The sequence below is a fragment of the Mastacembelus armatus genome, chromosome 23 (genome assembly GCF_900324485.2).
Source record: "Mastacembelus armatus chromosome 23, fMasArm1.2, whole genome shotgun sequence".
NCBI lineage: Eukaryota > Metazoa > Chordata > Actinopteri > Synbranchiformes > Mastacembelidae > Mastacembelus > Mastacembelus armatus.
This window is the reverse complement of record NC_046655.1, coordinates 6579110-6640570: the sequence shown is the minus strand read 5'-3', so window position 1 is coordinate 6640570 and position 61461 is coordinate 6579110. Positions and strand designations below refer to the sequence as shown.

The 61461-nt window shown below is 43.5% G+C and overlaps 4 protein-coding genes across 11 annotated transcripts; 3 read left to right on the top strand and 1 right to left on the bottom strand.

The window, feature by feature from the left end:
- The first annotated feature begins 1190 nt into the window (after window positions 1–1190).
- On the top strand, window positions 1191–12394 carry kdm5a (lysine demethylase 5A). Its single transcript, XM_026327033.2, has 28 exons — window positions 1191–1366; window positions 2780–2857; window positions 3227–3349; window positions 3701–3871; window positions 3967–4152; window positions 4263–4341; window positions 4464–4555; window positions 4650–4808; window positions 5004–5123; window positions 5302–5460; window positions 5689–5870; window positions 6014–6176; window positions 6271–6390; window positions 6473–6667; window positions 6803–6984; window positions 7099–7223; window positions 7316–7466; window positions 7643–7763; window positions 7899–8075; window positions 8158–8336; window positions 8469–8787; window positions 8933–9493; window positions 9623–9781; window positions 10054–10182; window positions 10300–10447; window positions 10523–10743; window positions 10926–11393; window positions 11475–12394. Exons 1-28 carry the CDS (start codon window positions 1220–1222, stop codon window positions 11793–11795), a joined length of 5235 nt encoding a protein of 1744 aa, XP_026182818.1. The 5' UTR covers window positions 1191–1219; the 3' UTR covers window positions 11796–12394.
- A 770-nt stretch (window positions 12395–13164) lies between these two features.
- LOC113142173 (sodium- and chloride-dependent GABA transporter 2-like) lies at window positions 13165–19934 on the top strand. Its single transcript, XM_026327034.1, has 15 exons — window positions 13165–13201; window positions 13522–13713; window positions 14326–14460; window positions 14745–14885; window positions 14974–15061; window positions 15152–15284; window positions 15412–15546; window positions 16336–16439; window positions 16611–16735; window positions 16856–16968; window positions 17264–17401; window positions 18272–18374; window positions 18466–18566; window positions 18720–18890; window positions 19125–19934. Exons 1-15 carry the CDS (start codon window positions 13195–13197, stop codon window positions 19272–19274), a joined length of 1836 nt encoding a protein of 611 aa, XP_026182819.1. The 5' UTR covers window positions 13165–13194; the 3' UTR covers window positions 19275–19934.
- A 1524-nt stretch (window positions 19935–21458) lies between these two features.
- On the top strand, window positions 21459–39612 carry usp15 (ubiquitin specific peptidase 15). Of its 7 annotated transcripts, XM_026326641.1 has the most exons (22): window positions 21459–21563; window positions 22265–22392; window positions 23005–23135; window positions 25163–25289; window positions 25681–25826; window positions 26916–26977; window positions 27445–27534; window positions 30773–30920; window positions 31337–31510; window positions 31990–32148; window positions 32245–32469; window positions 32571–32654; window positions 33090–33184; window positions 33571–33759; window positions 33920–34038; window positions 34191–34472; window positions 34718–34788; window positions 35242–35357; window positions 35454–35603; window positions 36045–36148; window positions 36625–36713; window positions 36901–39612. In XM_026326641.1, the coding sequence occupies exons 1-22, from the start codon at window positions 21475–21477 to the stop codon at window positions 37225–37227; spliced, it is 3105 nt and encodes a 1034-aa protein (XP_026182426.1). In that variant the 5' UTR covers window positions 21459–21474; the 3' UTR covers window positions 37228–39612. The 7 variants fall into 7 exon arrangements, with proteins under 7 accessions (XP_026182426.1, XP_026182427.1, XP_026182432.1 ...); XM_026326642.1 differs by lacking the exon at window positions 27445–27534; XM_026326643.1 differs by lacking the exons at window positions 21459–21563; window positions 22265–22392; window positions 23005–23135 and adding an exon at window positions 23839–23986.
- A 2477-nt stretch (window positions 39613–42089) lies between these two features.
- LOC113142005 (protein phosphatase 1H-like) lies at window positions 42090–59858 on the bottom strand. Of its 2 annotated transcripts, XM_026326728.1 has the most exons (11): window positions 59355–59493; window positions 58927–58978; window positions 54827–55016; window positions 53851–54222; window positions 52385–52497; window positions 52085–52169; window positions 51528–51646; window positions 49533–49596; window positions 48158–48265; window positions 45522–45673; window positions 42090–45103 (listed from the first exon to the last, which is right to left on the bottom strand). In XM_026326728.1, the coding sequence occupies exons 2-11, from the start codon at window positions 58965–58967 to the stop codon at window positions 44956–44958; spliced, it is 1392 nt and encodes a 463-aa protein (XP_026182513.1). In that variant the 5' UTR covers window positions 58968–58978; window positions 59355–59493; the 3' UTR covers window positions 42090–44955. The 2 variants fall into 2 exon arrangements, with proteins under 2 accessions (XP_026182513.1, XP_026182512.1); XM_026326727.2 differs by lacking the exon at window positions 58927–58978 and having other exon boundaries at window positions 59355–59858.
- Window positions 59859–61461: the final 1603 nt, after the last annotated feature.

Genomic DNA, 61461 nt, shown 5'->3' with positions numbered 1-61461 from the left:
TCCCTAGTAAAAATATAAAGTAATACAGCCATGCTTTGCTAAATGCATCTATAGCTAATACCTGAGTCAGTGTTATTGCTGTAACACTTGATAGCTGATACAAACAAAACAACTGCACATTGTGTTTTTTTTTTGTTTGCTACAGTTTGTTGCAAAACCACCTGCGAACTCGGAAGTAGTCCAAATTTCCGAGTGTTTATGAAGGCACCATAACAGCTCGGCCAACCTTCTTAGTTGTAGCTAGCACACCGGCTAACGCGGCTACAGCCCCTACAGACGACGTTAAACAAAACGGAAAGTGACACCCGGCAAAATAAACCAACGGGAATGCTGACTTTTCCCAACAGGACTTCGACAGACCTATCCAGGTCATGGCGGAGCGTCCCGCTCAACCGACTGACTTAGCTAACGTCAATGTTAGCTGCGCAACGGGAAGCGTTAGCTCTGGCGATTTTAGCCAACCGAATTAGCCGTGAGCTAGTTTTTTTTCAGTCCCAAATCCTTCAATGAATGGGGGGTTGATGCACGAAGTGAAGACACCAGTCAACAATGAATACTCGCTACTACTACAACTACTACTATTGCTACTACAAGCATCCTACTTGTTGTGGTTGACTTAGCTATCTATCGGACGCTCGCTGGAGTTTATCTTGGCGATCGCGTTAGCTGAAGAACATCACCTGCTAGCCACAGAACTTGGTGGATACGGTTGTTGCAAAGAAGGAACCATGCACTGACCAGGTTTATAGACGGAGCGGCGTTTTCTTCCTTGGCAACTCTGTTGAAGTTGGACTATTTTTTTAGATATTGACTGATCGTCGCTGGCCTAAGTCCTCCCTGCAGAGCTGATCATCTGTGAGGCTGCCGACTGGGAGAGTGAACGATGGCGTTTAGGAATAACACTGCCCTCCTCCCCAGGTAGAGGGGACCCGGGGAGACTTTCCTGCCTCGCCTGGCCTGCTGTGTACTAATAATGGGAAAACACTAATCGGTGGCTGCGTTCAGACCAGATTATGATTCGCCATCGCGTCTGGGATGGCCTGTCATTGAAGGGATTTGTTTTTTAGGCGACCTGAGGGATCATGGTGGACACGGATAAAGTTCTCCAAGAAGAAAATCTATTGAATATAATCAAAATAATCACGGACTGTTGAGTTCAACTCGGTGCGTTGTGTCCCCTTATCATTTATAAAGACTATTTCACCGGATCCACCCCAACATGTCTGCGTTTTCTGAGTTCGTCGCCCCTCCTGAATGCCCGGTTTTCGAGCCGAGTTGGGAGGAATTCTCGGATCCTTTAGGATTTATCAACAAGATCCGACCAATTGCAGAGAAAACGGGAATCTGTAAGATCCGCCCCCCGAAGGTAAACTCACATATTTTATAGAACGGGATTCAAAGTCAGGGAGGGTTTGTTTGTTTGTTGTGCTCCTGCATAGGTGTCGCTGCTTTGCGTTGGGCCTGCGTGAATTCAGAGAGAAACGACGGTACTAGTTACCATTACCCCAATAGAGGTCAAATAAGACTGGATTTCTTTGCCCCTAGTTGTGTTCAGTTTGACCTTAACTGGTCACTGCTTTCATTTGCGATGCGGGGAACAAAGTAAAGGTCAAACAAACAGTTCCTTTGTTTTTGTTTTGCTGGTGGCTAACTAAGTTACACTGATTAGCTGCGAAGATGCGACATTGGGCCACATGCAGGCCTGTCGGTACATGAACCCATGATTCTGCTTCTTCCGTGACATGTCACCAACCACCTTTGAACAGAAGTAACACAGTTTTCTAGGGGCCTTAAAGTGTGGCCAGCAGAGCAATAAGAGCCAGTCCCCAGTCCCCAACAGTTGCATATAAAAACAGCTGCTTCCTCTCAGTGCTCAGTGTCTTAGTAGTGCCAAAAGTAATTTTAGTAGCACTTCAATTGCACATATAAAAAAAATTCTTGTATATAATTTTCTGAAAGCTTGATTAATGTGACTTTTGTATAGCGGATGATTTCATTATTCAAATTAAATTCATCTTATTACCAGTTATTTTTTTATTGCTAATTTTCATACAAAGGCTTTGTGGTTTATTAAAAGGCAAACATAAAACATTGTTCCCCATTCTTTGGACATGAGTCTAAAGTGGGCGTGTGTATCATATAGTTGTAAACATGGCATTATCAATAGTGGGAATGTATTATTTCTTTAACAAACTGATATTTATGATTCAAGACATTTAAAGTCGAGCCTTGAAAGGAAGTAACATCAGCTGAAGTTCAATTCAGATGGTTTTGTCTTTGCATCAGGACTTTGAAGAAATAATGCTGCCTTAAAGTGTTGTAGGAATTCTTAAAGACACCTGATGAAAATGTCACGGTGGCATAAAAGACACCTAGCCGTACCTGTAAGGACATCCTTTATCTGTACCTAGTATCCTGTAATGGGGTTGTTTGACACTGGGCCACATGCAGGCCTACAGCCCCTGAACCCATGATTATGCTTCTTTTGTGACATGACGCCAATCACCCTAGAACATAAGTAACACTGTTTTTAAAGGGCCTTTATTTGGCCAGCAGAGCAATAGCTGCTTTGAATACACAGAGTTGCATAAAAAACAGCTGCTTCAGCTCAGTGCTCAGTGTCTAAGTAGTAGCATTGTGTTCTAACTTTACCTCAATAAATAAGTTCTGTGCACACTGCAGTTTTTTCTTGAGAAACACCAGTGTGTTCTAAGCTGCAGTGCTGCTGCTGTCATGTTCTCATTGATGTGGTCATTGTTTTCCTTTTCTCGTCTATCAGGACTGGCAGCCTCCTTTTGCCTGCGATGTACGCAACTTTCGCTTCACTCCTCGAGTACAGAGACTGAATGAACTTGAGGTGAGTTTTCCCAGAAGGTGTTTCATGCCGTCACAACAGTGATAATAATGAGTGAAGCTTGTTTCCTTATAAAGAACATGAACCTAGATAGCAGTGGAGTATGTAAACTCTGCTTTCACTCACACTGTTTTCTGTCTCACAGCTTGAATTTGTAGTGTTTTAGTTCGGTTGTCTAATGTGTAAAACAAGGCCAACAGGATAGCGCCGGTACTGGAGTTATGCAGTTTTTATGTGACCAGGGAAATATGCTTATGTATCAGAGTGCAGCCATTCAAACATAATTTTGCCTGAGGTGTTTAGTGTGCATAACAGCAGAATTTTGAGCTGCTGTATTCAGAGTCTGTCCTCTCTCTGTCTCCTGACTGACAGGCCCTCACTCGGGTTAAGCTCAACTTTCTGGATCAAATCGCAAAGTTCTGGGAGCTGCAGGGATCCAAGATTCGATTCCCTCATATAGAGAGGAAGATTTTGGACCTCTATCAGCTCAGCAAGGTAAAACTAGATCAATGTGAACTGCTGTTCTGTGTGCTTTTTTTTTTTTTTTTTTTTTTTTTTTTTTTTAGGACTATATATATACGGGTTTAGTGGATAAAAAGACATGTTACAAGATGCTTTGATGCATTCAAAAATAAGAAATAATTTGTCTGAAAAGCTATTTCAATAATTGACTTTAATTTTTTAGTGAAATTTCCTCACTTTTCACATTTGACTGTTAAGCTTTGTTTGTGTCAGTTGTGCTGCTTATTACAGACTAACAGACACCTGTGTGTGTGTGTGCGCGCGCGTGTGTGTGCGCGTGTGTGTGTGTGTGTGTGTGCGCGCGTGCGCGCGTGTGTGTTTTAGATTGTGTCATCCGAGGGCGGCTTTGAGATGGTGTGTAAGGAGAAGAGGTGGTCCAAGGTGGCAAGCCGAATGGGCTTCCCACCCGGGAAAGGCACCGGCTCACTGCTGCGCTCCCACTATGAGAGGATCCTGTACCCCTATGAGCTCTTTCAGTCCGGAGCCACGCTGACTGTGAGTGGTGCTGACAGCAGTTTGTCAAAGCCTGGAACAAAATACATTTTCCTAAAACCTGATTTCCTTTCACTCCCACTTCCATCTCCAATCAGGGCACCCAGAGACTATATGAGGAAGGAGACGATGGGGATGAAGTAGATGAGGGAGTCGGTGAGGAGGCAGTGGAGGAGGAGAAGCAAGATGAGGAGGACGAGAAGGAGAGAGATGCAGAGGATGATGCGATGCAAACCAAAGAGCGCCTTCTGCCTGAGAGACGCTCCAGGCGCCTCAAGTCTGAGGTAACAAAAAAGAAAACAGAAAAGTCACACTGGAAATGTTCATAGAGGAGACTATGAAAATTCATTTTCTCAAAAGTGTAATAAGCTCTGAGTAATTACTGTTTCTCTAGAGAGAAAACAAGGAGCCAAAAGGTCTCAAAATCTTCAGCACAAGTCCTAAGATGGTGGGCTTGGAGATTGTGTCCGCTGGTGAGGATCATTTCTGGTTGACTTGTATTTTTACATATGGCAGGAGTTTAACAGTAAAAATCAGCTGCTGCTGTGGGTATTTCTTTTCTCATATCTTTGTTTTTTTTTCCCCTTTAACCAAGACGATGGTTTCAACAAGAAGCAGCGTCACCTCAAAGCTCAGGCCTTCGCCATCAAAATGAGACCCCGCAAGGAGACCCTGGAAGTCAACTTTGTCAGTACCAGTTGTGTGGCCTGTTGGGTATTTCCTGTATTTTGGGTGACCAACATTAGCATCCCTGTCTCTTCTTTGACGCTAAACCCCACAGATCGACCTCTACCTGTGCCTGGTGTGTGGCCGTGGCGATGAGGAGGATCGGCTCCTGTTGTGCGACGGCTGTGATGACAGCTACCACACCTTCTGTCTGATCCCACCTCTGCAGGATGTGCCAAAGGGGGACTGGCGCTGCCCGAAGTGTGTTGCTGAGGTAATGCTTGCAGGCTGTCAGACCGATTTAGACTTTCAAAGAAAGTTGAAATGTTTTGATGTTTTTTGGGGTTTTCTAATGTAAAAATAACAATTGTGATGCTCAGAAATCACTTTGAGCATCTCAAGAACATTGAGCACAGATGATGTAAATTCCTCTTGGAATGAGTTTGTTGTCCATTTACCCTCTGAACAGGAGTGCAGTAAGCCCAGGGAAGCATTTGGCTTTGAGCAGGCTGTGAAGGAATACACTCTCCAGAGCTTTGGAGAGATGGCTGACCACTTTAAGTCTGACTATTTCAACATGCCCGTACATGTATGTAAAATCAGGTTTTTAAACTACAGTATTTAAACTGTTTCATGGATGTCTGATCATATGGATATCTCAGTTCTGGCACAAGAGTTTGGGATTAAAGAAATTTAACAAATTTTAGGCTTTTACAGTGAAAGCTTAAGGCTTTCATTAGTTCATTAGTTTTAGTTGTTCCCTCCAGATGGTCCCCACAGAGTTGGTGGAGAAGGAGTTCTGGCGCCTGGTCAGCAGCATCGAAGAGGATGTCATCGTAGAGTATGGAGCTGACATTAGTTCGAAGGAGGTGGGCAGTGGATTTCCCACTAGAGATGGCAAGAGGAGGCTAGTGGGAGATGAAGAGGTGAGAGGACTTGATTTTCCTCACACAATCTCCAAGAAGCGTTATAACCATCAAAGTACTTGGGATGGAGATTCCTCGAAGACACATTTTCTGGGTTATTTAATTTTTCAGACATCCACCTAATACATTCTTTAGATACATGTTTGTCTATAGATTGGACTTACATTAAAGAAAGACATGGCATTTGCCCTGAAGTGAAACAGAGCACTTTGTTTGCTGTCACGTCAGGAGTATGCCAACTCAGGCTGGAACCTGAATAACATGCCAGTGCTGGAGCAGTCGGTGCTCACCCACATCAATGTGGACATCTCAGGCATGAAGGTGCCCTGGCTCTATGTGGGCATGTGTTTCTCCTCGTTCTGCTGGCACATCGAGGACCACTGGAGTTACTCCATCAACTTTCTGCACTGGTGAGGCTTCATGGCCCTGCGTATCCTGGTGTAAACAAAATATACACTGTTAAAAAAAAGTATTGTATTATTCGTGTGAGTCTGGGGATAACAACATTTGATAAATAATGTGATTTTATACTTTCCTGTTCTCTGTTCCCCAGGGGTGAGCCGAAGACTTGGTATGGCGTCCCAGCCTCTGCAGCAGAACAGCTGGAGGCTGTAATGAAGAAGTTGGCTCCAGAGCTGTTTGACTCCCAACCTGACCTGCTCCATCAGCTGGTCACCATCATGAATCCCAATGTCCTAATGGATCACGGTGTTCCTGTATGTAGCCTGGCCCCTGGGGTTGACATTTTGTTCTGATTAGATATTGGTCATGTCAATTATTTATCACACACACATGTGTTTCCCTCCTCAGGTGTACAGGACCAATCAGTGTGCAGGGGAGTTTGTGGTGACCTTTCCCAGGGCATACCACAGCGGCTTCAACCAGGGCTACAACTTCGCAGAAGCTGTTAACTTCTGCACTGCTGACTGGGTAAGTGACAAGAAAACTAAAATAAAGGGGGTTTTTTTCAGTTGAATGTGGGCGTTAATTTTTCACACACGCCTTTCCTCAGTTGCCCATCGGTCGTCAGTGTGTGGCCCACTACAGACGGCTCCACCGTTACTGCGTCTTCTCCCACGAGGAGCTGCTGTGCAAGATGGCTGCAGATCCAGAGAGCCTCGACGTGGAACTGGCTGCTGCTGTATTCAAGGAAATGGGATATATGATTCAGGAGGAGACAAAACTGAGACAGGCTGTCGAAGAAATGGTGAGAGGAATTTCTTTTTTGAGTTGTTATTTTTGTGTAGTTATGTTGGTTATGGGTTATCTGCTTTTAAATTTATATCTTTAGTGTGTGTGGAAAATGTAAACTGCATTCTTTCTTGTTGTTCCTCACCTATAGGGGGTGCTGTCCTCAGAGCAGGAGGTTTTTGAACTGGTCCCTGACGATGAGCGCCAGTGCCACAAGTGCAAGACAACCTGCTTCCTGTCTGCACTGACCTGCTCTTGCAGCCCTGATCGTCTGGTCTGTCTTCACCACGCAGCAGATCTCTGCGACTGTCCTCTTGGCAACAAGTGTCTCCGGTATGAGGCACAATACTGGCTCAGTTAGATCCACTGAAAGAATCTCCTTACATTAGCTAGCAGTATCCTACTCCACATTTACTATCAACTACATATCTGACTGATATGCTTTAGGTATCGCTACGATCTGGAGGAGTTTCCATCTATGCTGTATGGGGTCAAGGCACGGGCACAGTCCTATGACACATGGGCAAAGAGGGTCACAGAGGCCCTAGCTGCAGACCAGAAGAACAAGAAAGGTTTTATGTAGTTGATTTACTACAACTATACAATGCTTACTTGTTGCAGAGAAGTTGTTATCATTGTTGTCATTGTTTTATGTGCCTCACAGATCTTATAGAACTTAAGGTTTTGCTGGAGGATGCAGAGGACAGGAAGTATCCTGAGAACCATGTGTTCCGTCGCCTAAGGGAGATGGTCAAAGAGGCGGAGACCTGCTCCTCTGTAGCTCAGCTGCTGCTCAGCCGCAAGCAGAGGCACAGGTCAGTGGGAAAGCAGTGTACTGATTAATCACACATCAGGAAGCAGGTTCCTGTGTGCTTACCTCTCTCTGTAATGTATAAACTGGGCATTTTTTTCCGATTTGCAAGTCTGCACTGAAGCTGATTTGTTTCAAAGGTGAACTAAGTCATCACTCTTTATCCATGTGTGCATGCAGTAGCCGTCTGCGTTCTGAGAGCAGTCGCAACCGAACCAAACTGACAGTGGACGAGCTCAAGGCCTTTGTGGACCAGCTCTACAGGCTGCCCTGCATCATCAGCCAGGCCCGACAAGTGAAAGTTAGTCCCCTCTGATCTTGCATGCTATTTTTTATTCTCTTCTCTCTTTGCCCCTTTTCTGTTATGATTATACTCCCTCCTTTTCCCTCTTTGCCTTTTCTCTCAATCTTTGTCTTTTATGTCCTTTGTCTCCAGGAGCTACTGGAGAATGTGGAGGATTTCCACGAGCGAGCCCAGGTGGCGCTGTCAGACGAGATGCCAGATTCCTCCAAGCTGCAGGCACTACTGGACCTGGGCAGTGGCCTGGACATCGAACTGCCTGAGCTGCCCCGACTCAAACAGGAGCTTCAGCAGGCCCGCTGGCTTGACGAGGTTAGCGCTTATGACACTTGCAACCTGTTTGAGTTCCCATAATGGCAATGTCATCTAACGTGCTGCCCTCACCACATCCCAGGTACATATCACCCTGGCCGAGCCCCATCGAGTCACGCTGGAGCTGATGAAGAGGCTAATAGACTCTGGGGTGGGTCTGGCTCCCCACCATGCTGTAGAGAAGGCCATGGCCGAACTGCAGGAGATCCTCACTGTCTCAGAGAGATGGGAGGATAAGGCACGTGCCTGCCTGCAGGCCAGGTAAGCCCACACATGCAGATGCAGACACACTAACACTGTTGCCACTGGTGACAATACATATTAAACATTTTAAAAATTACAAAATGTATACACACTCATGATCCCATGGTTCTCAATCCTCTACAACTCAAGGCCTAGACACAGCATGGCAACCTTGGAGAGCATTGTCTTGGAGGCTAGGAACATCCCAGCATACCTACCCAATATTTTGGCCCTCCGGGAGGCCCTGCAGAAGGCCAAGGAGTGGACTGTTAAAGTGGAGGCCATCCACAATGGCAGCAGCTTTGCCTACCTGGATCAGCTGGAGAGCCTGCTGGCCAGGGGTCGCTCTGTTCCTGTCCGGCTTGATGCGCTCGCCCAGGTGGAGTCTCAGGTGGCTGCAGCCCGAGCCTGGAGGGAGAGAACTGCACGCACCTTCCTCAAGAAGAACTCCACGTACACGCTGCTCCAGGTGGCCCCATCAGGAGAAACATTGATGTGATGCTTGTCTTTGACATTTACATTTGATTTTGTCACCAGGTCTGAAAAGATTAAAATCTGCTGTAAGCAGGACAAAAACTCAAAAAAAAAAAAACAACTTGTGCCTCTTCTTGTAGGTTCTCAGTCCTCGTGTGGACATCGGGGTCTATGGCAACAGCAAGAGCAAGAGGAAACGTGTGAAGGAGCTCATGGAGAAGGAGAGAGGAGGCTTCGACCCTGACACCCTGAGTGACCTGGAGGAGAGCCTCGAGGAGGTGCGAGACCCTTCTGCTGTTGTAGCAGCCTTCAAAGCCAAAGAGCAGAAAGAAGTGGAGGCCATCCACTCACTCCGTGCTGCCAATTTAGCTAAGATGGCCATGGCTGACCGCATTGAGGAGGTCAAGTTCTGCTTGTGTCGGAAGACGGCTAGCGGCTTCATGTTGCAGTGTGAGCTTTGTAAGGACTGGTTTCATGGAGCGTGCGTGCCTCTGCCCAAGACGGGTTCTCAGAAGAAACTGGGAGTGGGTTGGCAGGGCAATAGCAAAGACTCCAAATTCCTGTGTCCACTTTGTCAGCGGTCACGGAGACCAAGGCTAGAAACAATCCTGTCTCTGCTGGTGTCACTGCAGAAGCTGCCGGTGCGTCTGCCGGAAGGAGAGGCTCTCCAGTGTTTGACAGAGAGGGCAATGAGTTGGCAGGTTTGTGAAGATCTAACGCTTTTTAATTACCCACAATTGTTCCTTAGATAACAACCATCACCTTCTTCATTTTAAACACTCGCTGTTGACCCCTAGTAAATCCTTATACTGTTCTACCTGTCCTCCCAGGACAGAGCACGTCAGGCTCTGGCCACCGAGGAGCTGTCCTCAGCCCTGGCCAAGCTGTCAGTGCTGAGTCAGCGCATGGTGGAGCAGGCTGCGAGGGAGAAAACTGAGAAGATCATCAATGCTGAGCTGCAGAAAGCAGCTGCCAACCCTGACTTGCAGGTAACAGATGATTTGGATCATTAAAACTAGCAATCCTATTTTCCAGTGTAAATTATAGCTCCTTTAGCTTCTACTGAGGGTTTGGATGTAAATATAAAATATTTCAGAAGAGGGCACTAATATGCAAGATTGAAGTGAGAGTCTGAAATGTAAATAAATGCAAGGAAATGTCCAATTAAGGACATATACCTCTGGTGGTGACTGACGTCTCCTTAAATAAAAGAAACATTTTACATTGAATGTTTGTGTGTCTGTACTCCTCTCCTCTGAAGGGCCACATCCAGACTTTTCAGCAGTCAGGTTTCAGCAGAGCCACTTCACCTCGCCAGTCTGTGGATTACGATGACGAGGAGACAGACTCCGACGAGGACATCAGGGAAACCTACGGTTATGACATGAAAGTATGTGAGGCAGCAGAAGGTTGGCTGTAACTCAGCAATGATGTCTAAGTCCCATGTCAGCAAACAGCATTTTTTAAAACTAATTCTTCCCTCTCTGCGGCTCTGTTTTTGTTGCAGGACCCAGGTGAAGTGAAGCCCTACCTGTTCTGTGACGAGGAGATTCCTGTTAAGTCAGAAGAGGTGGTCAGTCACATGTGGCCAGCTGCCACACCTTCATTCTGCGCTGAACACGCCTACTCATCAGCATCCAAGTCATGTGTGCAAAGTGAGGCCCAGTTCACTTACTAATTTTTTTAAAAATAAATGCCTTTGTCATCTCATACTCATAATTCCTTGTCAGACCTAGGTACACCCAGAAAGCAGCCCAGGAAGACCCCTCTGGTCCCTCGCAGCCTGGAGCCGCCCGTGCTTGAGCTGTCCCCGCAAGCTAAGGCCCAGCTGGAGGAGCTGATGATGCTGGGAGACCTGCTGGAAGTGTCCTTGGATGAGACCCAGCACATCTGGAGAATCCTGCAGGCCACACACCCGCCCTCTGAGGAGAGATTTCTGCAGGTCATGGAGGTAGGGAGGTCATTTATTACACAACCTGATTTCTCAGCTGGACCTCACCACAACAAGGCTGGACAGAGATTATATACTGGGATTGTGTTTAATGAATATATAGAGGTCAAGTTAAATAAAAACATGCTTACATCAAGGTCAGAAATAGAGATAGAAACTGTTATTTCCTTTGGTCTTTATAGCCTGATGACTCTCTGATGGAGAAGCCTCTGAAGATTAAGCTTAAAGATTCAGAGAAGAAGAGGAAACGGAAGTTAGAAAGAGCTGAGCACCACCACATGCTGATGGCCACTGCCGGTGGAGCCTCAGTGATGGGTGAAATGCGACCAGCCAAGTCCAAAGAACTGAAAAGGGTCAGCCTGGAGCTTGGCCTGGGTGGGAAACCCAAGAAGAAGAAACTCAAGCTTAACCTGGACAAGAACCGAGAGATGAAGCAGCTGGCCAAACGTCTGGCCAAGGAGGAGAAGGAAAGGAAGAGGAAGGAGAAGGCTGCTGCTAAGGCAGAAGCCATAAGGGAGGGACTGGAGAAGAGGAAGGAGAAGAAGATTCTCGACATCCCTTCCAAGTATGACTGGTCTGGAGCCGAGGACTCCAATGATGAGAATGCTGTGTGCGCAGCAAAGAACTGCCAGAGACCCTGTAAAGATAAGGTGAGGACTCACCGTATTAAATATTGTGATTTGGTCATTATCATTTCTGCCAGAACAATTAATCTTGGTGTGTTTCTCTAGGTGGACTGGGTGCAGTGCGACGGCGGCTGTGACGAGTGGTTCCACCAGGTGTGCGTGGGAGTGTCATGCGAAATGGCGGAGAATGAAGACTACATCTGCGTGGACTGCTCCCGGAAGGCCACCGGGGCAGGCGGCGTGGTGACCGTGGAGGAGGTGGCGGAGGAGAGCGTCGTCGTGCTGGCGACGTGCGGCGGCAGCGCACAGAGTTTGTCCTCATCCTCTATTGTGGCCTCATGGCCTCACCCATCCTCCACCTCTCACCTCAACCCAGCAGTCTCACAACACCAGCAGCATCAACAAGAGCCCCAGCAGGGCAGTTAGCACTAAAACGGGTCTAGGACTGAGTTTGAAAACTGTACCTCACACAATGTGCATAACACAGAATGCAGTACCCAGGCTAGTGGACTTTACAGCACCTGAGGAAAAGAACAACTCATAGTAATTAGATCTGCAAGACAGGGGAAGGGAAGGCTCCAACTTTGACCCCTCTGCTCCACCAATGACACCTCTCTCCAAGATGTGCTAAAACAGTTGTTAGTGCACAGACAAGATTTATTCCTCATACCACAGTTTTAGGTGTAGAAACATCTACAAACTACTTTCCGGTCCTCTCTTTCTCTGCTGTAACAAGCCATTGGCCCACTTACAGTCAAACAAACACCCTCTCACTAGTGTTCAGCTCAATCACGCACATAAACAGATATGTTCCCAGTCATGTTTTACAGGACATCCTGAACCTCTGCCTGACCCGCTGGACAGTAACATCTCAATATGTAGGACTCCCAACTAGGAAAAAAAACAAATGGTTGTAATGTAGTGGAACTATTTATAATGTACATAACTTTTAAGCAATTAAACAAATGGATTGTGGCTTTTTTTTTTGTTTTCTCACCTTTATTAAACTCTTCCTAGTCAAATGATTGAGAATTGTGATCCTTCTTTGAGTGAGTTTGTCTTTTTTCAGTATAAGTGCAACATCCCTAGGAGCTCAACAGCAGTTTATGTCCATATGATTAAGAGGCTGATTGAGTGAGTTGCAAGATAACATTGTCTGTGTTACTCATTAACTCAATTAGCAGTAAGGTGTGGTTGGATGCTGTGGTCAGGAATATGACTGGCTGTGGGTGGGGGGCTGTGGGTTGTGCTAATGTTCCTGTCTCAGCTAAGTCAAAGGTGGCGTGAACTGACCTCAGCTGCTTTAGCTTCCATCTGAGTGAGTCACCCCTGTCACTGAAGATAGCATTAGGAATATACAAGATTACACCACATTTGACCTGTTTTTGTATCTCATCCCATTAGAACTTCACCACCTGGTGTTGTTGCGTCAACTCTACTGGCTGATGTATTGAGTGGACTGAAACTGGTCTTAACACCAGCACTGCACTTATCTCTTATGTCAGAGCCCAGCACTGATAGAGGCCACAGAAGGCACACACTGATCTATATATGGGCCACTGCAGCTGAAACTGACACAAACTCATTGTGTGTCTGGACTCTCGTGTTGCGCCTTATTTTAACTGTGGGGCTGGGGTAGGTGATGAAGTCTGATTTCTGGAGGGGGGAAGGCGCAGGGAGAGAAAGAGGAGGCTGGCTTAAGTTTAGCTTTACAAACCCCCGCCCTTCCCTGGAGTCATGTTAAATATTATAACGTGAGCTTTTTTTTACAGATAAACCTCCAGACGACTTCGGTCTTGAAACGTGAGTTACAGAGAACGCTGCAATGAAAGGTAATACATGCATGCCAACATTTTCCCAATTGGATGTTTAGGACATTTTTCAGTGCAATTCAAATTGTTTTCAGTTCATTTAGTACATAGTGTCTGAAATGGATCTATACAAAGCTCAGCATGATTGTTTATTTTTGTGGCAAATCTGTAGAAATTTAGAATAAGTGACATGTATAGACCTTTTCTTTATGCCCACTATGTTTTCAACAGTTAGTGTCTTTGCTTAATGAGAACAGGGAAATAAAGTCCAATTCAGCCAACTGCCAACCAGCTTCTCAAACCTGCTGCAGTCCTCCTCCTCGTCTATGTCTGAATTGTAGGAGAAGCTGTCAAAACGGGACTTTCCAATGGCACAAGCCAATCCAAGGACCCGCTGCCCACCTCAGTGGAGAAGATGGAGGAGCGGGGCCAGTGGAGCAACAAGGTAGAGTTTATCCTGTCGGTCGCCGGCTCCATCATCGGCCTGGGCAACGTGTGGCGCTTCCCTTACCTCTGCTACAAGAACGGAGGAGGTGAGTGGGAGATGAGGTGTGCATGACAGCATGTCAGGAACATGCTTAATGAATTCTGTACTACCATGATGCACTTTTACTATAAACCGTGTGCACTAACTGATTAGAGTAGACATTTGATATGAAACTTCTGATTCAAGTAAACACATTCAGAAACTACATATCAATTGCAAATCTCAGCTTTAGACTCACTTTGTCTCAGGTCAAAGAAAGAAGGACACATGTATACGTTTGGACATGCTTGTGTAGCTGCTAAATTCAATGCCCCCTCTCTACCCCTCCATGGGGCAGCAGGGTCAGGGTTCACTCTGCTGCCCCATGGAGGGGTAGAGAGGGGCAGGTTTCAGGACCGAATGAGGTCAGACAGCTGTTGTTGCTCCTTGCTCACAGCAGCTATCCCTGCAGAGAGGCAGATATTTGAGCAGGCCAAACATCCTCGGCCACCCAACAGGCCGTCGCCACAAAAAGCTGAAGCAAAATTATTATATTGTCCATAGAAATGCTACAACTATGATTTATGTTCAGTATTTCTGTTTGGGTTGCATGTTTGGTGCCTCTTTTTGCACGATTGGATAGCTATAACCCAGAATATTTTACTTTCTCCCCACTTAGGTGCTTTTCTCATCCCCTACCTGATCTTCTTATTCACCTGTGGTGTCCCTGTCTTCTTCCTCGAGACGGCCCTGGGCCAGTACACCAGCGAGGGGGGCATTACTTGTTGGAGAAAAATCAGTCCCTTGTTTGAAGGTAAGGAGGACAGAAGCATCACCTTGAGCCATGGATGGAGCTCACTGAAAGGGGACAGACTCAGAGGTCCCTGGGGTTACAGCAAAACCATTCCAGACAAAACAATCATAAGAATGACCAATAAAAAATATGCCAAACTATTGCAAAATACTTAAAGACCTGCAAAGACATTCCAAAAGCTCTCTGAGGCAACAACCAAGTAGATTTACTAGCTGAAAATCATTGACATTGTTACTGATTATTATTTGTAGCATGTTCCATGTCTTAAAATGTGATTTCTACAGGTCTTGGCTATGGTACCCAGGTGATAGTAACCCTGCTGAACTTCTACTACATTGTGGTTCTGGCCTGGGGGATTTTCTACCTGTCCTTCTCCTTCTCACGGGACCTGGCCTGGTCATCCTGCAACAACACATGGAATACAGGTACAGAGTGTGCATCAAAATGCAATAGATGCTCTGAACGATGTCTTAAATACATGTAGGATTCCTCCATTTTGTTCTTTTCCTACAGTAAACTGTGTAGAGTTTCAGAGGAGGAGCACCTCAATCAACACAACGAGCAACCTAAACACCACCTCTCCTGTCATGGAGTTCTGGGAGTGAGTTTTCAGATCTCCTAACCTAATGATACATGACTTCTATAATAATGATGGTGATACCAGATTTGTGTTTCTTTCCTGTCTCTGCAGGAGGAGAGCATTGAGGATTTCCCCAGGCATCGACCACATGGGCTCTCTGAACTGGGACCTGGCGCTGTGTCTGTTCATCGCCTGGGTCATGTGCTACTTCTGCATCTGGAAGGGGGTGAAATCCACAGGAAAGGTGGGTCACAGGAAATTCAGAGTCTTATCCTAGTCTGCATCCTAGTGACGTAGTGAACACACCAGGTGAAACACTTGGAATGTTTTTTTTTTTTGCTACTTAGTCATCACTGTTTGTGTCTGTACAGGTGGTCTACTTCACTGCAACCTTCCCCTATCTGATGCTCACTGTGCTGTTAATCAGAGGCCTAACGCTGCCTGGTGCTGGCATCGGCATCCAGTTCTACCTCTACCCTGACTTGGGACGACTGGCAGACCCACAGGTACCATCATCTCTCACAAAGAAGTAAACCTTTTCATTAATGGAGTGTATGTATCTATGATGACGCTGTGATTAACCTAAAGCAGTTCAGACAAAAGCATCTCTCCCCCCAAAATGGCAAAATCCCAACATATGGGTGTTTGTGTGTGAATTTGGTGTTCTGTTCCCTGTGGGTGAGCGCGCAGCAGGTGCAGGTATCCCATGGTTCTCTGCTGGGAAGCCCAGTTTCTGCTGGGTCCATCTGCTCTCTATGAAAGAGGCAGAGACCACAGGGATCAAAAACAGGGCCAGGACACCACTGGGACTGTAAACACAAGCTCCACCAAGATTGATCCGCAGACAGTCCGTCAACGAAGCTTCTCCGCTATGTGAGGACGAGAGAGACTTTTAACTGGCTCTGGCTCAGCTCAGACTAGCAGTTTCTCTCAGGGTCCATACGTTAGCATTTCAGAATTTCTGTTGTTATCTTATCATGTCTATCTGGTTGAGTCCTGCCACAGTTTTCCTTATCAAAGGGGTCAAAGTAACAGCTCCAGATTACGACTGACAGGTCATTTATTTATTCTCACATAAGAAAGAGTCTGTTTTAAATGGACCTGTGACGAAAAATAACCGATTTTGATTCTGTCACAGATGCTGCACCTTTTATATGTGTGGAAGGTTGGATACTCAACAGTGTTGAGGCGCAAGACCAACAACAATTCTATTAGTTTACTACTATTGTGCAACTGCATTAGTCAATGATTATACATGCAAAAACTTGAATCTTTAAAAGTTTCTGTTGTGTTAGGTGTGGATGGATGCTGGCACCCAGATCTTCTTCTCCTATGCCATCTGTTTAGGGTCTCTGACAGCTCTGGGCAGCTACAACAAATACAACAATAACTGCTACAGGTATGTAACCTAAACCCTACCTGTGTGTGTTATCAGATACACAGGAATTTCTTTTTAAGATCGTGTTAACTAAAGTCAGAAGTATGGTTGTTTCATAGCCTTTGATTAAAAACAGCTATCTTCTGTTATCATCATAACAACTTTGTCTTGAAACTCCGCTCCCTGCTGCAGAGACTGCCTGGCGCTGTGCTTTCTGAACAGCGGCACCAGCTTCGTGGCAGGCTTTGCAATCTTCTCCATCCTCGGTTTCATGTCATATGAACAGAATGTTCCGATATCAGAAGTGGCAGAGTCTGGTGAGGTTTGCATACGTGGCAATAGAATAGCAACAATAATCAGTTTCTTTATCCTCAGTCTGGTATTTAGGGTGTGATTTGAAGTTTTCAGTTTAGATTTCCTTCCTCGTCTGTGTACAGGTCCTGGCCTGGCTTTCATAGCTTACCCCCGTGCTGTGACCATGATGCCCTTCTCTCCTCTGTGGGCCGCCCTCTTCTTTATCATGATTGTTTTTCTGGGGTTGGACAGCCAGGTAGAAAGTCCCTCACTAACATAGGTTAATGAACACTTGTTGATGATGACACAGATTACTGAGCAAATAATGTGTGTCCTCAATTGTGTCTTGAGTCAAAACAGGCATTTTCGAATCATTTAAAATCTCATTTGAAGAATTTGAAATGGTATTTTTTTCTCATGTTGTTTTTGGAGTGTAAGTTTTACTAAATGGGTGTTAACCTTTCCTTTGTTATTCCTGACAAATATGAAGTGTGTCATTCCTTGTTGTTTGCTTGCCACTCGCCATTTTTTTCCCCATCTCATCTGATCAGTTTGTGTGTGTCGAGAGCCTCGTGACGGCGATAGTCGACATGTACCCCGCCGTGTTTCGCCGTAAAAACCGCAGGGAGCTCTTCCTGTTAGCCGTCGTCCTCTTCTCCTTCCTCATGGGCCTCATCATGTTGATGGAGGTAAGGGTCACACTCTGGGACCATACACAGATGCACACACAAAGATCTGCAAGCATAAACCTGCGTTTCACTGCAAAATCGTACAGAAACAATAACAAGAATGCCACAATTTTTTTACATTCTGTTTCTTAAAAATGTTACATTTTAACATATAAGGTGTTTTTCCTCATTATATTTGTTCTAGCAGGATGATGAACATCCCATGACATTAACTATGTCCACTGAAACTCTAATTACATTAGTTTTATACACACATAGGTCGGTTCAAGCTGTTGCTGGGTTGAGGGTTGCACCTGGTGTTTGGATGCTTTGTTCTGCTGAAGTGAACTCTTACAGAGTCCAACATAGTTGACATGGTTTCACCTCTGCACAGCTGGAAACATGAATGCTCTGCAGAGGTGTCAACAAGTCATCATTTTGTAAGTACAAGCAAGTCAAAGGGTTTGTGCAAGACGCCTCAGGTAAGTCTCAAGTGGTGTTATGCAGTGCTCCTAGTCTTCAGTCATGTCTGAAGTCTCAGGTAGTGTAGGCATTTTACATTTTGGTGCTCCAGTAGACTTGTTGTATCCACATGAAATGCATGGCTCACATCATCACGCCCCCTCAGCAGTGTGTCCACTTAGTCTGTAGTAACAATACATCAATATAGTAATGTATTGTTGAACTCTATACATGTCTTTGTAGGCCACAAACAATATGCACAAAACATTATAATGAAGCCAGATAAGTGAGATACATGTAAGTCATGAACTTATTTCACCTACATTTCTAGTAAGAAGATCATAGTGGGTGGGTTTAATTTGAAAACAAATGGGTTAAGACTAAACAGGTATAAATTTGCCTCAATGCTTTGTACCTCTCTCTCTATAGGGGGGCATGTATGTCTTCCAGCTCTTTGATTACTATGCAGCCAGTGGCATGTGTCTTCTCTTCATGTCCATCTTTGAGACAGTCTGCATTGCATGGGTCTATGGTAAGAGTATTTGACCTGATTACTGGCAGACATTCAGCTACAAACTGTAAGGCACAGCGCACTAAGAAATGTTTTCGCTGTGTTTTTCCAGGTGCAGATCGCTTCTACGACAACATTGAGGACATGATTGGCTACCGTCCAGGACCTTACATCAAGTACTGTTGGTTGTTCTTCACCCCAGCCACTTGCATTGTGAGAATCAACAAACTAATTACATAGCATCGTGGCTTTCCATAAATGTCGAAGACCAAACACAACCAAGGCCTTCACTCCTTGCAGAAATTAAAAGATACAGTTTTTTTTTCTTCTTCACCTACAGTAATATTTGTCTACTTGTCTCATCAGGGTACTTTTGCCTTCTCCCTCATCAAATACACTCCTCTTAAGTACAACAATGTGTATGTGTACCCATGGTGGGGTTATGTTATTGGGTGGTTGCTGGCTCTCTCCTCCATGGTCTGCATTCCTCTTTGGATGGCATACAAGATTGGCACCACCCAGGGGACACTCCGAGAGGTAACGAAAATCTGTAAAGCACTAAAGCAGAAGCTGTTGTCAGATTTATCTTATGCTATATGTTATACACAATCATTTTGGATTATATGTTTAGCTTTAAAGCGTCTACTTTACGTATGACTGTTTTAGTTACAGTATTATTGTCCTATGTCTTATGTGTATTATGTCTGAATGTGATGTAGAAACTAAATATATACACTGAAATAGTTTATTTATTTATTATTATATATATAGCGCATCCAACTGCTCATCACACCATCTGAAGATTTACCCAAAACCAAGAGGGATCAGGAGAGGTTACTTGCCATCTTTGCTCCTGAAGGCGATGGCACCATGACGAGAAATGACTACTTTCCTGTCACAGAGAGAGACTCCAACTTTTGAGGCCTCCTGTGGTGACATGTATGGGAGAGACATATGGGATTAGGTTCTGTGTTTGACTTGCTGCATCCTTTCTCCACCATATCGTTCACTGCAGGGAAACATACAAGACACCAACACATAATCTACTTTAATACATATTTGGAGGACTCAGGAGATTAAAAGCCTTTAATGCTGGGTGTGACACTGCCTGTAGATTTCAGGGATGTCAGGAATGTGATGTAAGAAGAATAAAGAAAAATAAATTAAAAGGTAGTTCGTCATTTATTGGAGTTATTATTAATGATATTTGAAATGGCATTTTCAGGTATGATTATTTTGGAAAGAGACAGGCTCCACTGAAACTTTGGAAGTAAATGTTTTAACCTGAGTACTAAGGATGAATATAAGATAAAATGGCAAAATTAGTAATAAGACAGCTTAAGCATTTCATATTGGTGAAATGTTTGAGCCTCTCGTCCGAATTGGCTCCAGCCCCCCACATGCAACCCTTGATAGGATAAGCAGTATAACGAATGGATGAAATGTATTATTATAAGTGATTGAGCAAAATTTCCTTTTTTACTTACCAGAAATAAATATTATGTTTTATGAAATGACTGTGTAATGAAAATATAGAATGCCAGTGAAAATCGTAGCATTTCGATAGCTTTAGCACTAACACAGTATAATGGAGTTTGCATTTTGTACTGTATCATAATATAACTGTACAAATAAATGTGGGTCTTGTATGTATGTTTTTAAATAAATAAAAACAATAATAGATAAAAATGTGTCATTTCTTCTCTGTGTTTGAGAAGTTATTAGGGTATTACAGTATGTTCAAATTCATAACAGAAATTCCTCATTACAAACTGTAAGCATTGAATTTGAAAGGCATTAGGATTTAACAAACAGGGAGACGCTAAAAAAAGATGCAATTAAGTTGCATTATGAGACAACACTAGGACCTATGGACAGGCAATACTAACTTTCTATAGTATAACTTTACATTATTGATTGTGCCATATTTTAGACTACTCAGAACTAATTCTCACAATCAAAACCCAAACTCAAAACCCATCATAACATCCTTACATGTTATAGGTGCTGTGCTTCTGGTACTGTCTTACTTATTAAAATAGTTATTAATCATTAGGCCTATTATTAACTAATGTCAGATTTTGCAAGGTGTTAATTTTGCAAATGTGCCACACATGTAAAAGAAATGTAGTTGAAAAGCAAATACAGCTGCTGCCTGTTCTGACTGTGAACACTGCGTTGTTATTACTGTGACTTAGAACGTGTGTGGTTACAGCTCCATGCTGTGAATACTGTCAAACAATGTTAGCTGAGTTAGCTGCACACTTGCCAGGAAACTGATGCACTTTATTATTTTAGTGGAAGTGCTATGAAATAGCAATTGCACAGTGCTCATGGCATATTATAAATTAGCAAATCATTGCTAAGTTGCATGCTGTTTTTAGGATGGAATTACACACATTGGCTATGCAGTTACACATTATGGACAGTGAATTTAAGCACTGGGTAAACCCTCAGTAACAGGAAATCTGTTCTTTGATATGTGGATATACTTTTTTTCAAAGACAATAACCAGGTTCAGGTAAGAAAATGACGTTACCTGACTGCATTGCCCAAAGCAACCCAATATGTCATTAGAATAATGTTATAAATTAATATGGATCAATTAATATTGCTTATTCAATTCTAGATTCTATGATGTTAGGATGTTAGGTTTGCTATTCTTTATTGTAAACAGTATTGTCTATTGTTTGACAGCACAGAGAAGGAGAGAGGAGGACAGTGATGGAGACAAAGGTTGAGAGCAGGATTTAATTCCCCACATAGACCCCTGGGAGAGTGACCTGTATAAATGCCACATTCACCTTGGGGGCTGAGCACCCCTGAAGGTCTGATAAAATGTAGAAATCAAACTGTAGTTGATACAGGATGTTAAATATGACAAATGCTATAAAGGAGGGACAAAGACTTAGAGGTGTGGTACAGTTACACATCAATAAGACTGAAGCCACAGTGATTGAGCAGTTTTGGGGTTTTTTTCTAGAATAACTTTGCCACTGGGTGTCATGCTTCTCCTGTCCTGTCGTCGATGCTGATTGGCTGAAACAGCGGCGTCACTCTCTCCGTGCCCCACTGACGTCCCGCACGTTCCCACCATGCAACGGGCGATGTCTGAGCAAAGATGGCGGAAGGAGGAGCGGCTGATCTGGATACCCAGAGAGGAGAGGTCGCGGCACTCTTGAAAACACAGCTAAGAAAGGGAGACACCTGGTAAGACTTGGGCTGAAGCCTTTTCAAAGATGCTGCCGGGTCGTGGGCTGGCTCTGCCGAGGCTGTCAGCGCCATGAAGGATGAGAATGCCGAGCTGACGGGCCGTGTTGACAGTTAGCTCGAAGCTAACGGGACTCTGTGACAGCTTGGCAGGCTAGCGGTGCTTGAGCTAACGCCAGCGGTTAGACTGTCAATGAAGAACAACACACCCCACATATCGTTTAAATGTTTTATTTTGCCTGTTATACTCACCACACCCTAATTACCACCGCGCTTTTTATCTAATGACATTGTCTCGGTGAGTTTTCATATCGTTAGTCTTGTCTAGTTAGCAGGCTAAGCGCTAGCAGGCTAAGCTACCGGAGTTCCAAGCGGTCTGCCAGTCAGTGGGTTCATTCGTAGACTTCAGCAGGGCGGAGTCGGAAAAAAAGCACCTGTCAAAATCACAGAGCCAGCTGGCCAGGCGTGCCGCAACCTGAACTCAACCCCGCTTCCACAGAGCTACTGTTACAACTATCAATCTGTGTAGTGTTCAAGCTACTGACCGCAAGGTAGCCTTCACCTGCTGGAGTACTGCTGTTGAATACGTGAAAAGAAATACACCTTGAGGCCGGATGCTTGTCCCTTGCTCATCTTAAACTGATTGGCAGTGCTCCCTTGATTTAGCAGAGCTGACGCATTACTGTATGCCTCCTCTACAGGTACCTGGTGGATAGTCACTGGTTTAAACAATGGAAGAAATATGTGGGGTATGACAGCTGGGACAAGTACCAGATGGGTGACCAGAATGTCTACCCAGGACCAGTTGATAACTCTGGTCTCCTCAGAGGTAAGACAGATAATGTCCCAGGTTATTACTGTTAGCATCTATCATAAATAGGAGTATATCTCGTAGCTCTCCACCATTCCCTTCCACCACCTGCACTATGACACTTGCACCTTTTTGCTCTTTGCACACCAATTAGTTCCCCTTTCATCCTGTTTCTCAGGTTATCTGTGCATTTTTCTCTTAGTCTTTTAGTTTTTTGTAGCATTTCTGTTTACTGTTTGACCCTTTGTAGCATTTGTATTTATGTCTGTTTGCACTGGAGTACCCCCCCCTGTACCTAAACAAATTCCTTGTGTGTGTGTGTGCACACTCACTTGGCAATAAAGCTCATTCTGATTCTGATTCTGATTTTAAATACTCTGTAGATCTTATGACAGTATAGCTTAATGATTCTGGGAGTAGTAACAAAGAGAATAGAGCAAAAGGGAACAAAACAACATTGTTGATTAGCTGTATAGATGAGGCTTTTGTGGTTTCACAGAAAGCTCTCCAGTATACCTTTTTCTTTCATGTTTTCTGTTGTGTCAGACAGGGGTCAGCAGTGCAACTGACCACATATTGTAGTCCAACTAACCATCCTTCATCTCTCTTTGTCTGCTTCCCTCCCTATAGATGGGGATGTGTTGGCCATTAAGGAGCACCTCATCGATGAGCTGGACTACATCCTGGTCCCCACAGAAGGCTGGAATAAGCTTGTCAGCTGGTATGGACTGACAGAGGGTCAAGAGCCAATTGCACGCAAGGTAGGGGATCAGACATTTGTATAAGACTTAGTGGATATGAAGAGCTCACTGCAGTCAAAATCAAATCAATAGGGCTATTTAAACCAGCAAAAATGCTTTTCTGTGATGCATTGTAGTGGCTGTGGCTATCGAGCTATGGTGTGTATTGTGGCTTGTGTGAGATTGAAAGGAAGAATTATGTGCTTGTAAGAGCATTTGACATCAAGATTTCAGAAATGAAACATAATTGTAAATAGAAACTTCAGGTTTGTACCAATGTTGCTCAACACTGAAATGGCTGTTTTTTGACATTGGGCATTGTGTTCTTGATAACACTGATGAGCATTCACTGCTGCTCAATAGATAGAACAAGAAGAATAGGAAAACGCAGTCAGGTAAAACATTTCTTTTTGTAATGGAGTCCTGTGGGCGTTTGTGTAAACATAAAAACTACTGTTGTCATTTAAAGGTACAAAAGTACCAGTGTTGGCACTTTTCATTCATTTTGCCATTCTTTTTTGTCATAAGCCGCAATTATTTGTTTTTGGGTTAATAAGTATCTGCAAACATTATGGTTGTATGTGTGGTTACAGTTGATTGGGCAGTTTAATATTTCACAATGGCGGCTACAACTGGTCCTGTTCAGTATCAAATCCCCACTTGTCATGATATCATGGCTACGAGAAGAGGGTCCTTTCCCCCTCCGTCTCTATCATTCTCTCTTGTTCCTTCTCCTTCTTTCCATCGACCCTCCCCTTTTGCCATGTATGTTGTGGGATGTATCGGGTAGCTGCAGGGTTTCTATTTTCAGGCAATGTTCTGGATGACTGAAAAGCTACATGGAGCGATCTGCGAGACACAACATGCAGGAGGTTCATTATTAGTTTTGCTCTTTTATTTTTTTAACTTCCTGTTTCTTGGGCGAGATTGTCGTCCTGAGGGACAGTGGGAGCAACAGTGTTAAAAAAGGATTTAGGAAGATTGCAGTCTTCGGTTTGACGATATGTTTTCTGCTGTCCTCTTCTGCTCTGACCGCCAACACCGGTGAAGTGTTCCTGTGTGTCCTTGTTTGTTGAAGTGGAGGAATGCCGGCTGAGGTCACACAGAGAGAAGCAGCGTGAAAGCTTCTGAGCAGAGTGCGAGAGGCATAACCAGTATGGGAGGAGGGGGTGGGTGGGGTAAATGGTTTTGGCTCAGCCCTGATTTGAGAAATTCTGTCAGTTTCGAGATGAGTCAGGCTTTTTGCATTGAACTTACAAACACAAGGGTGTTAAGCTGAAGGATAGGATGGACCTACAGCAGGATTCGGGGTTGAGCTGACAAGTGTCTGGGGGCGAAAATCTGAGCCCTGTGTGTTTGCATGACTACTGCAGGTTCTCAGGGACATTTGTGAAGTTGGTTCTGTGAGTGAGTGTGTGTGTGTTTCAGGGGATTGGCTCAGCGATGAAATAAATAGGCTGGGACCCCTCAGCTGTTTCCACGAGGTGCTGCTAATTTGAGCACTTCGCTCTGCTCCTATCAGGACACTGGATAAGTGGCAACCAGGGCAGCAACTTTGTTATCTAGTAGAAACAGGAGCTAGTACAACACACTATTTACCTGTTAAATTTGCTGTATAAGACAACAGCTAGATAAAAATGCTAGATAGCAAAATAAAATGAGCGCTGCATCTGACTGGCTTGTTCAGCTGCAGGCTTGTCCATGCCCAGTCACATTGTCTTTTTGATAGGTTATGTTGCTAGCTGCCAAACTGAAAAATGCTTTTTTGTATTGTGACAAGCATGAGACTATTTTTCATCTGCTTTAAGGACTTTCACAGGTTAATATAGGGTGACAGCAGAGATTTATCTTTACTACACTGTCCTGTTTTTTTTGCCTTACCCCATGCTTCATCATGTTTAATTTTCAAGTGTTCAGCTAATGAAGTCCAATGACAGTATTAAGAATTATATGGTGTATATTACTTTGCATATATTCAAATGGTTTGTTTTTAATTAATCATGGTTTTGGTATTAAATTGTGTCACTATATGAAAATACCTTTTTCAGGTGGTGGAACAGGGTATGTTTGTGAAGCACTGTAAGGTGGAGGTGTACCTGACGGAACTGAAGCTCTGTGAAGACAGCAACATGGACAATGTGATCACCAGACGCTTCAGTAAAGCTGACACAATAGGTAGGCCTGTGTAACACTAGGTTCACATGAACTCAGATATAACATATAAGATATAACATTGATCTTACTTTGCATTCAGTTTTTTTCTGGACACACAAAGAAAATGGTTTAAATGTGACTAGAACTGTTATGCTTTTGCTGATAAAGTACAGAAGATTTATAGACCTAAACACATTCAGACACATGCTGTTCACAGTCACAAAAGATAATAATTACACAGTGGTAGTAAATGTGATCAGCTCTTGCTTTGTGATTGAAGATCTGTTATGGAGTCTCTTCACTTTCCTTTCTACAATTAAGCATAGGTGAAGTCCTGACTATTTCTGTCTTTAACTTTTAAAATCCTCACTAATCTAATCTTTTTTGTGATAATATTCACCCTTTGCTGCAGACATGATAGAGAAGGAAATGAGGAAGCTTTTTAGCATCCCTGATGAGAAGGAGACCAGGCTGTGGAACAGGTACATGAGCAACACCTTTGAGCCTCTCAATAAACCTGATAGCACCATCCAAGATGCTGGCCTCTACCAAGGACAGGTAGGACATTTTCTGTTTTGTCATGAAACTTTTACAATGTGATAACATTTATATCATCCTGTCGAATTTCTTTCCTGAAAATGATCAAATATTTTGAAAAAATCAACATAAAGGTGTTCAAATATAATTCGCTATGTAGTCAGCTTTTAAGTAAAATAAGCTTAAGCTTCAATAATTGGATTCTTTATTTTTTCGTATTTGTGTTCTCTGCCCGTCAGACCCCTGAATTCCCATTATATCCAACAGGTTATCATGACCAGCAGAGGGCACAATAACTTATGACAGTATCACGTTCAGTCAACCAACAACTAAATGAATAAATGGTGCTGCTGCTTTTTGGTGCTCTGTTCTTTAAAAGGTACCTCTCTGTAGGTGGTACTCTTGTCATTAATGTTATTACTGCTCCTACGGTCTGCTCCATTTCTCTCCAGGGTATTTTAAGCACCAAAAAGAACTCGACACAGGGTTGTTAGAGCGAGAGACACAACAAATGTAAAACCTGAGGTAATGGAGAATAGCAGCAAATAACCCTGTTCATGGGGTTATTTTTAAATTACCCTTTACATTCAAGATGAAGTTGTGCTGAGACAATATAGTAAGTGTCTTCTAATGAGATGGTTACAACTTTGAGACCCACAACATTTTTCAGCTGCCATGGGATTCAACCTCTTCTTGTAAGCTGCTTAGTAATGAACACACAGGCTCTGGCAGCTGCTTGACAGTTGACTCAAAAACAGGTTAATTTAGCCGCCTGGTTCCAATGAGCCACCTCAGATCAGAAGGCTCTTCTCTTCACAATAGCTGAAAAGAATTGGTTTGCCTTGGACAAATCCTTACTCAACCAAAGCACAAATAGATCTATTTCATTCATCCTGTATGTAATACAAACAAAAATTTCAGCTGCAGCAGTAATAGGTTGTTATCCTGTAGTTCAAAATACATATCTCAGCTTTCAACCAGCTCTGTGCTTTTAAAAAGTCAAGATATATGCAACTTATTTGCTCAGAGTGCAAATAAGCAAATGCTTAAACAGTATAGTTTTTAAAGCAATAAAGAAATAAGCAGTTTTCTCTGTGCTGTCCCCCACAGGTTCTTGTAATAGAGCAGAAGAATGAGGATGGCACATGGCCCCGGGGCTGCACGGCACCCAAGTGAGTGAATGCCACAACCTTTGGCTTATGTTTGTTTGTTGGCTGAAGGAAGAAGTGACCACAGAACTGGACTGCAGGTTCCAAACTGTATTCAAAGATCCTCCATAGGCAGTGTATTATTAAATTGCTAGTATTTTTTATTTGGTCATTTTGAAGGAAAACAAAGTAATATGAAATGACACAGCACCAGAATTCTGTGTCTGGGAGCTGAAACCCCATTCAGTCATCTTGCCATTTGAAACTGCAACATTTAAAGCCTGAAAGTTTCTCTACTATGTCATTAAAGCACCTCATCATCTTCAAAAAAAATCCTCCTCTCTATGACTTTGCTTAACCTTCTTTTGCTGACATATCGCTCTATTTATTTTAATCCATCCGTTTTATTTAATGGATGCTCGCACACCTTTTTAGAACAGCTCCTTATTTTATCTACTCTAACTCATGATCTATTCTTTATCTTTTTGAAGGTCATCTGGTGCTTCCAATCTCTCTGCTTTGCCAAAGATCTCGCCTTCATCTCTCACAAACAATCATAACAGCAGCTTCAACAGCAGGAAGTAAGGCTTAGTAGTGGGTTGAATAGCTGAGGGGTGGGCGCGGATGCCAACAGCCAGAGATGGAGCCTGGAGGTGTAGCTCAGCGCAGACCTTCACATTAATTGGGCTGGAATTTCCAATCGAATGGACTCATAAAATGGTAGTGGGCTAAAGACATCTGTAGAAATTCTTGCTTAAATGAAGTGAATGCAGTTTGAGCCATGCAATTTCTTCCTCAGTGCCATTCTGTTCACACAATCTACAGTTCAGTCATACCTATAGAAGCAGTATCCCAGTGTGAAATTTGTCAAACTTTGCTTTGTTCAGGCCCTTCTCTGGCTGTGGGTTGGGGATTAAAACTATCCCCTGATGATGCAGTTTCAGTTGTAATAGCTGATATCAGGGAAGGGCAATGGGTTTACCAGGGATTGATCTTTTTGGAGTTTTCTTCAGTAACAGCAGTGCTCTCTATAAATGGATGCTGGTGCTTCTGGGTGCCTTAGTCAGCCTTTAATTATGTTAGTTAACAGTCAGCATCTGGTTGTCTCCCTGATTGATTGAGCTCTAGCTAGGGCTGCATGATTATGATAATTGTTTTATCTCCGTTAATGTGTCCCACAAGGTCTTGGTTTCACCCTTACTGTATAAGTTAATTCATGAAAATCTCATTATATGCTTTAATGTGCAGCTCTAGTGCTGGTGAAGTAGCTTTATTGTATTTTACCATCTTTGCACAAGAGACAGAAGTGATCCAAGTGTTGTGTTGCATGTGTGGTCAAATCCCCAAAACCTCTCAAATAATAATCAGATATGCCAAAATTAATTACAGTGCAGTTTCATTTCAGCTTTAAGTCAGTTTTATGAGTTCGTTGCTATTGAGCCTGATGAAGGTTTGCCTGTAAAGCAGTGGGGCCCTGGGGTGCTGTCAGTCCTCTTGTAGAGAGCACTGCTTGACTGTGGGTGGAGCTTTCTGCCTCTCCTGTCCAGGAGACTTCACTGTACCCTCCTTTTACTTAATCTGTGGGATTTACTGCATGCTGGAGTGTGTTTGTGTGTGTGCCCCGTAGATGTAGACACTCTGCATCACATTTCTTAAGGCTGTTGGAATGGAGAAATAATAGCCAAAGGTCACCCAAAAAATCAATATTGATAAAGAGGGAAGGTGTTGAAGTGAACTCAATCTCTCCTTCCAACAATTACTTTCTGTACTGTAAAAAATAACTTTACTAGGCTTAGAGTTGGGAATATGGTTTAACATTGTCATTCCAGTTCTTGTTTAAAAGGGTGCAGACATCTTTCTCTGCGCAGTGTTGGTGGATTGTGGGATGCAGAGTGAATGACTTAGGGAAATTCTTCACTCCCAGCAGCTCCCCAGTCCCTGATTCACTGTAGTGCCAGTGTTGTCATTTCCTCTCAAATATGCATGAGGCCTCTTTTTCCTATGAAGTCTTCCTGCATTACATAACACTTGTCTTTTTGATTTTGCGGTTTTAGCCTGGTCCTTTAGCTTCAGTAGCAACACTCTGTAACAGCAGTGTCACTGTTACAAGGCAGTGTCCCCTGGACCTGGCAGGCCGCCCCCTCCTCTCTCTCTCTCTCGCTCTCTCTCTCTCCCCCTCTCTCTCCCTCTCCCTCTCTATGTCTACCAGTCTCTTTACCTCTCCTATCTCTTGAGCTCATTGCGATGCACATGTTCTGCAGTCTAAATGACCTTCAGAATACATTTCATCTCCTTCTGCTCCCCTCATTGCCTCATCTCCACACCCAGTGATGAAACCATCCCCTTTTTCTGCCTTTTACTTTATTTATTTAGACCCTCCCCTTTAAAAGCTTTCATGCACACTGCCATGGCATATTAAAGCTGACGAAAGCGGGAGTGTCAGAGTGTGTGCTTCACTACTAACACTACTAACATTGGCACAGAGTGCATTTTAACAAGAGGGGGAAAATGAGTGCAAAAATTTGTTAGTGTGTTGGGATGAGGGGGCTACAGTGCAAGTGTAAGAAAAGCAAGTAAACTGTGTGTTGACATGAGTGAATGTATTAATGTGTGTGCATGTATGTAAGATAGAGAGGTAGAGAGGTAGAGAGCTAATTAAGGGAGTCAAGCTTGTGAATACTGCAGCCTCAGCTGGATGCAGTGGATCAGCTGTTCCCTCCATCCCCATCTCATTTGTCTTCTGTTAAGCCCCCCCCCCCCCCCCCCCCTTTGTACTGTCTGCCCCTCCCCTTATTCTCTCAGCCTCTTCCTCCCTCTCTCTCTCTTTCTGTGCACCTCTAGCTTCAGTAGCAGTAGTCCTGAGCATCCTTGCTGCTGCTGATGCTGCTATAAATATCTGCTGGTAGCCGTAGAGCGGCAGAGAGCAGCAGGCAGGCCAGAGGGAGGAGCAGAAGACCAGAGGACAGGACAGGACATCTGTGGCAGAGGATAACAAGATGATAGGTAGTCGGGCCCGAAAAAGAAGAAGGGGGGAGAAGAGAAGAGAAGAGGGCGACTGCTTAGTTAGCTTTAGGAAAGAGTGTGATTTTGCCTGTGGTTTGGTTGTTGGCTTATGCTAGACTTGAAAGTCAGATGTAGGTCTAAACTTGGTCTGGACTGAGTCGAACCTGCTGCTGAGTTGAGCTGAGGGAACATTAGGACTCAACAGTGGATGACTGGAGGTGAACTTTCCTCCCAGGCCTCTAAAAACCAGGATTTGCATCCGCTGGATTCAAACTCAAGCCCATCTAGGCTACGGGTTGTTTAGTTTCATGCGGACATGTGGGCTGGCATGGGCCGGGGTGGGGCTGAGATGTCATGCTCCTGTGTTGCTGGTGGTGCCTGAGGCCTGAGGCGGTGGAGCTGGACAGCAGGAGGGTGGACCACCGTGTGTTGAACTGCGAGGCCACTGCTTCCACCGCCATCACAGCGGTTTCCCTTGACCAGTGGGAGCCAGAAACAACCAGCACTGTGTTGCAGCCCTCCCAAAGGTCGGCTGATTGCTGCAGCTCTCTGCTTGTCTAGAGAGGGACTCTTTTCTGTGGGGTCCATAGGTTTGGATTGTAGTTTGCTCTGTGGTTGGAAAGAAGATAGAGTATAACCTTGTGGTGTTTTATAGTCTTTTGAGTGCATTAACCTTGATAAAATTACAGTGCTTGTATTACATTTACATGTACAATATTATTCCCATGACATTTTCTTAGCTGGTAGAATTTTAACCAATGTATTCCCAACCCTATATAACCTGCCTTTTTGTGCATTTGTATGTTTATTGCACAGTGTGAAGAATTCGAGCTACAGTCTTTCATCCTACCACCCATACAGCAACAGCTATGATTACTCAGATCAGAGCAGGCAGAGTGAGCGCTCAGGCCTCTGTGGACTCTCCAACTTGGGCAACACCTGCTTTATGAACTCTGCCGTGCAGGTAACAAGCATGTCATCAGGGAGCTCTGCACACTTCTAGGAAAATATACTAAATTATTTCAACATTTTGTTCACAAGAGTCTAGAGGAATTTGTGCAGAAATATGTGTGACTGCTCATAAACCTAGATGTATATGAATGTGTTGAATACGGATGCTTTCGTGGTTTGTGCCTGGAGAGACAAATCTCCCCAAATCATGGTGCTACGTATGTAAAAACTAATTGCATTATTGAAGCTGTTCTGCAGGCTGGTTGGCCAGCACGTTTTTTTTTTTTTTTTTTTGTCACCATCAGTATAAGTGTATATTTTGACATGGAATTAAATAAAGAACGCTGCATTTGAAAAGCAGATTTGGTGAAGAGCCCAAATTCCTCCTCTGCTAATTATTGTCCTCTCCTGCTTTTGTGCCCCCCTCAGTGTTTAAGCAATATCCCTCCACTGACAGAGTACTTCCTCAAAGACAAGTACACAGATGAGCTGAACGAGGACAACCCGCTGGGCATGAAGGGGGAGATTGCCAGAGCCTACGCAGAGCTTATCAAGCAGCTGTGGTCGGGCAAATACAGCTATGTCACCCCGAGGCCTTTCAAGGTGACTATCTGGGAAACACATGATATTCTCTGAACATTTTTTATACAGTACATTTACAAACAAGAAAAGGAGCAGACCTATTTTGGCCTGACATACCAGTGTATAAGCCTGTGGATTACTAGAACCAACTGATTTTTGTGATTGTGTGGGTGTGTTAAAGGTTTTAAAATGAGGAAATCAACATTTTTAATCTTTGAATATCTGTTAGACCTAAATCTCTGAATGGCTGGTAATCCTAAGATCAGAAATATGTGGCTAACACAGTGCATGAGTATATGGAGCATAGTATTTTTGGGAGGAACTCTTCAGTCTATAACACTAAAACTGCTCGACTCTTGCTGAGAGCACCTAAGTATGTGATTGTGAGAATAGACCTAATTTCATTTTATGGGTTTCGAGTATTGAGCAGAATGTGTCCTAGAGTTTCTTTTTTCTTTGCGTTTTGTGCTTCTACATTTTTGTGTTTTCCCACGGTCCAGACCCAGGTGGGCCGCTTTGCCCCCCAGTTCTCGGGCTACCAGCAGCAGGACTCCCATGAGCTGCTGGCCTTCCTCCTGGACGGCCTTCATGAAGACTTGAACCGCATCAGGAAGAAGCCCTACATCCAGCTCAAGGATGCTAATGGAAGGCCTGATAAGGTGAGAGACCAGCATTGGGTTCATTTTCATTTTGCAAACTTTCTAATTTTCACAGTCTGTTTTAAAAGCTGCTCTGTGTTATGCTGTTGGTCACAGGTGGTGGCAGAGGAGGCATGGGAGAACCACATAAAGAGAAATGACTCCATCATAGTGGACATCTTCCACGGCCTCTTCAAGTCCACCCTGGTCTGTCCTGTGTGCTCCAAGGTCTCTGTGACTTTCGACCCTTTCTGCTACTTGACCCTGCCACTTCCCATGAAGAAGGAGCGGACACTGGAGGTGTATCTGGTCAGACTGGACCCTCTGACCAAACCCACACAGGTAACATGCAAATAGAAATGCATGTTACCTGCAAGCATAGTACCAAAGTGTTATGATTTCATGTGAAGGCAGTAGATAACAGCCATGTGTTTCTGTTTCAGTACAAGCTCACGGTGCCAAAGGTGGGCTACATCTCTGACCTCTGTACCTCCCTCTCCATCCTGTCTGGGGTGCCTGCTGAGAAGGTATAAACATCACACTCAGCTCACTGCTGTGTTAATAACATCACACTATAATACCGACTAATCTTCTCAGAGAGCACAGACCAAAATAGATTGTCAGTGCCCACCCAGCTTCAGCAGCCAGTGGGGAAAATGCAGTATCTTTTTCTTAGATCAAGATGAGAATAGGGAGCTGAATAAAAAGATGAGAGAAAAATAAATACAAAGGGCGACAGTTTTTTTTTTTTTTTTTTTAAATTCTGCAATTATAATTCATGCATTCTAAGCACAAAAACTACCTTGAGGGTAATGCAACTCGGATCCCATACCAGTTAATTAAGTCCAAAAAACTTTTTACAATCTTAAATATAATAAATAACCTTAGGGATAGATTCATGCAAGTTCAGCCATTTTTATCATTTTTTCTTGGCTGTGTTTTGTCTGTCTCTTATCTCCCAGATGATTGTAACTGACATCTACAACCACCGTTTCCACCGGATCTTCGCCACCAATGAGAACCTTAGCAGCATCATGGAGAGAGATGATATCTATGTGTGAGTGTCAGTGTTGGATAACAAGCGAGCTCTTGTTCTCTAAAGTTCGATTATAGCAACGGTCCTGTCTAAAGTATGATTACAACCAGGCCGTATTCATGTGAAATCTTTGACTCTCTAATTAATTGTATATTGTCAAAAGTGTAGCTTTAAGCTTGTTAAGTAGCTTCAGTTATGGTTTATTTCAACACTTCCCTATGTATTTATGTGGGTGTGCTTCATTGACTGATGTTTGACTTGAGAGATTTAAGGCACACTCTAGTTGGTTGTCCACCAATTTAAGTCCCTTTATTTTCCAATGATATAGATATACAGTAATGAGAATGTCACTGGTCACTCTTGCTGCTTATTCTGTGTCAACTCAAAACTGACGACACTCTCTGTAGATTTGAGGTGGCGGTGAACAGGGTGGAGGACACAGACCATGTTGTGATCCCAGTGCACCTTAGGGAGAAGTACAAACAGTCGGGCTACAACCAAAGCAGCACGCCGCTGTTCGGACAGCCCTTCCTCATCGCTGTCCCCAGAACCCTCAGCGAAGACAAACTCTACAACATGCTGCTCCTGCGCCTCTGGTAGGGCCATGTTTCTCTGTGTCTAAAAATACAGTTACTGTGGGAAATTGGCCCAAGTCACTTGAGCAGTATCCAAAAGATCTTAGAATGATGATATTATAATTTTGAAAAATTCCTTGTACAAAAGTAGCTGTAAATAGAAATGGTTTTGTGTTTGCAGCCGGTTTGTGCGATCTTCAATAGAGGAGGATGAGGAGGATTGTGAAGAGACACAGTCATCCAAACAACACACTGTCAATGGTAATGCCACTAATGGACTGCTGGAAGAGGGGTCACCGAGTGAGTGCACAGATACATTAAAAAAGAAATATTTTCCATAAACCTTTACCTTTTGCAGTGCTTTTACTCGTACCGTGTAGCATTTGTTGTTGAAAGTTATTATTCCTTAGAAGCTTCAGAGGTGTTTGACAAACTGCTGTGTCGTTCTCCAGGCGAGATGGAGACTGACGAACAGGACGATGAGTCCAGTCAGGATCAGGAGCTGCCCTCTGAGAATGACAACAGCCAATCAGAGGACTCTGTGGGTGGGGACAACGAGCTGGAGAACGGTGTGGTTGGTCCACAGAACTCCACCAAAGGCCACCAGACGGCTGGGCACACCAGAAAGAGACTTTTTACATTCCAGTTCAATAACATGGGCAAAACAGATTTCTCACTCATCAAGGAGGACACGAGGCAGATCCGCTTTGATGAGGGACACCTCCGACTAAGTGGTAGGTATTTATTAAGAAACGGGTAAATTAAGAATAAATTTTAAGAGAAAATTAAATTTCCTCAAAAAATTGTCTCAAATTTAAAATTCAAGCAGAGTATCAACAGATTTGTAAACCAACATTCAAGTGGTGTTCATATGTTTACAAATTATCCTGTGAATGTGAATGAAATAAGAGAACGTGGTATGAATGTACAATAAAATTAGAGATGACTCATCAGATTTGTGTTACCCACCTTTTCACAGACCGCTCTTACCTCTCCTTGGACTGGGAACCGGAGATCAAAAAGAAATACTTTGATGAGACTGTTGTCGAGGTAAAGCCAATAACAGAAATAAGGATGTGCTCTGACACAGATATCACTTTTTACAGTGTAGCAGAGCAGCTGGGTCACATATTAGCACAAAAGCAGTCTCCCATTGTGGTATGAAATATGGCACCGTGGCCTAGACAGAAGCAGCAGCGAGTCCTAGTGACAAGCTTGTACTGAAAAGGTCACAGGTTTGATGGCTGGGAGCCAGTGCATCTTTAAAAATGGTGTCAAAACCACCAATTTGCTCATTACAAGACTCAGTGAATAAGCATGTTTGACAACTGAAATGTAAATGCAACACTGTTATGTGTTCTCCCTCATAGATTTTAATTTAAGTCAGGTTTCAAAATAGTTTTTAAAAATGTAGTTTTGGAGAGGGACATAATATTATGTGTGTGGAAAGCAGTGCTATGAGAGGTGTTTTCTAACTCTGTGTGTGTGTGTCACTGAGAGTAGGACTTTGACAAGCATGAGAGCATGGAGTACAAACCTCAGAAGAAGGCTTTTTTCAAGCTGAAGGACTGCATCGAACTGTTCACCACAAAGGAGAAACTGGGAGCAGAGGACCCATGGTGAGGAACACTCACTGCACAGACAAATCAAGGTACAAGCAGCACCACTACATGTGTGGCTACCTGTTAACCTGAACTGGATGTTCGGTCCCGTAGGTACTGTCCGAACTGTAAGCAGCACCAGCAGGCTACGAAGAAGCTGGACCTGTGGTCTCTGCCGCCAGTGCTGGTGGTCCATCTCAAACGCTTCTCCTACAGCCGCTACATGAGAGATAAACTGGACTCGCTTGTTGATTTCCCACTCAGGTACACTCTCAGAGGAAAGGCCATTCATCACTGGAGCAGAACACTGCATTTTCAGCAATAGTTATTGTTTCTGTTTTCCCATGGTCACCATACATCATTGGACACAGCACAGCATATTAAAAATATATATCCATACATTCTTATGCATGTGAAGTATGTGCTTATTATCAAAGATTTAAAGATTTATTTCAGTAAAATGTGCTCGTCTTGTTGGTTTTCATGGGTGATCATTTACCACTGGTCACTGCTGTTGGGCATTTCTATAATTCAGTGTTTAAATTTGCATATTATGATGCAGGAACCAAATAATAATCACAGAACTGCCTTTTTTTGTTTTTACTGGTGTTTGTGCTGTGTTGTTACCTGCTTTCAACATGATGCTATACACAGCCCCATGCACATCACATACATGGCATGATGTGTTTGGTGTTTTCCCCTCAGAGATCTGGACATGTCTGAGTTTCTGATCAACCCCAACGCTGGGCCCTGTCGCTATGACCTCATCGCTGTGTCCAACCACTACGGCGGGATGGGTGGAGGTCACTGTAAGACTCCCATACTCATCACAGAGCTTTTCACATTTTTCCACATCTGACAACTGTTTTTTGTTACACACATTATTATTATGATCATAGTATGTTAATTTGTTTTGCTTGCAGACTCATATGAGTGTGCAATCTAATGCTCACCTTCGCTTTTCTTAGGCTATATTTATTTATACACCAACACTTAACATTGTCAGTATAAACACGGCATCTGTCACACACCTGATAGTAACAGTTGAAGCAGGATAACAAGCTGGATGCGTGCTGTGCGTAGATCCTCATCATGCTTTTCAGTGTAGTTTTGTATGTGTTGATGTTGTTTTTGTATGCGAGTTGTTCCTGGAGTTTTGAATGTGTGAAATTACACTTTAACACATTATAAAGTACTTCATAACACAGCAAGTCAGTGTTCAAAAGTACACCTAAAAGAATAAAACCTGTGTAATACTACTGTCTTTTAATCTGGTCCTGCTCAGATACTGCTTATGCTAAGAACAAAGATGATGGAAAGTGGTACAACTTTGATGACAGCAGTGTGTCTCCCGCCAACGAAGATCAAATAGTGGTGAGTGTCATCAGTCCTACAGTATGTTACTCCCAGAGAAGGTTGGGGGAAGGTTTGGAACAGTTCTTGATATACAGCAATTGGAAACCTGCTGTTTTGGACAATAAAACCTTTTCTGGATAAGTCATAACAAAGGGAATTCTGTGTGCGTCTCTGATCAGCTGTGTTTGTGTGCGTCTTCTTTCAGTCCAAAGCAGGCTACGTGCTGTTCTACCAGCGCCAGGACACGGTAAAAGGCACCGGCTACTTCGCTCTCGACCGTGAGGAAGAAGAGGAAGACGAGGAGGAGGAGGAAGAAGAGGAAGAGGACGGGGAAGAGGAGGAGAACGACGGTGAGGAGAGACAACAGAGGAAGCCCGCCGCCTCTGCGGCCGGCGCAGCTGCTCAGAGCGACGAGGAAGACCTGAATGAGAACCGGCGCGGGAAGAACGACAACGAGCCGGGAGTCCACGATGAAGAGGAGGAAGAGGAGGAACTGGCGCCCAATCGAGATGTCACCATGAAAACCAACTGAGGCAAACGTGGACACAGATAAATGGAGAGAGAGAGACTGATATCTTTCCATCCAAAGCCATATGGACACACAGCATGGCAGCGGGCGCAACCAGTCCCACCCAGTGGCTCGGACTCAGCCATCAACAGGCGGAGCCACTGTGGGGGTGGCGGCTGTTTGGTCAGGGAGCTGCCACCGTACGCAACTCTAAGAAATCAGGGCCCTCCTCTGTGGTTGAATCACTGTGTGTGTGTGTGTGTGTGTGGGAGAGTGTGTGTGAGTGTGTGTGTGTGTCTGTCTGTGTCGCCACATCCTTCCATTTAGGATTAGCTTGCTGAACAACACTGGGAATTGATTTCGAGGCTTCATGGTATGTCAGTGCCACTCTCTGACTCCCTCAGCTTTTTGTGTTTTTTTTTTTTTTTAAGATATTTTTGAGAGCAATGCATTGTTTGCATATCATCTTAGTATCCTTAGTATCCTTTAGGTTTTTAAAATATTTTAAACACTGAATTATATTTAGTCTTCATGATGTGCCGACAAACGTTGACCTTGCACAATCACAGACCATCCACTTTTGTTTATGAATTATTGTCAGACATGCTGCAGTTTAACACTGATCCCTCAGAGAGCTTTCTGACAGAAAAATCTTAGGAAGCTGCCTTTAGGAAGGCAGTGGTGTCTAATGTCTAGACTTAAAGAGAAGAGGCTCCATTAGCTGTGGGTCAAACAGCCACACTGTCCTAGCTTTGAGCTGCTGTGTGATTTTGCATTTTTAGATAAGGGTACGAACCTTTAAGGTCCTGCTTTTGCTATCTTTGGTCTCTTCTAGTGATCATTTCTGTTTCTTAGAAACCTAAAATAAAGCAGGATAGAGATGTTACCCAGCTGACTTTGCATAATAACCAAACATTTAGTATTTGTGCATATTTTAGCTGCAGGAATGAAGAAGTGTGTTAAAATCCAGAAGCTCTCTGTCTTAATGAACTCAATATAGCATGAAGGGATTCCAGCAAATATCTTTTTTTTAAGTTAGCTGGCAGACATGAGTGTCTTCAACTCTCCCCCTTAACTTGTACTTCATTGGTAGTGTTAAAAGCTTTACCGTGGCTCTGCGGTCTTCGTCCTGTTGGAGGCACTGTGAGATTAGGACCACAGGTGATTTCGCTGACATCAGAATGCATCGTGTCTTGTTTGGATCACCGCTGCCTTAACTCTTAATCTCTCACCAGTCGCCTTTTTTTTCTTTCTTTCTTTGCACCAGCATTATTACACCGTCTTTTTTTTTTTTCACGGCCCCCTTCCACATGCACCATCACGCCAGCAAGAATGTCAATCTGATTTGCTTGTTATATCGCAGCCATATCATTTCAAATAGATGTTTTTTTTTACAAACCCACAAGAGGGCCAGAATGTATGCTGAATGGAATGAACACTGACCAGATGTATGTGGTTAATACCTTTGGATTCTTTATAGGGCCGGATATGTTTGTTCGTTTGTTTTCCCCTTCTTTTGTAATGGCTCCTTTTCTTGGATTTGGTTGAATGTGACAGTAGGGACTTGTTCACTTTTGATATTAGTTGTGTGAATTAATGAGTACTGCTGAATGCGTTCCTTTCCGTAGGAGGGGGAAACGCTTCTTTGTGGGCCTGAGCTTTGAGGATGGGTGGCAGGGAGGGGCGGGGGAGGGACGAACTGAAAACTGTGGGGTGAGTTCGCCTGAAAAGCCGTTCAGCTTTCGGGATCATGATAACAGTGGCAGATCGTTGCAGGATACTCCTCCATCGATGTAACTCACGATGAAGCTCTGTTCTCCATGGTGGAGTGTTCAGCTTTTTGTTCTTCCTGTTACGTCCATTGTGATCAGTGTTGGCGTACCTATCATTTGCCTCAGACTGTTAGATGTGCACCCTATGCCTTTCTGAGCATCTCTGTGCTTTGACTTCAGTGGACTCCAGCTGTTTTTCGGCGACTCACCCCATCGTGTCTGAGTGAGATGTGATTGCTACTATAGGCTTATACAATACTGTACATAAGAGTTCACTCTGTGAGTGCACATTTGATAAAGTTTATTTATTTATATGTAAGCATTTAATAATAAACAGACAATATATTTAAAACCTTGGCAAGACCTCAGATGTCGGGGGGGGAAATGTGGCTCGACTCCACACGTACACACTAGTTTGCAAAGTCTTGCCTGTGCTCTCGTCAGGGAGGGGATATTTTTTAAAAAAAAGGATGGTTCTGCCATTTTGGGACACTTTTTGTAAAAATAATCCAGACATCCTTGCATGATGACATAATGAGGGTTTCCAGGTTTGGCTGCACTTCAGTTCACTTGGGTTTACATTTGAAATGTGCATGTGTATTTATACACAATCTTCAATAAAGTTGTGTAAAGCGTCCTGGGGGTCCTGCTCTGCTTTTCTCTCCCTGTGTCTGGGACTGTTTATTTGTATGCTTGTCTCATTTTCTTACTAGACTGCCATCACTGTCTATTCTTCAAAAATGACTGAGGAGACACTGTAAATTCTTTTACATGTAGATAGAAATAAGAGCCCTCTGAGGTGTGTCTGTTATTTTTTTATTGCAGGTATGTTTGCAGTTTGTACTGAGCTGCAGTGGAGGAGCAGGGTTCACTTTGCATCAGGTGAGAATATGTCTTTTTCTTTTTTTTTTAATATATGACTTCACTTTGAAGTGTGAAATTGTGACGGTATTTTTAAACTTTTATTTCCTGACACTGTTTTAAAGGACACATTGATAATGACCATAATTGTTAGTTGCACCTCAAAGAGAAAAAGAATCTGCCACAAAAACATGTGCTAAATACCAGTTAAAATGGAAGAATTAGAATCCAAATATCTATTTTATCTATTTTCCGCCACATTACACACCGTGTCCTTGTGATTTCGTTCAACTGACACTTTTCGCCCCTGATGAGCTGCTGAAAACACAAATTGTATAACATGCTGCCGGCTCCGACCAGCTGATGGCGCTCTCGGACAGCTTCTCTCAAAAGCTCTTGTTTTCGAAGAACCCGTCAGAGTGAGACCTCCGCGTTTTCTCTCATCTCTAGTCGTGCTTACGCCCGTCCTGACGTTCCCCCGCGAATTTTATCCACGCCGCTCCGCCAGATCCACTCATTTGCCCACACCTACGTGACATGCGGCGTATGCGGCGAGAACGGAGCGGAGAAAATCGCGCAGCACTCCGGCGTGGATTTACATATTTTATTCTGCTATAATTTCACTGGATTTGCAACTTTCTCTCCCGACGCAGAGAAACAGACGGTAGATTATAAAAGAGGCTGCTGCAGGTTGGATGCAAGGTGAAGGATGAATGAGGAGTCGGTGTGGGATTATGCTTTTTCTCATATCCTACAAAATTCCGTTCATGTGGAATGACTGTGAGTTATTGGGACTTTTTATTGTCTCGTTTCAATGAAAAACGTTTTTTCTAATATCTCATATATACATGCGATCGATATTAGTTAATCGTAAATCACGTGGCGCGTTTCAGGACATTAACTGGATGTTTTGAAATAAATATTATATATAATTCTGCACAGCCTTGTATCTACAGATGATAAATCGCTTTCTCGTTATTATTCCTATCATGCAAAATACGTTTTAATGTCGTTTTTTTTTTTTTTAATGAACACAATCCCCTGTTGCGATCCGTTAAAGCGATGAAATTCGACTACATGCCCCACAGGAAATCCACGCAGAGGCTCACCGTCCTCACCTGCCGTACGTCATTTTTTCACTGAGGTCATCTGAGGAGAGCAGCGGGTGCAGGAAATGTGACAGAAGGTGCAGGAGGTATTTCTTCCCCCCCTCCCCGGTCGATGTCTTGGGTGGGGTTTTTGTCTCTCTTTATTGCAGCCACGTTTTGCGCGCACGCCATTTTCTGTGCGCTTTTACGCACAGCGCAAACGGCTGAATGGAGATCGGGAGTGAGATCGGCAAGAGGACAAAAGATGGCAAACGGCACCAGGGGCCACGCTCTGGTTGAGGTAGTAGTTTGTGCTGTTGGTCGGGTTGTCCTGTTACCCCTTGTGGAGATGACTGCGCAATCTACTGCCTTGCCGGCGCTGGTGACTTGCGACAGAGGACGCAAACCGGATGAACGTGCAACAGAATGATCTAAATGGGGAATGCATGCTTTCAGTTATGACGTTTTCATGAAAAGTTGTGCGTAAATCCAGATTGTATCACCTGGGACAAATATGATGAAGTGAACATGTGAAAATCTAATATATATCTGATTTTTAGGCTTAAATAAAGTGATTTTTGATAGTATGCAAATTTGTGTAAATTTGTGTTTCTTCTCTTGTTGAAATTCATTCAAGAAAGATTTTTTCCAAATCATGAGTAAATTTATTAGTACTACATTAGTAGGTACTTATTCTGCCACATGAGGTTTTCATTGTTAGATATTAAATGGTCAGATGTTATTCTTACTTTAAGAATATAGGAAATATTTTACTGTTGTGGAGCTGAAAAATAATCCATTCCTGACTAATAAAAACAACTGGGTGAAGGAGTCTGCAGTATATGAGTAGTCCCTGTTCTATCAGTGTCTTCAATAAAATGTTTGCGATTGGATGAGCACTCCGTAGTCCCACTAATGAATCCCTCTGCTGTCTGCTCACAAAGTCTAGCCAGTCTTTTGGAGGCCAGCTGACCCTGTCAGCTTTTTTTTTTTTTTTGCTTTCCCACAAGCAGAACCCAGAGACAACAACAGCAATAATACTGATTAGCTTTTCTGTGCTTCTCCTGTTTTTTTGGTTCTGCTAACTGATCGGCAACAACTGTGGAAAGATTTTGGGGAACCACAGTGCTGGCATATTAAATTAACTGGACATATAGTTCTTCCTTTTTTTTAATGATACAAACAACAGTTTTTTGTTTTTACATTGAGCTTTAACATGTATTTGCTTGTTTAATTTCTGGAAAAGACACACTGAAGGGAAACCTACATTTTTGCCCTTCTACACTCAGAGCTGCACAAATAAACATTAAAAATACCTTTTTTTCCTGTCGATAGCTTTTTCTTATACAAAATGTACATTTCACATTCACAAATGGAGAGGTTTGAGGGGAGCACAATGGTAATGTAAAAATGCTTTCCCACTGGGCTTCAGGTGTCCTCTTTGCTACAGAAAAAAAGAAAACTCCCTCCCAATAGTAAAGATTCACCCCCCCCCAAACCTTGTGGTGTAAGGTAGGAAAAAAAAGTGACTACTTTCACAATACAGCAACTTCAGAAATGGCTGAGGGACAAATTCAGGTTTCGAGTATAAGAGCTTCCTGTATACACTGATCCACTCCCATGTATTTACAAAAGCAGCAGAACTAATAAACCATCACGGAGGAGTCTCTTCACAGCTAGTCCACTTCGACTACACAGGACAGTTGAACCTGAGTTGGTGTGCAGCAGTTGGGTGGCACAACAGGATGAGAAAAATAAATCATGTATTCATTCTTTGACATTCATCTAAGAGGAAACAAGGCTTAATGACATACAGTATCCTCATGCCCCATTCACACTTTACCTCAACATGCTCACAGTCCGAAACCTTTGCTCTCTGCCTCAGACTGTGATCGATCTCTAACTGGGACGCATGTTAAGACAAAGCCTGGGACAGTTTTGACTCAACAGAGTAAAAACACAAAAAAAAGACATTCACTAACTTGATGACAAACCTAGCAACATGTCAAATAGGTTATTTAGGTTTAAATAGGTTTAGGTAAAACAGCACATAACAAGAAAATGCATTATAATGTATAACTTCCAAAATAAATATTTCTTTCATGGAATGAAGAGGAGGAAAACGTACCAAATGAAATCAAGGTAAATGACTGCTGCTTTGGAGGACTGTAGATAATTGTCAATTGCAAAGCAGCCAAAGCTAAGATGGTAAACAGTCGATGTAACACACTGAATATCATCTTATGTGCCTTAAGACTACAGTTTGACATATTGGGAAATACGCTTTTTTTTTTTTTTTTTGCTCTCATGCTGCTTTTAGGGCAACATGCTCAAATTTAATCTAAATATTAAGCAAACTGGCTGCTGGCCTGTAGCCTCAGAGTGGTATCAATGTAATCAGTGTCTGCCAGAAAACAAGGAGGCGTATTTCCAAAAATGTCTTCCTCATCCGTTCCACATGAACCTCCTTGGATTCAATCACCTGGTTTCCCTGTTTTATACAAGTCAGTCACAGCTGAAGTTAAACCAGTGCTACTCCAAAAATCTACGTATCCACTACGCAGGAGAACAGTCATCAGTCCTACAGCATCACTGTCAGGCTTCAGTGATGCTGTAGTCCTCTTGAAGTCCTCGCAAGTGCTCGCAAAACCCTGAATCCCTTCCTTTACAATGAATCACATCCTCTTACGCTAAATGTCTGGGATGCTACAGAAAAAACAAACAAACTAATAAATATATGCACGGCTTCTACACATTTACAAATAAATAACGAGTCACTAATGCTTCGCTATGTTATAGAAAATGTAAATTCAGTCCATATAAAACAAACAGTAAACTATTGCACAGTCGCTCATAATCCCAGGCCTGTGCATGCAGGGACACACATTAAATCGCTACATCCAAACATCATGACTCCCCAACTGGTCCCTCCGAACACAAAATGTATCTAAAGCTTATGAAACATATAAAACACAAAGCTTTCAGTTCTTACTTTGTTCAGCTACTTTGATTGTGATGTTTTGCTTAATAGAATTCGGAAATTGATTGGATCCTCCCTGCTACAGGGAATATTTGCCTCTACATCAGTTTATGTGTCAAGGTCCACAAATTCGGACTTTTTCAATGTGCGATTTAGAAATCCTTCTAACGGTTTTGGAAATGTATTTATTAGCCAAGAGTGAGATGTCAGAAGTTATGAGTGCAGTGTCGGTCCTCTCAACAAAAGTGTATTTTGGGTAAAATTACTTGTAAAAGTGAATATTTTCTTTTTGTGCATTTTCATATCAAACTCTGACCCAGCTGTAGATCCATACACGTTTACAAATGTTTCTTCTTCCCCTTAAACAAACAAACAAACAAAAAAAAGAATTCTTATCAGCTTTGCTGCTGTGAGGAGGAAACCTCAGGTCTTCATCTCTTTGTTTTCAGCGTCCATGTCCTCGGCTCTGTAACCTGGCTCCAGTCCTCCTGCTAAAGAGTCCTTCGAAGCCACACTGTGGCAAATCGGGAAGCGCAGCTGACCTGTCAGCTCAGTCTGTGCTCGCGAGACGAACAGAGGTATTTATAAACCAGTAGATTGTACAGCGTAAGGGAAGAAGAGGGGTGGGGGGCTATAAGAGACGACGAGCCAAGTACTGTACAGCACTACAAGAGAGGTATAGAGAAGGAAAGAAACAAAGAGCTTTTCTCTTTGGAAAAGCAGATTTGTAGCTTTCACATCCCTGCAGATGTTCAGGAGCAGTCACTTATTTAATACTTTTACCAAATGATTTCTTCTGGCTCATGATGCAAATTATGAGATAATCATGTGTTTGAGTGTTTTTTAGTTTTTCCACTCAGAAGCCAAAGTGGTGTCTGACCGATCCTGAACCTCTGCAGAGAAATGAAGCACCAACAGGGAGGGGGGTAAATGTGCGAATGGCACTGAAGAAACTGAAAATGGATTCTGACTTCAGGACTTGTCGACCCCGTTGGTTTTAAGAGCCTGCAGGCCCTTTAGGTGCGTGCAGGCAGCGTTTCTGCGGGGCTCCTCAGGGCTGTCGGTTTCCATACATCAGCGGTATGATGAAGACCGTGATGTCGTCCCCGGAGCCCAGGCGCTCGTTGCTGATCCTCCAGCCTCTGTCCCTCAGCACGCCACGAGCTCGCATCACCAGGTCCTGCGCCGCCATCGTATACCTGGACAACAGCAGAAACATTAATCAGACCTCTGTGGCTCATTTCATGCTGTTTGAAACATGATGCCACTTGAAAATGTAAATGCACCCTCTCCAAACGTAGAGGTTGATGGGGGTCTGTATTGTGATTTTAACACTCTGCCACTTCACTAACCTTTTCGACTCGAAACAGCCTGTAGATTTAACATGTCGAGGGGATAATTGACCCTCTCTGCATTGGCATAGCAACATTTTCAGTTAAAAATATGTGAAGACACTGAGAGCAAGTCGCAAGTGGGTAAGGTTGTAATTTATCCTTTAAATAGAAACTCTGCCTGTTGAATAAAACATGCAGCACTGGAGTAGTTTACAGCATGTACAAGGCACAATTTAACCTGTGTTACAAAAAAGAGAGAAGAAAGAAGAAGAAATCATCCCACCTGTGCAGGTCATCAGGGTCGCAGTTGGCTAGGAACGAAGTTACCGCTTCAGCTACTTCCTGGTTGGAGAGGACGTCCCAGAGTCCATCTGTTCCCATTACCAGAACATCATCAGCTCCGTGCTCGTACTGCATCAGGTTATACACCCTCACCTGCAAACGCAAAGCGTCAAACACAAGACCCCTTATCCGTTAACCTGATGTTATTACCTTGCTCTAGTATTCAGAGGAATTCAGGAGCGTTTCCCCTCCACTATAAACAAACACGCATGAAAATAATAAAAGATTTTTTGATTTGAGCTTCTGTTATTCCTCTTCTTTGATTTGAAGTGCCATGCGTTCATTTCACAAATATATGTTTTTTTTTAAATTCTTTCTAGTGCTCTCCTATCACACGTGCAACAATAATAAGTGCAACTATGCATCCATCCATCATCTAAACCCACTTATTCCTAACCAGGGTCACAGAGACCTGCTGGAGCCTATCTCAGCATGTTTTTGGACTGTGGGAGGAAACCGGAGTACCTGGAGAAAACCCACACAGAACTCCACACAGAAAGGCGGCCCATGGCGGGTTTTGAACCAGGAACCTTCTTGCTGTGAGGCAACAGTGCTAACCACCAACCTACTGTACTGCCTTATTTTCTTTAAATAATAATAATAATCATGGCTGGCATTGATACCATTAACTGGACTTGTGGCATCAAATATCTGGGCTGTGAGCTCAGGAACCAGAACAATGACTTTTGAAGCCCATATTATAAAGTTACATCAAAGAGAGTTCTTGTGAAATAGCTGCAAAGATTGAGTACGTTCAGCTAGAGCAGCTCAATCTTCTCATACTGAAATCTATACTGACCTACCAGGGTTTTTTTTTTTTAACAACTTAATCAATTCAGTGCAGTTTTCATTCCCTGGGAGCATCTGTAGAAACCACTTGAGTCTTTGGTGAGGGGTGAGGGGTGTCTCTGGGAGAGAAAGAGAGGCGCACAGACAGAGACACCAAGTGCTGAGAGGAGTTACGTCTTCCATGTGAACCTGCTATGAACCTGGGCATTAATGAATTAAAGATCAAGCAGGCAGCTCTGGGAGGAAAAAATGCAAAACTCTATAAGACAAACCACATCAGGAGATGAAAGCGCTTTGAAACCAGCGCCAGACAGGCAGACAGGTGAGCTCGAGTTCTCCTGCAGCACAAGTCCTTGCTCAGACAGAGAGGCAGCAAAATGCTACCTCCAGTTATTGTGGTGCAGATGTGACAGAGGTGGAGGCTGGGTGATGTGAGAAACATATCCCTTTATATAGGTCGCAAATCACGAGACAACGTGAGGAAACTGGGAGATGAAGGAGAGAAAATGCAACATCTGACTTTGTAATAAGTGTAATGGAGCCAGCTACAGCGAACAGCCCCAGTCTGAGGGTTAATAGATGCTGACATGTTAGACCACAGTTCCCCATGGCTGGAAGTCCTAGAAAGACAAATGGCTGCAGACGTAAGCCGATATCTGCTGGATTGGTCCATGTGCAGGTTGATTATTTTCATGTTTGGACTTCATCATGCCACTAATACTGGGCCCACATACACATGAAGGGAAGGAGGATGAAGGGAAAAATGTACAAGACACTTCCTTGCAGAGAGTTAAAAGAGGAAATGGATGACAGTCAGGAAAAGCCTGCCGTCAGCCAGGCCCAGCATAAAGACTGGAAACAGTGGGAAAGAGCTGGCCTAGTGGAATATAAGACTTCTGAGGTGTAGAGGTGGAGCCTGGTACTGTGAAGGCTCCTGCCCAGTGTGTGTGTGTGGCCTGATTGTGAAGCCTTGGCAGATACGGAACACCTGGGTTCAGTTCCCCGGCCGAAAACCCTTCAACCTCCTGGGCCTTTGTCTCCTTGTTTCTTCTTCATGGTAAGTTTCTGTTTGTTCTGTTAACTCTGTGACTGGGATCAGGGAAACTCTGATTGTGTGGCCGCGTTTCTTTCGCCGCACACAGGGAATCCTCAGTGAGTCGAAACAGTGGAAAGTAGATAGCCGGGATGTTTTTATAGTCAGCATGAAAATATGATGAGGGAGGCTGCGTTGTTTAAGGAGCTCTTGGTAAAATGGAGAAAAGACGTTGTAGTGGTTGGGAATGAGTGTGTTAAAGAAAACGTTAAAGCTGCTTTAAAATCAAAATGAATAGAAATGGGAGTTTAGCAGAGTAGGAATTATGTTTTGCTGCCCTTCAGGGCTGCCTGGAAAAAAAAAAAAAAAAAAAGCTTGACTTTTGAGCAACAGGAAGAGTTGATGTTGTTAAAACTGGAGCATAACAAGCTGAAACATGAGTGGGAATCCAACACACAAATCAAAGTGGAGCGGATTCGCCAGCAAACACAACAGGCTAAATTGGATCTGAAGGGATAGCGGTTATCTGTGGGCAGAGACAGCAAGACGTCTAGCAAGGAAAGAGTGCCAGAGTGTTTTTTTTGTTATTTTAATGTTTTTGATATTAGTTATAAATATGATTAATATAATATTAACTACTCCAGCTTCATATTTAGCATTTAGCCATGTGAGTGGTATCAGTCTTCCTTTCTAACACTGCAAAATGTAGAATTCAGTGAGCGAGAGCAGCGTGTGTGTGCAGGGACAGCCCTTACCTCAGGGCAACAGGACAGGAACGGCTTGATGTAGATGTTGGAGTCGTGGACTTTGAGGTCATGGTCTCCGAGCCCGCGGGTCACCCCGATGGTAGCCAGGACTCGTGCCTGTAAAACACAGATGGAGTTACTTTAGGTTTTCGTGTATGTGTGTATGTGTGTGTGTGTGTGTGTGTGTGTGTGTTTTATTATTTTTTCAAAGCTTTTTCTGTTTTGCGTTTCATCCTGTTGCCTCCAAGTCATCATGTACAGCAGAAGTGGGTGGTGGAGCTGGTGGTAATTGCTCACTGCACAGTGTGTAGGTTTGCATTTTAGGGGAGGTTTCATGCACAGGGCTTTTAATTCAGCAGAGCCGTGGGTAAATATAGCTTTCTAGACGTTGAGTGCACCGTGACAGAAGAAAAGTCTTGCGTCTGTTAAAAACCTCAGCAGCAACTGTTGGTTTCAGTGTCGAACCATCGAAATATCAGTTTCCTCGTAGAACAACTGTTTTGTATTGATGTTCATCCACTAGTGGCATCTTGAACAGGCTGATCGCCCAGAAGAGTGCATGTTTCTATTCCTCCCTTGCATATACTCTATGGGTTTGTACGTTTCATACTAAATGTGGCTGAGCTGCAGATCTGTCAGCTCGGCCACAGACTTGCTAAAGATCTGCACAACGGTTTGAGATGTGTTTGGGGTAGTGAAACTCGATGAGGTTGGTTTCTTAAATCATTTTAAATACAGTAAATTTCCACTAATCATCCCTGTTCTTTGAATTCATCTGGCAACACTGGAGCTGTGTGGTCGACAGAGGCTTTCCCCCCCCCTTTCTGATGAAGACTTGTTATGTCTCTGTTTCTATCAGACTGAAAATATGAAAGAAATTGGCATCACTGTGAACTTGAAGCATTTTGTGCAATTTATTTGGTGGAGTGTTTCGGGCTTCAGCCTATTCTTCTCAGCTCTCCTCTTCTGTCCCACTGGGGATTAACTTTACTTCTCAGAGAGACCACTGTCATCTCCCGAGTGGTGTGTGTCTGTCTGAATGTCTGTGTGTGTTAGAAATCGCTACTGGAGTGAAACAGATGGACCGTCTCTTCTCTCATCTAGTGAGGGTGTACACTGACACACACACACACACACACACACACACACACACACACACACAGGCACTGTCATACTTGCACATCAGAGACGAAGTGTTCGCCCACTCTGTGGGTGGCTGGCAGGCATGTAGTGTGTATCTGTGTGTGTGTGTATGTGTGTGTTCAACTGACAATGTTAGTGTGAATGATTTACTTTTTCCTCTGAGGTTTGGAATTCCAGAGTAGATATACAGGGCTTAGAGCACACATGCATGTGGGCGCGCACACACACACACACATCTTACCTTTTTCCCCTCACCATATATTAGTGGAAACTTGAGGTCTTCATCCTCAATGGTCTTATACGCCCTTGGGGAGAGAAAAGAATATTTTTTTCTGTCACATCCTCACACACAAACAATACACACACACATACACACACACTGTGAAAAAGAGAAAAGGCTTCACTTTTAGATCAGATCAGACTGTTTGCACTGGGTGAGTAAATCTCAGTGTGTAAATATGGTGGACTGTCCCTTTAATGTTAGAGGTGGCTGGTGGTTCAGTGTTATTGGTCAGAACAGTCTTCATCTTGCTTTAACTTTGTTTAATACACAGAGTAAATGTGGGAAATGCAGACACTGCCATCGTTCATGACAGTTCCCAGCACTTTTTGACTTTAGCCTCTCTCTCGATGGCGTGCGGTTGCACTCTGCAGTCTCTCTCAACAGTGCAATAACAAGTGTTTTTGCTGCTGAAAAATTGAGTGAGACTAAGCAAGAGGGAGGGGGTGTTACAATATACAAGTAAACAACAGAAAGAAGTTCAGAAGTGCAGGAGATCTGAAAACATACTCAGAAATGGAGCTTTGATGTCAGACTGAAAGGCTCCATGGATAACGCTGATGTACTTTAACTAGCTAGATTAGACTTGGCGTCACCAGTCAGTGGAGATTGTCAACAACTTCAAACAGCCTGGCTTCTGACCAGGGTTTACTCTGTGTGTCAGTCTATGTCTCTCTCTCTTTCTCTCTTTGCCTATTCGTCTGTGTCAAAACTAAGACACAGACTCTCTAAGAGAGAGAGAGAAAACAGTGAGTCACACGCTGCAATAATTTATCTTCCCACTGTTTAATCTGGAATGTGAGGGGGCTGCTGAACGAGAATGCTCCTTTTCAGTGTCGTTGGAAGCAGTGCTGCTGCATTTCAGAGCCATACACATTTAGAACTTAAAAAAAAATCATCTGTACTAAACATTCACTGACTTTTGCTCATTTTAGATTTGAGCGTCTTTGAGTTTTGGGCTGTTGGTCAGAAATTTGACCTCATGCTCTGAGGAACTGTGATGAGCAGTTTGGCTTTTTGGAGGTTTCCTTAAATCTGCTTTACTTGTGCAAATTTCTTCTCACCGCAGCCTCTCTTTTCATCGTGTCTATTTTCTGTGAAGAAGCTCTGGTAAACCCACTACCTGCCCAGAGGACAGAAAAATTTAGTGAGCACTGTGCAGCCTGTAGCGGCTATAAACCAGACATTTCCCTCAGGGGCTAGTGCAGAGCAAAAACTGAGCTAAAATGAGAGAGAATGCTGGCTTTAAATTCATCCGGTGGACAGAAACACAACTCCAAATTAGGGTGAATGTTGCTGTGTGTCTGTGCAAAGAAGTGACTGTTATGAGCTTTGAAGGTGATAAAGATGACAGTGATGCTGATGTTTCCACAACCTCCAAATGACTAAAAAAAAAAAAAGAAGAAAAAAAGACTCCAACCTGTGAGAAACAAAACAGCAGTCCGTACAGTTTCACATTGTGGCTGGCACATTTCTTGCCCCCGAGGAGCAGGTTGATTGTGAAATATACATCACACACGCCACGAAACGCACAGCGCCATGTGTGCCTCTCGTTACCGGCTTCCTCTGCAGCCCCAGTCTTAACAGCATGGTTCCTCACTAACCCACAGAACGCTGCACATACAGGACCATCTCCGCCGTATCATTATATCACATCAGCTCAGGCTGCTCCCTCATTAGCTCTCTGCTGATCTCTTCAGCAGAGGAGAGGGTGAGCGGCAGTGAAGGATGGGAAAGGAGTGAGAGACTCAAAACTACAGACCACAGTGCTATAAACATATGAACCTTTTTTCAGAGCATGGTTTCATAATTAAAGTGGAACATTAGTGGTTTTTATTTCACACCATATTTGGACACGTATGGTTTGTGGTAAGGCAGAGAACATGGAGGATGCAGGGGTCTGCCTGCTGGGTGAAAATAGTGCTTAACAAATGAAAAAGAAAGGGGAAGACTTACCATCCGCTCATGGTGAAGTCTCGGTAGAGCATCCTCTTGCCCACCTCCTTCCTCTGCACTCTTCGAGGAAATTCCAGGTGCGTGAACTCATTTCCTAAGAGGTGAGGCTGCATGAAACCCTGGAGGACAGACGACGATGGTCCTGAAGTTAATCAAGCAGCTGAATGTGTGGCAGATTTACAGATAAAATGAAAGTCATTTTTCATCACTTTGTTTTGTTTTTTGCCCATTTGTCACTTCCCCTTTAGCCCAGCCTATAATACAGTTCTGAGGCTGATAATAGTATAACATTGGAGAGGCCATAAAGAGGTCAGCTGCCATCTATTCTCAGCTGACAAGCTTGCCGATTGATTCCCTGTTGCACAGCTCAATGGGAAACTGATGGACTAGTAGCGCCTTGCTGATCGCGTTGCTTTGAGTGTGAACACAGGCTGAAGCTGTGGTCAACAGTAGATGCTGTTTTTCTGGTCAACAACTTTAAGCCGGTTTCAGTTGAGATTTCTGGGGTCTAATGTTAGCAGCTGCTTGTTACGGAGTGTGGGTGGGACCTTTCTTACCAGGAACTGGAGTCGCTGTCGTTCTGTTTCTGGCGTGAACTCGGATGACATGGGAATGATCTCATTGTTTCGAATAATGATAGCCCTGCAGATATGCACCAAAAAAAAAAAAAAAAAAAAAAAGTTAAACAAGTACATGTGCATGCAGTGTTGCATTCAAAAAAACAAGCAGCTGTATTGGTTGCAGCTGTCTCTGCCCCAGCATGTTCCTGCGCCGCCATCACGTGTCTATGGCTCCCCGGTGCCTACTGCTGTGTAATTATCTCAGACCCTTTTATTTAGAAGCCTAAGTGCACACACCTGCTGTCACCCGCATTGCCAACGTATAGTTTTCCAAGCAGATAAAGCACAGTCAGAGCTGTACATCCTCCTGTGATGTTATAAACCTGTTTCTCCCTCTCGATGTGGGCATCCTGGAGAAGGGAGAGAATCAGAGACTGTCAATCTTTAACAAAACATCACTGAAGAAGACAATAGGCAAAAAGCTTTAAAAAAAACAAAAAAATCCTCCCACATACACCAACGCGTGACAGTAAAAATTAAGAAATGTCAGTAAAGTCAGAATCCGTGCTGTGAGCAGCCCACTCAGGCAGAAAGAAAGTTTAAAGTAAATAATCTGGGCCTTTTCCTACTGAACAACACATGAGCATTCATATATATGATATAAGGGTCATAACAGATTAATCAGTCAATCAATCATCTGTGGTAGCCTATTGATTGGTTTAACCTGAGCCTCTTGTTGACTGTGTATCAGTAAACAAAAACTTGCCGCACATAAATAATGTGTAAACAGTGATACGAGAGAAGGCCTGTGACTTATCTTGACTCATCAGATTGAAGAAGCTTCTCACTCAAGCGTGTGTGAATATTTTTCTGCATGTTTTAAATGCATATTTATGTTTTTGTAGCTTGAGCTCCTCTTTTTTTTATACTTTTTCACACCCTTTGGGAAATAATCGCATGAATTTTTCCACATTTGCAGGGCCATGCAGAAACCCTGCTGTCAGAGCCAGAGCTGATGAGCAGCTTTCTCCTGAATGGATGGCCGATTCCTTTCTACCAGCTTTAAGTGATCGTCTTCTAGAAAGGTTGTTAAATCAAACTGCTCCTTTTCACTAAAGGGAAGGATGGCAGGGGCTTGATCTTTAAAAAAGCTTTATAGTCATTTTTTTTTCAGTCTGCATACCACAGGGGTCCACTATGAATGGTGTAAGCTGATTTCCATTGCCATCTAGTGGTATTGTACTGCATGGACTTTGGCTTGTAAAGACATCTCCACTCAAAGCGGCATAAAAATAATGACAATACAAAACAGAGACGGAAGATGAATAGGAAACACAGAAAAGTAATTGTCTATAAAATAACCTGAAATAATAATCCTTTGGAGTATTAGTTAATTAGTTTTGGATACATTTTGTGGATAAATTCTGTGGATATCCTATAGCTGTTTCTTCAAAAATGTGTATTTCTGCAGATGTTGCAGAAACATTGTGGAGTGCAGTGTGCCATTTAACCAGGTCATATCATTTCATGAGTCATTGACTTGTTAATATAAATCCTAACTATAGTTTAACACGGATCCTTGCCAAGTTTTTTGTGTCTCATCTTGTAACCAAAGTTGGTAAAGGTCACACAGTTTTCTGAGTCTCATCCAAAATCCTAAAATGATAGATGATGATGCAGGACTGTGCTGCAGTCAGTGTGAAAGCTATCGGGACTGATCGGGATGAGTGGACTCAAATTTATCACGTCTCTCTGCTTCTCACCATCTCTTTGAAGGCGTTCTCTATGGCTCCTATCACCAGGCTTTCGTGCTGGATCTTTTTCTCAGTAAAGAAGCGCGGGGGAGGTGGGGTGCTGCACGGGGAACCCGGTGCGCCCGAGGCCCCTCGCAGCGAAGCGGCTCTGGTCAGGGCACGGTGAGGGCCTGGGGTGCTTCCCTGGAGGAAGGGGTTGCTGTCGGGCTCCTCCCCCAGCACGGTGGGGGGCAGGGAGGACAGGTTGCGCAGGATCTCGATGACGGCCTGTAGCTGGCAGGCGATGTGGTGCTGCAGCAGGCGGGACGCAACAACTGCTGCGCCTGATCCAGCGTGGCCATCGAACAAGGCCCAGTAGTGGAACACCAGTCCCTCCCCGTCCTGCAGACACATATACAAAATGTACATTGTTCAGCACACGAAACCTTTACAATTAAAATTAGCAGCAAAACTAAACACAGTCACATTCAACCACACATACAGCATACAGTTTATGGATCTTGGAGTATCCACACAGCAACATTACAGACCTCTTCAGTTAAACCCCAGACTCTATTGACTCGCACCCGCACATAGAACATTTTGTGATTGTCCAGAAACATCTGGATAACATGATGGCACACAACCAGTGATATAAAACACATTCTGTAAATGGAAACAGTCATTCCCATTGTGCCTAACAAACTGCGACTATGACTATTTAGTGTTTTATGACGTTGGTGGAGCCCATTTTCTTTACAAGGAACAGAAGCCGCTGTAATAGCAGTAGTGTAGAGTATTCCAATGAAAATAAAGTCTTGATAGAAAACATAGCTGAGCTGTTCCTGACCGGAGAGTCCTAAGGGATGCTATCATGACTCATCCTGCCCAGCAGGATGTGTGGGGGCTACAGAGGTCAATTCTCTTTTTTCCATTTGTACCACTATTATACCCTGTGTGCATAAGCTAACGCACTGAGATGACTGTGTATTTGTGTTATTCTTACCTCTCCCAGCCTGCTGTGCTCCATGCGGAGCCCCAGGCCCTCTCCGTTGGGGAGGGAATTGCGTCTCTTTGCAGTGGGGGTCTTGCTGGGCGTGGAGGGAGGGCAGTAACTCATCGGCCTCCTTCTGGCCACCACCACCTCGCAGCACGCCTGGTCCTCATTCAGGGCACTTTTACCAGCATTAATCACCCTGTAAGACGAGGGAAAGGACAGTGAGGATGATATATATGCAGGCTGGGTCATATTTTAGGCTTTCACTCTTCGCTTATCTACAGCTATTCAGAGGTCCTGTCATTTGGAAATCACATTTGGCAACATACTTTTGGTACTCGTTTTTCCAATTAAAATGTTGCTACGAGCAACAGATGCACCACTGGCTGTAATTTCCCAGTCTGACAGTTGCGGTCTGGAACAAGGGGTTGAATGAAAGCCAACATCAGATGGTTTTTGTTGGATGAAACAGTACTGCAGTGTTTCATGGTTATTATGGCTCACTGCAGGATCACAGCAATTAGTCGGAGCCACAGCCTGAGGTTTCTATCTGTTCAGCCAGAGAAGCAGCTGGCTTTGTATGTTTCGTGGGCCTGATGAAGATCAAACAGGAGCGTCTGTTTGTGGTGCTGCTCTGCTGGGAGTGTCCTGATGCAGAGGGACAGTTGCTTCTGGGTGAACTGTTTGTGTGTGAGTGCACATAATACATGCCCAAAGCTGTGTGTGTGTGTGTGTGTGTGTGTGTAGTCTTATACGGCTTTGTTTGTCCCTTTTTAAAGCAGGCACAGCACACTAAGGAACTGAGAGTCCTCCAATGGTGGTCTGTAACATAAAAATCTTTGCACAGCAGAGATGCAGTGGTAACAGAAACACAACACAATGTTCCACTATGTTCAGTACAACAGCTGCCTGCTGCTGAATAAAATTCAGTTTGTTTAGACAAAAAATACAATATAAATATATTTACATTTTAAAATTTGACATACAGCTTTTTGGAGTTATATCTTATTTGTAGCACTAATGTTTTACTGGGCATTTCATAGGTCACTAAATCTGCTGAATAATAGCTGATGGAAGCTAAGGTAATTGGGCTTCCAGTAAATGGAGAAGGAAGTCAGACTGTGGAGACAGCTCCAATGAAACTGACAGACATCTCTGGAGGGTGTTGTGAATGTGTGTGAGTTGGAAAATTGGCAGGTCTATTTATAGACACAGTATGTGGGTTGTATTGTTCTAGGCAGAGTCATTGTCTGGTTCTAAAGGCTCAAATACTTGTTAACCTTAGCAAGACAAGGGTGGAGTCAGGGTCACAGAGAGGTGTGCAAACACATTCTTACGTACACCCTGTGTTTTATATTTTCCATTTATTATTTTGCCAATATCTATTACTGTAAATGAAGCGTATTTCAATTTGAGAGCTAGAAATGGAGCTGTCTTGTGTAGCTGTCTGCTGCACCTGTCTGGATCCTGTTGTGGAGCAAGGGTGCTGGAAAAACACCTGTTTTCTCTTCATAATGATCAGCGTCTAAATGAGAGAAGACCTGGTCTTTGTATTTCAAATTAAAACTGTATTAAACAGCCCTTTCTATTAATTTATTCCCATGTGTAACCTCATGCCGTTCTTGTTTGATTAACAAACAGCACAATTACAGCAAGGGTTAATGGATGAGGCACTCACTGGGTTATTACAGTCATAAACCACTATGACACATCGGCTACTTTTGAGTTTCCTGATACACAGGGAGCCAGGAAGCCTCTATCTGCTTCATCCAATCTGCTGCACAACCAAAACAGTAACAATGACGTGTCTATGTACTGTTGGTTTGACATTAGAGTGTGAGATAAAAACACACGTTCATATGAACCATGGGTGTAAAAACTACCAGCAAAAGCAATTCTCATCCTCCATAGCTCCAATTTATTTAACTGAATAATCCCACTGCGTTTCATGAATCGAGGCAGCTGGTGCTATTGTGTGCACGTAATAGAGAGCACCCCTGCGACTCATTTGTCCTTATTTCACCATTTGGTGGAATAATAATGTTTTATTTCCCTGCCAATCAAATTTTTGTTTCAGTGGGAACAATTAACTTTCCTCTGAGAAGCAACAAAACCTAATTTTCCCCTGCACTGTCAGACATCTAATATCCTCTTTGTCTCTTTACCTTCAGCAACAGATTCTGGACCAGACATTTGCCCCAAGGACGTAATAATTTTTTGGTGAAGCACAATAGTTCAGAGCTTTGTTTCTGTTTAACTTGGGACATGAAAGCCACAATAAAAGCAAAACAGCTGTGAGTGAAATACTAAAATGCTCTTGGTCAGGATTGCACTGCCATCTGAATATAAGAGATAAGAAAATACAACAGCATAATAAATATGGTGGAAAATCCAAACTTACTCATCTGTTTTCTTCAGTCTTTAAAACCAGAACCACATAAAAAGGCAAGTTTATGCTTCATATTTTCCAACAGCAGTTAGTATATTTCACTTCTAGTGTTAGCCTTCCAGCGTTTGGTGTGTGATAATAAATATTAATTCTTATTACAGTAGGTCTGTTGTCATTAAAGGGGCTTTTTTAATGCTCCTCGGTCACAGAAGACTTGCTTGGTCTGTGGATCGTGAGCTTGTTAGCCAGAAATCTGCAGGTTATATTAGAGCACGGTTAATTAGTGTAGCGCTTCCCGCTCATTCTACTATTTGTTGTGAGCGTCTATGTTTGTGAGCAGTAGCGTATGAGAGTCTATTGTTTGAGGCAGGAGAGGGCGAGAGCTAAAACGGTTGCTGTAATGACAACACAGGAGGCTTTAATTACAGATAAATGCTGATACGGAGCTGAACTCATTAACCACACTGGTCCCAGAAGAGACACTTCATGTCTGCTAACCTATCACAGTTAGGTGCGTGTGTGTGTGTGTTAAAGAAAGACAGATGAAACACCCCAGAACTGATTAACAAACAAACCATGCAAACTCCGCTTTGTCAAACTGTTCATGTAAAGCGGTTTTTCAAAGTAATGGGATAATAGTGTGATTGCAGATACACATACTGAGGAAGGGCTCTCGTAGTCAATATTTTACAAAGCTCTAAAACTTTATCAGTTTTATTCTATTATAACCCAGAGGTAGGGGCGGATCTACAGGGGGGCAAGGGAAGGGGCAACTGCTCCCCACTACTGTGCCCTTCCCCTCTAGATCTGTCCCTGCCCTGAAGCTAGAAATGGTTCATGAATAGTATCAGAGAGTGTATCTACAGTGGCATCCTGTTATCTGATTTCATGTCAGCTGTCCAGCAACTATGCAATAATTATTGATTACCTAACAGCTAGTTTCAGATGAAGTCCCTTTCTTTTTCAAGTTCTGTGATTCTACATGACCTTCCACCTGGATTTACAAACCTAGTCCCTGTGTCCTGATTGCACTCCGCAAGGTGTTCCAGACAGGTGGTTCTGATTATTACCACAGTGAGTCACTTCATCTGTTAAGGTCAACCCGGAAGCTCCCTGCTGTCGTCTGGCACCCCAGGCTATGGCCATCAACATGCTAATCAGTAAGTCAATAGAGGCACAGTAAGCTGAACGTCCATCTACAGCCACATGTAGACACCAACCTCATAGTAACAGGGACTTCCTGAAAGAAAAGTCCAGCACTTTCAAAATAAGTTGCCAGATTCTCAGGCAATTTCTGCATATCACAATTAGATAACACACAACTGCATTCATAGCATTACCAAATGCACTAATAGATCACTCTAGAGGTATAAAACATTTTTTCATATTATGCATACTCACCAAGGCCTTTAGTGATGCCTAAACATCACATATACCTCCATAGAAAGATTCTGACATTTTACTTTAAGACTTAAATGAGCTGATATTTGTGAAACCGAAAAATTCCCACTTCTTCGATTCGTTGAGCTTTTATATCAGATTTTTGATGGAATACATGTGCAAATGTCAAACTGTTGTGTAACGTGGCATATTACATAAGCACAAGTGGTTCACTGTTATGTCATGTAGAGGCTAAGAAACACAGCCATGAAGGGAATAAACCCTTCGCCCTGCTGCATATGAAGACCAGTGAGCATATGGATATGAAATATGAAGTTACATCTGTTTGAGCTGGTGTTGTGTTGTGGCAGCTGTTGACATTCAGTTACATCCTGACAAGACACAAACAAGGCACAGTTTGAGAAGCATCATCCATTTGCACTGCTGTGATCCTGTGGATCAAGGCTGTCATTCACTGTTAACAGCGCACAATTTCAGTTTGCATAAGGAAACAAGCTGCCTGGATATCAACACCACACTGGAGATGGATTTAGCGCACAACAGGTGCAGCGTCGGGCTGTGCGGCCATAGCTGCTTGTTTGTTTCAACCTGAGAAGGAGCAGGTTTATAAAATACAGTGTTGGGATGAACACCTGCGAGCTCCTGGGCCTCTAATCGTGGATGCTTGAATTCAAACGCCACTGCGATGACACCAGAAACAGGTCAGGAGTCGCTTTGAGTGCAGTTACCCACGGGGAGGCTACTTACTCTGCGTATCCGGTGGCCCACGGTAATCTCCTGGTTTCCTTCAGGATGAGAATGGGCCGGGCTATGTGGTCCGCGGAGCACTCGATCTCATCCGGGGACAGCCCAAGGAACTCCGGTCTCATATATGGGTATTTCAGCGGCAGCTCGCATCCAGGGTTGCCTCCTCCGCCGGAGCTAGCCCCGTTCACGATTCCACCCATGAACCCGGCCACGGCGGACTTGACCCGGGTAAGCATGTTAGTGGCGCGTCTCGGCGGGATGTCCGTCGGCCGCTGCGCGGCGCCGCGGCTCCCTTTCCCCGGATTCCCCCCCAGCTCGGCCGCGCTGGTGAAGGAGAGGGTCGATGGAGAATAAGAGGAGGCGGAGACCCTCAGATGCTTAAGGCTTCATTCATTCACAGCGGAGGCAGCAGCCGCAGGGCAGGGTGATGAAGACAGTAACGGTGCTTTGGGTAAAACCCTGCACACCTCCATGGACAGTCATTGATAACCACTCGGCCGTCGAGAACGCGGAAATACACTGAAGATTAACGAGTCATGTGATGTTTGCATGCACGCACACTGCAAAAAATTGACTCCGTGGCTCGTCTCAGGCTACAACAACAACAACAACAACAATAATAACAATAATGATTTACTGACAGTATCTTCAGCAGCGTCATGAGGTGACGTTGGAGAGCGTTACTTGTGTTGTGCCAATGAAGTGTTAATATACAGCACTGAACTCTATTCATATCAGTAAGCAAAGACAAAGGAGGGTAAAATGTAGTAGCTACTTTCATATATCTCTGAAACAGCTCTACTGGAAACAAGTGAAACTGGTGCATGACTTTAAAACACGCGATTTCCAGACGCGATTGTCCGAATAAATGACTGAGTTTGTGGGTTTTTTTGTTTTGTTTTGTTTTGTTTGTTTGTTTGTTTTTACAGTGCAGGATGAGCACAGATAGTTAAATCTCACACTCAAGGATGAGCAGCTTACATCGGCTGGACCAGGTTTAAGGTAAGTCAGGCGTGTAGTCCTAATACAAGCTACAGAAGCCCACTAGAATCTGAGCAGCACGATCCTTTGACAACACACACTACAGACACAGTCTGTGCTGTCAGTGTTGAGATGTACAGGAGACTGAATTTGCTTAAAAATAATTACCTGATGCTGACCGCTTTCATTACCGTTGACCTTGACTGCAGCAAAATGACATTTTGATGATCAGAAGGAAAATATGTTTTTACCTAAAACGGCCCTAAAGTCTTGGTGGAGCTCAGGGGCCAAGTGATTTGAAAGCAGGGTTATATATGAAATACAACAGTCACCATAGTATCCTAATTATTTTGTGATATAGTCGGGATGTATCGAGGTAAACTATTTAAGACGCAAGCTGTTTGACTTGTGCGTAATTACGCGCAGGTCATTTCTTAATATAGCCTGCAGATGAGGCGCAAAAATAACTTGCCGTGCCATGGGTCTAGGTAGTTCATTGAGTGAAAGAGTCTTATTCTGATTATTATCATGGTTTATGACTTGTTATGGCGGCAGTTTGTCCATAAATCACAGTTACTAATGCGTTCTCCTTTGGCAGCATTCTCCAGAAAAACCTGCTTTAAATAACGATGTAATTCATCAGTTGAAAAGCAGAGGACCTTCCAGACCAACATCCATTTATCAACAACTTATTAACATTTACTTATGAGACATGATGGATCATCCCAGTCGGGGGAATCATTTATTAACGACTTCTAGCAGCTTACTGGGCTAAAAACGCCACATATCTGCATTAACAACAGTTAGGACTGTAGACTGGATGGCTCACTACAGTATAAATCAAACCCCAGGACGAATCGTTAATGTCTTATCTCTTTCTAACTGCGTTATTATAATATTCAGTAGAAACCCGCAAGCGTTGTACCTGAGGAAGGTCATGGCTGCGGGCACTGTAATACACACTGAGTCCCGGTAGATGGAGCCATTGCTCAAAAAGAACTCGGGCAAGTTTAACGCATTTATAACCCACAGAGTGTGGCCAAAAGATTTGTTTACAGTGTTTATTCTGGAAAGCCTTTAAACCCACGTCTGTGAAATAGTAACAAGAGGCATAAATAACCACTGC

Coding starts and splice junctions, on each gene's coding strand:
- kdm5a (XM_026327033.2), top strand. CDS start 1,220: ATGTCTGCGTTTTCTGAGTTCGTCGCCCCTCCTGAATGCCCGGTTTTC. Junction 9,494..9,622: donor AGAGGGCAATGAGTTGGCAG/GTTTGTGAAGAT, acceptor CTGTCCTCCCAG/GACAGAGCACGTCAGGCTCT. Junction 10,744..10,925: donor GATTTCTGCAGGTCATGGAG/GTAGGGAGGTCA, acceptor TGGTCTTTATAG/CCTGATGACTCTCTGATGGA.
- LOC113142173 (XM_026327034.1), top strand. Junction 18,375..18,465: donor CTGCATTGCATGGGTCTATG/GTAAGAGTATTT, acceptor GTGTTTTTCCAG/GTGCAGATCGCTTCTACGAC. Junction 18,891..19,124: donor CCCAGGGGACACTCCGAGAG/GTAACGAAAATC, acceptor TTATATATATAG/CGCATCCAACTGCTCATCAC.
- usp15 (XM_026326641.1), top strand. CDS start 21,475: ATGGCGGAAGGAGGAGCGGCTGATCTGGATACCCAGAGAGGAGAGGTC. Junction 33,760..33,919: donor ATGCTGCTCCTGCGCCTCTG/GTAGGGCCATGT, acceptor TTGTGTTTGCAG/CCGGTTTGTGCGATCTTCAA. Junction 36,714..36,900: donor CCAACGAAGATCAAATAGTG/GTGAGTGTCATC, acceptor GTCTTCTTTCAG/TCCAAAGCAGGCTACGTGCT.
- LOC113142005 (XM_026326727.2), bottom strand. CDS start 59,590: ATGCTTACCCGGGTCAAGTCCGCCGTGGCCGGGTTCATGGGTGGAATC. Junction 55,017..59,354: donor TGGGCCACCGGATACGCAGA/GTAAGTAGCCTC, acceptor CTCGTCTTACAG/GGTGATTAATGCTGGTAAAA. Junction 51,647..52,084: donor GACAGCGACTCCAGTTCCTG/GTAAGAAAGGTC, acceptor TCTGTCCTCCAG/GGTTTCATGCAGCCTCACCT.